The sequence below is a fragment of the Bidens hawaiensis genome, unplaced genomic scaffold (assembly GCF_021521415.1).
Source record: "Bidens hawaiensis isolate Kalapana, Puna unplaced genomic scaffold, B.hawaiensis_p1.1 tig00031165_1, whole genome shotgun sequence".
In the NCBI taxonomy this organism is placed as follows: Eukaryota; Viridiplantae; Streptophyta; class Magnoliopsida; order Asterales; family Asteraceae; genus Bidens; species Bidens hawaiensis.
The window spans coordinates 138,916-211,004 of NW_027495239.1; the positions used below are offsets into that span (position 1 = coordinate 138,916).

Consider the following 72,089-nt stretch of genomic DNA (forward strand, 5'->3'; position numbering starts at 1 on the left):
ATACATCAATATCGTTATCCAATGTCCCCGATATCAATAAGGATAGCATGATGAACTTCCTTTTCATACACAACCATGGTGGAAGGTTGTAAATGACAGCTAAAACTGGCCAGACACTGTTGTATCAATTTACTCTATTAACATCCACCCCATCAGCTGCAATGCCTAGCCGCAAACTTCTTAGATCTTGTTTAATTTGTTCATATCTGTCATCTATAGCAGCCCATGCGGGTGAATCTGTCGGGTGACGTAAAACACTGTCCTTTATTCTACTTTCCGCGTGCCATCTCAAATGTCGTGCAGTCGTCGATGACATAAAAGTCGTTTAAGCCGTGGAATTATGGGAAAGTACCATAATACTTTTGCTAGAATTTTATTGTATGTTACTTTGTTAATGTCATCCACCTTATATATTGATTTTCCACAACTGGGACATACTTCATATTTTTCGTACAGTCCCCTATAAAGAATGCAGTCGTTAATACAAGCTTGTATTTTGTTATAACCTGACCCCGTTGTTTTGAATGTTTTCTTAACCTCATATGTATTACTAGCCATTTCATTACTTTCGGGTAGCATCTTCTTAAAGTCAAGAATGAATTCTATAATGAATTTATCCAAAACTCCGTACTTGTTCTTCACGTTGAAAAGTTGTACTAGTGCAGACTCGTGAAGTCGGGATATCCTTTGTAAAGTGGCTTCTCAGCATCTTCAATTAGTTTTATGAACTTCGCATAATCACGGTCATCTGTGAAGTTTTATTCTATAGCTTCAACCATATTTACTGTTTGGGCGGCATCAGTTGGTTTCTCCGATGTAAAATTGGTTGTGTGCATTTCATAGTTGTCTTCCAAAACCAGATAACTAATTGGGGGCTCTTCTTCATGCTTAGACCATATGGTATAGTTATGATCTATGCCATGTTTGAATAAGTGATTTTTCACATCGTCCAGACTGAGTGATATGTGGTTTAAACAAGTCTGACATGGACACAATTTTTTTAATGGCTTATTGCTCGATTTCTTTAAATTGCTGACTGCATAATCTATAAAACTTATAACTCCATCCATATAAACCCTTCTGTTTCTATTCGTTGCCATCCAAGACTTGTCCATATTTGAAATCACCACTATAAACTAATTCACATAATTTATTTAGGTATGAAGTTTTGTAGTTACTTTCTTTTCAACTAATCGAACAACATAACTATTCTACTCATAATTAAACCAAACAAGTAAACTGAAGCAACAATCGACATCATAATAACGGGAATCTTCATGTGCGGGATAATCAAAAAGAAGGAAATAATACCTACCACACTTTGTATTTTTCACATAGGTTTAGATTTGGAACCTATGTGTGATGTGTTAAATTGTTAATGAGATGGGTTTTGGTATAACAAACTCCAATTGGGGATTAGGGCTGTAAACGAACCGAACGGACACGAACGAGCATTGTCCGTGTTCATTTGTTAAGGATTTAACATGTTCACGAACTGTTCACAAACGCTTACCGAACGAGATTTTTTGTTCGTGTCCGCTTGTTAAGGAAACGAACATGTTAGTGAACTGTTCGCGAACACTTACCAGACGCAAACGAACACAACAAATATTTATTCACATAAATGAGCACAAATGAACGTTCGTGAACACAAAACGTCAAACTAACACATATAATTCGTCAAAATTTCAACACAAACTGAAATTTAAATGGTCAAACGAGTGTTGGCAAGGACATATAGTCGTATTATGTAACCGAGATTTCAATTTTTTAATAACTAAAACAAATATAACAAAAACAGAGTCCAATGGTAATAACAGAGTTCAATGGTGATAACATAGTCCAATTGGACTCTATTATCCCCAATCCCCAATTGGACTTTGTTATACCCATTAGGACTTTATTATCCCCAATTGAACTTTGTTATCCCCAATTGGACCCTGTTATCCCCAATTGGACTTTTTATACCCATTAGGACTTTATTATCCCCAATTAGACTTTGTTATCCCCAATTGGACTTTGTTATCCCAAATTGGACTCTATTATCCCCAATTGGACGCTGTTATCCCCAATTGGGCTCTGTTATACCCCATTGAAATCTATTATCCCTAATTGGACTCTGTTATACTCAATTGGAATCTGTTATCCCTAATTGGACTCTTTTATCCCAATTGGACTCTATTATCCCCAATTGGACTTTGTTATCCCCAATTGGACTTTATTATCCCAAATTGGACTCTATTATCCCTAATTGGACTTTGTTATCCCTAACTGGACTTTGGTATACCCAATTTGAATCTATTATCCCCAATTGGACTATATTATACCCAATTGGACTTTGTTATACCCAATTGGACTCTATTATCCCCAATTGGACTTTGTTATACCCAATTGGACTCTATTATCCCCAATTGAACTATGTTATCCCCAATTGAACTCTTTTATACCTAATCAATGGCGGAACCATGATTTTCTTCTTCTGGGGTCCGGATATTTTTGTTTCTTAAATGTCGAGCTAAATGCCGATCAAATTCGAATATGTTAAATATCGGGTCGGGTCGGATAAGAAATGACTTATTTTTTAAACAACTGGAACTTGGATTTGGGTTAATTAAATGGTTAAAAGGCCATGTTTTTAATTAATGGATCAATTTATTTTGGAATTAGATTTGGTTAAATAGTTAAAGTTCAACTCTTAATCATAGAATTATAAGTAGTTATATTTTTGTTATATTTTTTTAAAAACTTTAAATTTTTTAAAAAATGTTAGCTAATATTCTTAAAAACTAAATGACAATAGGAATATTGGGGTCGGTAATAAAAATAGATCGGGGTCGGTAATATAAAAACATTTTGGTCGGTCGGAATTTCGATATATAAATTTACATTATATATTTATAAGAGTAACATTATGAATATGTTTATTTAGCGGCTTGAAAACAAAATATAAAAAGATAATGATAAATAATCACAGCCTGGAAACTGAAGGGTTGAAGATAATTTCAAATTTCTCAAAATCGTTCCCTCGCAGTTTTTCAAATCTAGATTAATGATGACTGTTTAATATTAATAGGATTCAAATTGGTGTCGTTAACCAATCTTAAATTGAAAATTAACTCAAATTGAAAATTTCACATTGCCGCCATGAACACATTACAATCTTATTGTTACGAAAACATGTTCATAATGATTCATTCTAAATCTGTTGGCGGTTTTTGTTCTAGAACTCGATTGACGATTTTCAAAAATACGCAGATTTTTCATCAAGAAAATCATCTTCTTCTACTAAGGTTTGTGATGATTTATATATGTTTACTGATCGGTTGTGTGTTCTTTATGAATCGATCAACAACTATCAATGCATGTGACGATTTGTATATACAATCAACTCTCATTTTCATGTTACTTTGTGTCGCAGGTCATGGAATTGGAAGGACCTTATAACAAGAATGATGAATTGGAAGACCAGCTTGATGAAAAATTCATGATGATTCGAGTGACTCTGATATGAGTCCCTCAGATGATGAGAACGAACATAAAGTCAATGATGCCAATGATAAAATAAAAGGGGATTGGCCAGACTGCCAAAGATGCAAAGTTCCTACGCATATTCTGGTGGGAAAAACAAAAAGTTAAGTTCGATGCGTTTGGCAGGTTGAGTGGAAAGTACATATCAGAATTCGTGAGTTTCTTAGGAGATCTGGTCAGGGAGAAAGTGAATGTCAGTGTTCTTACATGGAAGGAAGCATCCAAAGAATTAAGGGATAAGTTGTGGGAAGAGATTACGGTAAAATACCTGATCAATTATTTGTTTGCATACATTATATTCCATTCTAATTGTAATACTTATTTCTGCGTTATTACGAAGTAGACGAAGACAAAAGAAAAGTTGTAATGACTCGTCACAGTTTGCTCTTAAGAAGCTTTAGAAGTTGGGTGTATAAACGAGAAATACACCCCAACCTAGGTAAACCAGAGAAGTTAGCTAAAATTCCTAGACGGTTTCGGACAATAATCCTTAACCAATATCACTGGGATAGATTTTTCGCGTATACACAATCCGACAAATTCAAGGTATAGGTCGATCTTCTAATTATTATCAACATATATAATGTCATCATTTTTCATATTTTCATATTCATAAAATTTAATTAAGAATTGACATATGTGAGATTTATTTTGCATGAAGGATTCGTCGGACTTAAGGAAGGAAACTCGTGCGAAGTCGCGTTACAACCACCGGTTGGGTAAAAGGTGGATATGCTACTCTTGAAGAAAAAATGGTAAATTTTTTTTTCTTTAAAAATTACCTAATAGATGCTTAAGACTTAAAAAAATATTATGTGATTTAAACTAATGTACTTTTCTTATAAATTGTAACAAGCTTGCAAACAAAGAAGTTGAGAAAGATGTTCCTCCCTCCCGGTGTCTGATGTGGTATAAAACGCGTCAAAACAAAGACGGTGAAATAGAAGATGAGGAGGTTAAAACGCTCGCCCAGCAACTATTGAGTTCGGGAGACTGTCTTTAATTTATTCATATTGTCTTGCTAAAGTTGAATTATTTTACATATTATTTTGTGTAGCTGGAAAATGAATAAAAAAATCAATACTGGGGAGTTGAAGGTTGATCAAGGCGAGGATGCCATGAAGCTGGTCTTCGGGCACGAAAAACGTGGTTCGGTAAGAGGGGTAGGAACTGGAGTAATGTCTTCTATATATCTTCATGGTCCACGACGAGGTAGAGGATCGACGAAAGAATAACTAAAGGAGCTTCAACTTATGGTCTAGTCTGAGAGACACAAAAAGGAAAAGGAGAGACAAGAAAGACAGAATCAAGGTGAAGAACTTATGTTGATGAAAAATTCGATTGATAAACAATAAGCTAACATGAGAGCGTTACTATCCAGCCTTGCTATTCAGGGGATTCAGGTGGGGGCAAAACAGAATCAACCGCAAGTGAGAGAATCTGTCTATATAAAGATTGTAGTTTAAATGCTTTTTTGATCAGGTCAATTAGACAAATCATTCAACTGAATTCAAAACGATGAGGCTGCACCTAACAACACAGTGATCGGAAATCAGAAACAACCTTCTAACGATAGCTTAACTCCAGTAACATATTTTTTCACTCTTATAATATTTTTATAAATATAAATCAATTAATCCATTGTACTTTAAACATGCTAATCTGATCAGGACATTGGGACAACTCATGAAAAGCAGTCTCCGACTCATTCAAGTGGGTCCCAAAAGAGTCAAACTGCATATTCGGGGCGAAAGAATGACGACACCGTTACTGATCATATACTTCAATTGAAACAATCCACAAAGGTTAACAAAACTCTAGTAACTTATTATTTTAATTTAATATTATTTTGATTAATTCAATTCTATTATAACTTTGTACTTTAAATATGAGTATTTGATTAGGCCAATGAGACAGGTCCTAGAATTTAGTCTCCAAGTAAATCAGGTGGATGCCAACTGAAATAAAAAAACTACAACTTTGTCCGGTAAGAATGACCGAGCCACTGTTGCTACAGTCAAAAAGGAAACTTTGTACACATGAGAAAGTCAATCAAGTAAGTTATTCTTTGAATAATTCACTAATTTACAATCTTTATTAATTAATTGTGAGAGTTATAAAATGTTATCTAGGAATCTTCCAAAACCGTCAAAAAGAACGCGGAAAGCTCCCTTGTTCCAGCAAATACTCATTCACCAAAAGGAGAACAGGTATGTACTTTTACAAATATTTCTTTGTATTTTTTCCTTTTTTCCTTATGATATAATAACAAAAATTATTATAGATTATCAAGTGTTGACTAGCAAATGTGTCCATGAGATACATTGTCGCTTCTGGTAGGATTTACTTGTTCGAAGGTCTACAAACATGTCACAATGTTCCAGTCCAAGACGACTGCTACAAAGTGTCGCTTGACCGATCGATACAAGATGCAGTATTTTTACTCAGGAAATCCCTGATGCGCGAACAGTCGGGGATGCAGTTGGCAGTTTTGTTCCTTGGCCGAAAGATCTTTGCATTATTGATATGAGTTTATGTATTTACTCTGTATAATGGTCTGTAAACTATTAAACTGTTTCAAACAATTTACGTGCTTTTTTCCTTTTTAAATGGTGTTGACACAGGATGATCAACAAATTGAAAAATCAAAAGGTCAACGACTTTACAAATGGGACAGCTATTAAACATGTTGATGGTCAACGACAGAATAAACCGAAAGATTCAAAGGTCAAAAGAACACCTAAAACAAAAGGACTAGTAGAATATGTCCAGTTGCATAATCTTAAAGCGAAGTGCACCAAGAGTAGTACTAATGCAACAGCTAAGCCGGCTTATATAATTCAACTAGTGAGATTTAGATTAGGATGCATATTTGTAATTACTTCCGTTTAAAATTTATATATATGTAGAAGAATTTCATTTTATTTTAATAATATTTTTGTATTGTTTCATTTATATATTCTATATTATTATATTTATTTCGCAAATGTCACTAAATGTGAATTGCAATAAAATACAGTGTGACTAAAGGTTAAACAAAAGTGACAAATACAATATTCATGTGATTATAACTCATTTTTGGTCACATTTTAAATTATCATATGTCACCAAAAGGTTACATTTGGGTGATTATAAACTATATATAGTCACATTTTACTAAATAATTTGTGTCTAACATATATATATATGGTCACATTCATTAAAGATAGTGTCACTACATGTGTCACTAAAAGGTATATATTGGTAATTTTGTGTTAACAATTATGTGATAACTAACTACATATAATCACTGCCTACATAAATATTTGTGTCTAAATCCCATAAACAGTCACAGTCCTTAGAAAAGACTGTGACTATAAGTATGTTATAGGGTCACGTAACTACGTAATATATGTCATTAAAGGGAAATGCAACAACAAATATTCAAAGATAGTGTCACTGAAGGATACACAACAGTGACACTTAAAATAAGAGATGTCACTAGAATGTATGTAATAGTAACAACTTAGATTAACAATTGTGTGATAGCTAACTACATATATTCACACTATTCAAAATTATTTGTCACTATGATACATAAAAACTCACATTTATTTAATAATAGTGTGATAAAATGTGTGTTAGGGTCATGTAACTACGTTATATATGTCACTAAAGGGAAATGTAACAAGAAATTTTCAAAGTTAGTGTGACTAAAGGATACACAACAGTGATACTTAAAATAAGACAAGTTTATATTAAACGTTTTAAGTCACCTTTTCATTTGTGTTATGTCACTAGAAGGTATGTAATAATCACAACTTAGATTAACAATTGTGTGATAACTAACTACATATAGTCACACTTTTTAAATTATTTGTCACTAAAATACATAAAAACTCACATTTATTTAATAATAGTGTGACAACAAGTGTGTTAGGGTCATGTAACTACGTAATATATGTCACTAAATGGAAATATAACAAGAAATTTTCAAAGTTAGCTTGACTAAAGGATACACAACAGTGACGCTTAAAATAAGACAAGTTTATATTAAACGTTTTAGGTCACATTTTCATTTGTGTTATGTCACTAGAAGGTATGTAATAGTCACAACTTAGGTTAACAACTTGGTTTCTAATTGTGATCAAATACCAACCAATAGTCACCTCAAAAAAAGATGTGTGTCTCTAAAACCTAAACAAGAATCACACTGAACATAGTGTAATGTGACCAATTTCAAGCAAATTGTCACATTGAAAAAAAAATCATGTGACCAATTGTTGATATATTGCCACTAACCAAAACAACATGTGTCAATGAAAAGGGTTTATATTGACATTATTTAATGAAATTGGAAAAAAAAAATCACTAGTCTATAGTGACACATTTACTCTACGGTGACTGATTTTTTATGCTACAATCATGATTTTTTGTGTGTCACAAAACAACATCTACAATGGCGCAACCTTTGGTGACATATTTAGCGGAAAAAAAGTGTCACTAACTACCTACAGTGACGATTTTTGTGTGTCACCGAAGCTCGATTTTGTACTAATGCATTCGTTGTTAGATTCCGCCTAACAACGAGTTCGTGATATCACATTGAAAGATCCTCTCACAGGCCTTACAATTGGTATCAGAGACTATTGACCTATTCTAGGCTCAGGTTGTGATATCACGGATTCAAAGATTGTGTTTGGTGTTTCTTTTGGTGGCTATGTTGGTTTAGTGTCCGGTGAATTATTCACCGGAGGATATAGAAAGTTTTTTCGGATAGCGATTGAGTTTATTTAATTTAAATCCCACAAATTTTGGGATATAGTTTGTTGTCAAAACTACTTAGTCAAAGCTGGGAAAGGGGTTCTCAGTTGATTCCTTATCATTTTCGGGCATTGTTGAGAGTTTTCGGGTATCATTTGATCATTTTCGGGCTTTTTTTATTGTTCTTGGGCACATTTAAGGGTTTCGGCCAACATTCTGAGTTCTCAATGGATTTTTCGGGTTCTCGGTCATTCTATTGAGATCTCGGTTAAGCTCTCGGGTTCTCGGTCGGGTTGTTGGTTACAATCTGTGTTCTCGATCAAAGCAATTGGTTCTCAGCTGCTATTTTATCATTGGACAGTAGGTTTGGGCCTTAATGATTTGGGACCAAGTAATTTGGACTATATTTTAAAATGGACCAATTAACTAATACATCATCTAATGCTGCTCTACATTAAGTGTTGGACTCCATCATAGGAACTGCCACTCGTGTACCTCGTTTATTGTCTCATGAGGGGTTTGCCGAGTGGAAGTTCAGATTTGAGAAATATGTGAAAATGAAATATGCGAAGATTTAGAGGAGTATCTTACGGGGTCCTCAAGTTATTACTTATCAACGAGAAAATTCTTATGAGGTGGTTGTGAAGCCTGTCGAATTGTTTGTCAACGTAGATTTTGAGAAGGTTGAAGAGGATGAAAATGCTCTTGCTACCTTCACAATGACACTTTCACCTGAAATTTCTTTGTGATTTAGGGAACTACAGTTTGCCAAGGCATTATGGGAAGCCCTTATTGAAGTGTATGAGGGAAATGAGGATATGAGAAGAAGCCGACAAGATCTATTACGGCGATAAATTAACATGTTTAATCATGTTCTGGGAGAGTTTTTTGGAGACAAAGCTTTAGAGATTTATATCACTAGTCACTGAAATGTGATCCGCTAACATAAACATGTCCTCAGTTGAAACAAATAATAAGCTGGTCAACTCCCAGCCACAAAGCTGGGATATAAATGTTGCAGTGGTTAAGAAGACAAGTGATCTAGCTAGGCTAACCTTGTCAGAAGTAATGACAGTCATTAAATCATTTGATATGGATGATAAGCAGCATGCCATAAATTATGCCAATTCTTACAATGCGGCCGGCTACAATGTTGCTTCTAATAATGCTCTTATCTCACAAGCCAACTTTTCTATGTTCAAATCCTCTCAGGGTCAGTATGCTCAGCCACAACAGTTTCAAAACAATTTCTCAATGTTTAAGTCTGGGTCAATTCACTCAGTCTTCACCACAGCCTACTCTCGTTTTCTTTCAATAACCTGCTCCTACTACTAAGTCTCAGTCGACAGCTGCATCCTTCAGTCAGTCTCCCACTCAGGTTCCTACTATTTCAAAGGAGACTTAAGAAAACATTTCCTTGATGGCATGTTTCATGAATTGGTACAATGTTTTTCTTGCTGGAGATCTGGTTCAACCAGTTGTAGCTGCAGAGCTAGAGCAAATCCATCCTGATGATGGGAAATGGACATCTCTTGGAAAATAGCCATGGCAGTGTTTCGAGCGAAGAATTTGACCAAGAAAACAGGCAGAAACAACTAGAAAAATACTTGGCCGCTCCTCCAAATATAGCCGAACAAGTTGAGAGGATACAGAGAAAGATGCTGATAAGAAAGAACTCCAATCAATTTGTCGTATCTTCTGATCATCTAGAGAAATTTGTTGTTAAATTCAACAAAAGCTTTGCTGACAAATATGGTGATCGTTCGGGTTTTGTTCGTGGGGATATGATGTGGATAAATAAATGTGGTGGGTCAAGAGAAAGTCGGGTAACACCGAATGTTATAAGAAGATGAAGAGTTTTGATTCATGGACAAAGGTTGACTTAACAGATCTGATAAATGCTCCTTTCCACAACCCGAACAATGATCCAAAGGCCATCAATATTTTGAATTATTTGAGTAATCCGGTCGAACGTGGTTTCTCCAACATGACTACTGTCGAGTCATTTCTAAAGAAAGCAAAAAGAGTTCGTGATCCTCTCACTAACAATATTTTGATGAATGTGATGTGGCCTCCAACTGATAAAGAGACATCTATTCCGATCACTAAGAGATTTCCCAAGGGTACTCTTGAGGGGATGAAGTTTTGGACATACAATGGTAAAATGGCTACTGCCATTATAAGACTTTTTCAAGGACAATATCGTCTTGTTGATCCAAGGGATTTGGTAAAGTTTGTTGAAAGTGATATAAAGATCCTTAGTGGCTTTCAAATTACTACTGAACCACTATACGAGCCAACCACAAAGGAATATACTAGAATTGGGATCTATTATACGCACAGGATTATGGGCGGGGGCATACAAGGTAGCTGATGCTAACATACTTGAGCACGAGTAATGATCAAGCGGTAAACCAAGGGGGAGAATGTTGGGCAACACATAATGGTTTACGCTTAGGTTATTGGGCTTGGTTATAGATTATATATGTAAGCCGAAATCGATGATTTCGGTGGGCTTAGTGTGTTTGGGCTTAGGATTAGCATGTGTGTGTGTGTGTATATATATATCAAGGTTATAATAAGAAGTAGATTTTTCCTAAGAAGTGTAAAAAAATGTGTTTTCACCATTAAATATAATAAAACACACCACACAATAGACACACCGTAACTAAAATAAAGCACACCGCACAATAAACACATTTTCCATATCCACCATCAGATCAACATATCTAACCCACCAGATTACTTCTTACACTTCCTAAACACACTTCACTTCTTATTTTAACCCCACCCATATATATACATATACATATATATATATATATATATATATATATATATATATATATGATGAAATGGTAACTGGTTGGGGTTGGATGTGAACGAGAGAAAGAGAGACGAGAGAAGTTTAATCTTATTGTAATCATATTCAAAGGGCTTAAGAACCCGACGTTATAAATGTGTGTTTTGAAGAATTACTATTGTGTTCTTATTGTGTTTATTTGCTTTATATTAAATCCATTCGTTGTTAGATTCAGCGTAACAATGAGTTCACATGATATCACATTGAAAGATCCTCTCACTGGACTTACATCTAGCCTAACAATCTCCCCATTGGTTTATAGCGTGATCTTCATTCATGCTCCATAACTTCCGCATCAGCCTCTTTGTAAGCACCTTCCCATAAACCTGTTCGTATAATCGATCCCACCATACCAGTATACTCCTTCGCAGCTGGCTCATAAAGTGGTTCATCCATGATTTGAAGGCCGCTAAGATTCCTTTCACCAAACTTCAAAAAGATCTCGCGGATCAACAATACGGTACTGTCCCTTCTTCAGCCGTATAATAACTGTAGCCGTCTCACCATCATAAGTCCAAAACTTCATCTCATCAAGACCACCTTCAAGAAACCTCTTGGTGATCGGAATGGAGGTCACTTTAGCAGTTGGAGGCCACATAACATTCAACATCGGCTTATTCGTATAAGGATCATAAACCCCCTTAGCTTTCTTGACAAAAGATTCAGCAGTAGGCATATCGGGGAACCCTATTTCAACTTGGTTTCTCAAAAAGTTCAAGAAATTGTTGGCCTTTGGATCTTGATTTGGGTTGTGGAAAGAAGCTTGTATTAAATCAATCAAATTGACTTTCGTCCACGACTCAAAATCTTTCATCTTCTTATAGTATTCCATATTTCCAGATTTGCGCTTTACCCACCACATTTCTTTATTGATGTCGTATCCCCAAGAAACGACTCCCGAACGATCACCATACTTTTCAGAGAAACCCTTTTGGAGTTCAACCATAAATTTTTCCGGATGATTGGAAGACACGACATTTTTATTTGAGTTCTTCATGATCAATGTCTTCTTCATAATTCTTGCAGCTTGCTCAATGGTCTTAGGTGGAGCGGCTAAGTATTTATCCAGTTGCGCAGAGGTATCAATATTTGAAGCAGGACGCAAACTGGAAATGCTATTAACAGGATCACTTTGTTCACCACCAACAGTCTTGTCACCACTATCATCCGCTCTCTTAAACTCATCTCCAAACCGTTTAACGAGCTTTTGTTGGAGATCAATGTAAAAAGCGGTAAGACCACCCATGCTCGCTTGAAGCTTTTGAATTTTGGAGTCCTTATCAGTGTTGCTGATTTCATGCTCTTGAATACGTACATCTTTCACCATAGAGTCTTTTTCATGATCAAAGACCCTGTGTTGCAAAGCATGTACATCAATAGGTTCGGCTTCCAAAGCAATGCCTTTACCCTTATCTTGTAAAAATTTGTCTTGCATAGCGAGAATGTGGGCAATCTTCTCAGCTGCACTCGAGCTTTCTTGACCAGTTGGATTAGATGATCCAGAGGGTTCAATAGCTGACTGGATATGGGATTCAAAGTCAAACTCTTTCATAATATCATCAGAAACTTCTGGTTTCGGGTAAACTTATTTTTCAAGAAACATGTCTTTAATTTATCTAATATAGACATTTTTAACCATAAACTTCATTTATTTACTTTACTTGTCATATATTTTACTTTAAACCCTCTCAAGACTACCTACTAACTTAAGACCGGTTTAATCTAGGTCTTGCTCCTTAAACCAATCTCCGATTATTCATGAATCAATCTTTCAAGTTACTTAGTTAACTTGAGTACTTTTTCATCCCCCGTTTTCCATCTTACGTTTTGGCGGTGGCATTGCATACTTATTCAAACTAAAATTATATACTTGTGTCTCAAACCACAAACTCTTTAGTATATGTTACTTAAATAAATGCTCGATTTGGTGTCATATGCTTTATTTGATTACATGTTATATGTTTATTTCTTTAGGCGGGTTGGCCTTTATGAAACTATTAAGTTTGATCATACGCATCCCTAACTACTTAGCCTCGTGCTAGTAGCATAGGGCAACTATTATCCGAGTATATTTGGTTGTTAACATATAGAAGGTGTCTCAAACTATTTACTATTTGCATATCTAAATTGTTGCTATTATTTATTATTCATATACGAGTTGTGGATTTCATCTATTATATACTTATTGTTTCAAAACTATGAAAATTGTTCACCAACATTCGTGTTGACAAAGTTTGTTTTCTACAATGTTACAGGTTTATTACTTGGTTGATTTTGAGACTTGAAGAACAATTATCTTATGACCGTTTAGGTTATTAGATAGAAATGAACAATTTATTTGTTTGACTATTTATTCGGTTATTTGTATGAACAAGTTTGTGTTATTTGGATGATGTAATGAAATGAATGAGTTGTTTAAATATTGTCACTTAAATAGTGTCTTGTGTTCATGGGCAATCCGTTGCACCCCGGCATGTTCCGCCGCCTTTGGTCGGGGTGTTACATACACAATAGCAATTCCCATAATGGAATCCAACTCTTGATGAAAAGCAGCATTTGATGATGTGTTACTTAATTGGTCCGTTCTAATGTACAAATAACAGTCCAATAGTCCAATTATAAATAATAAATCCAATTAGCTAAGGCCTAAAGAAACCAGGCCCAAACTCAAACTAAAACCCGAGAACCCAAGAGCAGAGAACACAAAAGTTAGACTCGAGAACCTTGAACTGAACCAAGAACCTTGTATCTTGACTAAGAACACTTGAGCAGAATACACAGTAGCCGAGAACACACAAATAGTCCCGAGAACCCTGTATTTTAGCCGAAAACGTTCAATAATTGCCGAGAACAATGGAATATGGTCGAGAACCCTTGTTTGACACCCGAGAATGATCAAAAGATGCCTAGAACAATTAGATGTTGCCGAGATCAATTGAATATAGCTGAGAACCCATGTTTGACATCCGAGATAGATCAAAAGATGCCGAGAACAATTAAGCCTTTGACTTGGTAAACTTGGTAAACAAATCAAATCCCGAGAATTCAGGGATTTGACTTTAAACCAAAGATCAAGTCAAATTTATCACAAAAATAACTCCAAATAACCCGATGAACACGATAAACACACTGATCTTGATTTCCATAAAGCTTTCGATGAACATCAACCAAGAACACAATATTTGAATCCTTGATATCACCAACACCGAGCCTAGAATAGGTCTATAAGTTCTTATACCAACTGTAAGTCCCAAAGCAAGATCTTTCAATGTGATATCAATAAATCCATTGTTTGGCGAAACTAACAACGAATTGATTCAAGACAAAGATGAACAAAAGCAAATCAACACACAAATAACTTCAAAACACACGTTATATTAAATGTCGGGTGCTTAAGCCCTTCAACGAGGATTACAATATGAATGGAATATAATACTATGTAACCTTACTCCACACTGTTCTACTAATGCTCGACTCGCATAATAACCTAGTACAAAAACTATATATAGTACCAAACACCCTATAGCCCAAGCACATACAAACGGCCCACCGAAATCAAGTGTTGATTTCGGTGTTACATGTTAGCTAAAACCCAAGCCAACAAGATAAAGTATAAACCATTAAGTCTAGCCTAAAAATACCCCTAAACAAACAGTAAAAGCTGGATTCAAGAATTCCAGGTCAAATAGGCAAGCGCGGGGTTCCATTTAATCTCGAATTCAACTGCTCGCAGAAACTTCTAGACAATCAGATGCAAGATCTTTAATTTGTAACAAGAACAAAGATCGTATTCGGGGATAAGATAACAACAAGTGGACCCCACTGACGAAAACTCCGTCAGAAACTTTAACAATGGAAAACGTTGAGTTTAAGAAACCACAACCAATTGTGCGAAGAGCACACTTAAATTCAAACAAACAATATTTATTCCATAATAATATAGGCCATCGTACGGTGTCAGTTTGAGTAATGAAATAGAGCAAGCAATAAAATCAGGTAAGCTTGACAATTGTTGAAGAATGTTAGACAGGGGGCCCACAAGCCACCCGCACACGCAGGGCCGGCTAAATGGTAATGCCGGTTGGACCGTCGACCGGGTCACGCAATTTTTGGGGGCCCAAATTTGTTAATTATATTTTTTTATATATACATTTAAAAATATAAAATTTATAAAATATAATGTGATCTTTACCATCTTGTAATTATTGGGCCCGACACATAATTTATCAATAGTCCATTGAATCATGTCTAAATTATTGGTACCAAACTAAAACTAAAAAAAAACAAAAAAATTCAAATAAACACCAAATGCAAAATAAAAAGAAATAGTGCCCGATTGGAATTCCTGCTTGACTCTTTCCTTATTTGCGAATGCTGAAAAAACATGACCATTGACCAACCCAGCCGACCACCATTGTTGGTTTGTCGTTGACCACTAGGCTCCTTCGCGGTTGGCCAAGTTAGTCGCCAAGGATCAAGCTATGTTTTTTTTCAATATTAGGAGAGCTTAACGAATCATCAGTTAATCGTTAGTTATTACCATATTTGATTTTAGTAATATATTTTCTATGTTTATTGTTGTAACAATTAGCGTCGTTTAAAAAAAATAGCTTATATATATTTCATTATTTGTTAGGGTTATGGGCTTTTTCATTTTGGCTCGGCCGAGGTAATTAATTCCTAGAAGACGGCCCAGCGCACAGGTAAAATAATGGTCCGCCAAAAAAGCAAGTAAAGGATTTGAATGTTCACATGATCCAAGAAAGAAACTCCACAGATATAAAAGACAAGAAATTGAATGTGATGATTGAAAGAGTGAGCCGGTAGTCTTTCCAAGAGTCAAAGGTAGCTCATGCATGAAGTATCCATTGATTATCACAGCCTAGATTGGATATTATAGGTCCTAATACGTCTTCTTTGATACATGAAGTACGTCTGATATCATGTATGTGCAATGCTTTGAACAGCTTGATGAGGAAGAAAAGGCAAGCTTGAAGCCCATCCATGCGCCGGTAACAGGTTTTGGTTATGAAGTAATGCACATGCATGGTGATATTTCTTTTCCAGTTATCCTTAGTGACGGGATTCATTCACGTACAGAAGATGCGGAGTTTTTGGTACTTCCCGCGAGGTCGAAACATGACATAATTTTGGTTCGAGAAGCTATTGGTGATTTCCATGCTAACCCGTCTAGCGCACATGGTACGGTGGGAGTTCCAACATGTACGGGTATAGCAATCATACATGTTAACAAGCATTGTTTCACCACGGAAAGTTCAAAGCCAAGTAAAGTACCAAAACTGATTAAATGTACTGAGCCTGAAAAATGGGCGATGAGCCCAAAGTTTCCAGAACAAAAGGTGACAATTGGGCCCACTATTTCTGAAATAGTAAGAGCATTTTTGAAACAATTGCTCACAAAGAAAGTGGATGTTTTTGCCTGAAAACCCGCATATATGATGGGTGTTCCAAGGGAAATTGTGGAACAAAATCTGCGGGTTAATCCAACTTTCACTCCCATTGTTCAGAATAAGCGGAAGATGGGTCCAGATGAAACGAAAGCAATGAATGAACAAGTCCAAGATTTGTTAAATGCAGGGATCATCAGAGAAATCAGATATCAAACTTGGGTTGCAAATCCAGTCATAGTTCCTTAGAGAAATGAAACTTAGCGGATGTGCATTTATTTTAAAGATTTAAATAAAGTTTGCCCTAAGGATTGTTATCCCTTACCAGAAATAGACTTATGAGGTTGCACCCTTTATTTAAATGTTTTCTTGATGCATACAAAGGATATCACTAGATCCGCATGGCGGCTGGGGATGAAGACAAGACTGATTTTTGTACATATCAGGGAACATTTTGTAATAAAATGATGCCTTTTGGGTTGAAAAACGCGGGTGCAACGTATCAACGATTGATGGATGACGCATTTAAAGGTCAGTTTGGGCATAATTTAGAAGTTTATATGGACGATTTGGTTATTAAAAGTGTTGACGAAGATCAGATGTTGTGGGACATCAAAGAAATATTTCAGACTTTGAAAAGAATCAACATGAAGCTCAACCCATGCAAATGTTCCTTTGGTATGAAAGAAGGAAAGATCCTAGGTGAAATAGTTACAAGTGAGGATTTAAGGCTACCCAGGCTATTTCCCACATGCCTTCACCTTCTTCCCTCCAAGAAGTGCAAACGTTGAATGGAATATTGGTAGCGTTGAACAGTTTTTTGGATAATCATGCATCTAAGTCATTTCCATTTGTTTCAACACTCCGCAATTGTTTGAAAAAATCACATGTTAAATGGACGCGAAATCCGATCAAGAAATTTTTTAAGTGAAGAAATGTTTAATGGTGTTCCCAACACTGTCCGCACCACAAGCTGGAGAACCATTGACCTTATATTTGTCTGTATCAGATATAGCAATTGGTGCAGTGTTGCTAACGGATAGAAAAACTATTTAAACACCAATTTACTATGTTAGTTGAACATTGGCGGATGCTAAAACTCGGTACTCTATGTTAGAGAGATTGGCATTGGTTTATGTGGAAAGGCGTCTTCGCGGATATTTTCAAGGTCATCCAAATAACGTTTTGACGGGTTACAAATTGAAGAGTGTGCTGAGCAGACCTGAGTTGCCTGGAAGATTAGCAAAGTGGGCCCTTGAATTGGGTGAACATACAATTGAATATAAACCAAGACCCGCAATCAAAGGATAGATTCTGGCGGATTTCGCTACCGAAGTCCCGCAATGTAAAGAAGCCTAGTGTTGTGTTTGAATGAACAACAACCTCCGGTACCACCAGAGCAAGATCAGATTTGGTCTTTGTTCACGGATGGTGCATCTAGTGGAGAAGGATCCGGTACGGTTTTAAGGTTAATTAATCCAGAAGGACATGAGTTCACGTACGCTATAAGGTTTGATTTTAAAAGTACCAACAATGAGTCTGAATGAGGCATTATTGGCAAGATTACGGACCACTAAAAAACTTGGTGTGCGACACATTGACGCACGCGTTGACTCAATGTTGATTGCGTGGCAAATTAATGGATCATATGAAGCCGTAATGAAACTATGGCCTCTTACTTATCTTAGGCAAAAGAACTTATCCTTTAATTTGCATCGTGTAAAGTCATTCATATTAAAAGAAGTGAGAACAATCCTGCGGATGCTCTAAGTAATAAGCATCAAAAAGTTTTGATCACTTAGGCAAGGATGTGCATATCGAAGTTTTAGACAAGCCATCGGTCCCGCAACACCAAGTTATGGTTATTCAAACGAGTGTCTCGTCATGGATGACACCAATGTAGCCTACTTGTGTTCAGGAGTGCTTCCAGATGAGAAAATGGCGGCCCAAAAAATCCGTCACAAGTCTTTGAATTATCAGATTCAAGATGGTATCCTTTATCGTCGGTATTTTTTGGGGCCGCTTCTTAGATTGTAGATGCGGAAGACGCTGATTATTTAATTCGATAAGTGCACGAGGGCACATGTGGCTTACATGCAGGACCAAGGATGGTGGTTTCTAAGCTAATGAATGCAGTGTATTATTGGCCCGGAATACATGTTGATGCTGTTTGTGAAATTTGAAAATGTGATTCATGTCAACGACATACACCAAACACCTTGCGCCCTAAAAAATGAGCTAGTATCGGTGTCATCTGCATGGCCATTTCAAAAATGGGTTGTTGACATTATGGGCCCATTTCAAAAATCTTCGGGGCGTGTGAAGTTTTAATAGTCGCAATTGATTACTTCACTAAGTGGATTGAAGTCAAGCTAGTCGCATCTATCACAGCCGCAAGCATGAATAACTTCATATGGGAGTTCATAATTTGTTGTTTCAGCCTTCCGCAAACAATATTTAGTGACAATGACACTCTGTTTGCAGACGGTGGTTTACAAGAATGGTTGAAGGAACTCCTAATTAATCAAGTATTTAGGTCAGTTGCCCACCCGTAAGCTAATGGTCAGGTGGAGAGAGCCAACATGAGTATCACAGATGGGATCAAATTAAGGTTGGGAACCAAGCGTATTGGATGGGTTCATGAGTTGCCACATGTGTTATGGGAATTTAGAACTCAAAAGAAAACAAGTAACTCAGAAACACCATTCAGCCTTACGTAGGAAACTGAGGCTATGATACCCGTAGAGATTGGGATCCCATCCGCAAGAACGTTGTCCATTATTAACAATGATGCATAATTACGTCTCAACCTTAAGTTATTGGAGGAAATACGTGAGTTAGCACTCATCAGAGAAAGTAATTACAAGCGTCAACTCCAGAAATATTACGATTCCCGAGTTAAGATTTGCAATTTTCAAGAGGAAGACTTTGTGTTCCATAATAATGACGTGTCTGGTTAAGAACCCTCAGGGAAACTAGCCCTAAAGGACCTTACAAGGTAAGAGAATTTTTAAATAAAGGCTCATACAAGTTAGAAAAAAACGGATGGAACTGACGTTCCACACAATGGAAATGTGGCACAATTAAAGAAGTGTTACATGTAATGATCTGCATGTCATAAAAGGAGGCCCGCGTGCCTTATTTTGAATTTTATTTCTGGCCTGCGTGCCGTTGTTTGACAAAGGGATCCGAGTATTACCTTTTTTATTTGACAACGTAAAGAAGGCTTGCATATCATTTACCTTTATAAAAATCAGTTATCTTTTATATTGTTGGCTTGTGTGTCATAATATTTAATTGGTGTGCGTGCCGTAATGACCCACGTGTCAAATACATATTTCTTTTCTTGGGTCTGAGAACTCAATATCTATTAAGGTGATGTGTGTGCCATTTAATGGATAATCCTTTATTGGAATATATAAAAGAATCCTAAAAAACACTTATATTATTTAACACAATAACACAAAGTGTATGAAATACTTAATATATTACCAAAATAAGATTACAAAATACATCGATGATTATTACAAACTGAGATTACAAAAATCTACATTCTATTCAAGTGGAGGTTGAGATGAATCATGATCTTGAGGAGCGGGAGGAGTTTTTGGATTCCCTTCTGAAGGGCCGAAGAGGTATTCGCCGAGCAGTTGCACGCCATTTTATTTGGAAGAAATATCAGGTAATGCATCTTGAAGAGGAAAGGTCAGCTTATCAAAAGCTTGTAATTTCTCGTTGTATTCAACCTCCAGATCATGGCCATGCAAATGATGCTCTTCAAGTGGCCGCTGGTTCTTCATAAATTCAACGCCTTCCTCAAAAACAACTTTGCGTCCGGCTTGAGAAGAGGCGTTCAGAAGTAGGGCAAGACAATCTCCCAGCTCTGACCCATCTTTGATATGCTCGATAACCTAAAGATAACAAAAGAATGAGGGACCAAGAAAAAAGATAGAAAATTTTAAAAGAACGGCTAAATTACTAACCAGCGGCAAGTCCTGAATCACAAGTCATTGCTTTTCTTCCTCAGAATTCTTGGCCTTATTCTCCAGTTCATCATAGGCTTTCACAAGCTTTATATTATCTTCTTTTAGTTCCTGGACATGTTTGTCCATCTCCTCTGCTTGAATATTCCGCAGTTTGGACTCCTCCTCATAATTCTTGATCAGTTCACCTAGAACAGTGATGATGTGCGAAAACCTATATATAAATATCAATAACTAAATCTCGCAATTCAACACGAAGCCTTAAATTTATAAAACCAAACAATTCTTACTAAGCTTCATATAAACGCAAAGTGTACCGTTCATTTTTACCAGAAAATCCTAACAACGCCTAGATAGCTTTTATTTCGTGGTTGTTTATCTACGTACCCTAATGACTCGTCACTTGGTCCATGTCTAAATCACAGGTCTCACTAAGGCTCGAGCTATTACAAACCTAGGAGAAGAGGGGTAATTCAATACTAAGGATAAAATAACTCAACTTACAAACTAACCTAATCAACAGCTGGAAAACCGCACGTCGTCTTGCAATGACTAACCAAATCAACTAAACCGGCTAAATAAGCTGACACCTAAGGTCTTAGTCCAACTCAAAGGTGGTGAACTCACTAACTTGAATGACTCAGGAAACACAAATCCTAATGTTATGCCTACCACAATCAATCAACCACTTGGGGCACATGCAACCAAAGATACATCTATGGCAGCAAGTATACACTGAATAACATCACAAATTGTGAACATTACAATAGGAATTCAATCAACTACTTGTTAAGCACCCTAAACTAGTTAATTTAAACCGTTAAACATCAAACCTAGGTGATTCAAACCAATCTAGCCAATCATAATCAATGAACAGCAGATAAAATAGATATAAATGACAAACATGTTCATTAGAATCTGATTACAAAAGGTTTGAATGATTAAAAACTCAAAAACGAACTTAAAATTGTTAAAACAATCAAAACCGACTACCGAAGGATAAAAGATAGAACCGTAAGCTCCCCCTTCTTGGTTTCTCTCCTAAAACAGGTGTGGTGGCTGGAAATATGATTAAAATTCGTTCATAGGGTTTATTTTCCTTAAATATATTTCTAAACTTGCTTAATAAGTCAAACTAGGTCAAAACCCAAGCCCACAAGCCCACTAAAGGACAAAACAGTCGGGCTACTTGATTTTGGGCAGCATCTTGGACATGGGAGCTCCGCGTAGCGCTTCCTTGGACCCCCACCTTGGTCGTGTGGTGCGGCCAACGCCTTTTTCTTTATTTTCTTTGTTTTCCAGCTCGTTAAAACTCGTATAAGCGTCCGTCTTCTATACAATCTTCGTTAAGCTTCGTTTCTTCTTCTTAGTTTTAGTTATCCATGCACTTTAACCATGGTACCTACATCAATCAACAATATGTAAATTTACGCATGAAACAATGGATAATCTTTAATAGTTAAACCTAAAACAAGCGCAACAATGGGGTAAAGAGCATAAAATAGTTAAATGTTAAATGTATTTTGCATCACATAGAATATCCCCACACTTAAACTTTTTTCGTTCCTGAAAAATTAAACTGCACAGGATCATAACCGATAAATAGTAGCCAATTATTGACTTATTTTTCAAAATTCAAAAACATTATCAAAACATTAATCGCGATTGTCAGTGTGTTGGTCCACTTTAAACCCATGCCCTTTCCATACGCAATGAGACAAATTAACATGTGACGTTTTTCAAGTTTATATAAACTAGTGGAAGCCAAATTAATAATAAGATATATTTTTTTTCCTTTTCTTTTGCTTGGTTTTACCGACCCGGAACCACCCTAAGTTGACTTAAACCTCATATCTAACTGATCAAAATAGAATATAACATTTTAAACAAAAATACTACGATCAAGGATATTGTTTATCCACCTAAATTTAAGCATTAAGGTCTACTAGGCAGCCACTTAGATACTCAATTAAGTGCAATGAAGAACTAACAAGCTACTGTTCCCCACTACATGGCGTACACCCGTTATCAAGCAACACCCTAGGACCATCACCATCGGTGAGTATACACGAATTCATCTGTGGGTTTACATATGACGTGAGCCTTGTGGTCCACTTCTTAATGGTAATAGGACGCGAGCAAGGAGACCTCATATGCCTAACAACGTGGTTTGATAAAGTCAGTAATGTAATTTGTATTTTAAAGCACAAGTGATCAAGTTTTATGACTTATGATTTGGCAATAAATTGTGTATTCGCTATTTTTAGCTTATTTAAATATTCACAAATCCACTTAGGCGATGTGAATACCCAGATGATATACCGTATATCAACCCATAGTCTCTGAACCCTACAGCATCCCATCAATACAGGATATAAGATTATAAAACCATACACCTATGAAGTGTCCACCACTAAAACTAGAAGTATGTTTTTTATGTTTATATCATGGGCTAACTAGTATACCCTAACGCTAAACCTACCCAAGCATCGTATTTCAAGATTCAGATTTTTATAAAAATTTAGCAATCAAATCAAACATGAGGCTTGAGTATGGCCCAGGCTTTCATCCCAAAATTATTTTAATGCATCCCACGAAAGTTCAAGTAAATTAAGATTCAATTAAAGTCAAACAGGTACTGTCTATACCAACTAAAGAGCTGAGCCCAACAACACATCCCAAATTATATGCTCTGGTTCAAAGAAAAAAATTCATTTTTACTTTAAGAATTTAAGAGTGATAATGATCGTTAGTTAATATCATTTTCTATTTAATGCAAAAATTTGAAAACAAGGGACAAAAAATTTTAAAATCTTTTTCCGTTTTTAATATGTTTTTCTTTTAAACCTCTCTTTAGTTTTATTTTTGTTATTTATTAGTACATTTAAAACATCAATTCCCTATCCGCACACTTAAATTTCACATTATCCTCAATGTGAGACAGAAAAAAGATACAAATAACATAACAAAAACTGGAACAGACTCCCCTGGAAAATATCAGTGAACGTGTGTCATGAGTCTTGCTCCGCGCCCATCAATACGATATTTTCACGTCAAATCATGAAGCAATTGGCATCCCCGCACGTTCTTCAAACCCTAGCTCATCAACAATCCATTGAACAACCTACAAACAAGAAAAGAAGCAACTGGAGTATTGGAGAAACAAAACCAAAACTAAAACAAAATAAAATGAAACATATTACCCGGTTACCTCCCGGGAAGCGCTATGTTTATATACGACTCTTCAGCCGGACTCACTCCCTAAACCTCAATTAGGAAGCTTCTCCTTTATACACTTCCCATCAATGCTCCTTAACACTCTCCGTTTACAATTAGTGGGGAAGAAACCAACTGCAAAACTCATGTGATCCAGAAAATCTGAATTCAGCTCGAACCACCAATTCTTAAATTCCCCCGAAAATGATTTAGTACAGTGAGATGGGTAATTCAAACTCGTCATCAAACCATGATCCTTGAGCCCAGATATCCCTCTTTTAATTCTTTTAGCCAACTTTTTAAACCTCGACATCCCGAATGGAGATTGAGTACGGTTCATGTTTTGGTTTTTCACAATCAAAGTGCAATGGTGCAAAGACTGAATCACCAACCACCTCATGGCTCTCCTCACACGGATCCTTTGTGATCCCTGTACTTGGCTCGTTATACAATAGATCCTCAAGCAACTTTAAATCGCCAAGCGGGTCAAACTCTCCTTCATCTGTAACGGTAAAATCCATCAACTCTTCACCAAACTCACCCCTAAACTTGTCCTCCCATGAAGGAACATATTCTTCAATTTGAATTTCCATCCCATCAACCTCAAACTTGATAATCGACTCACTATGTTGTGACTAACTCATTAAACCAAGCCGAATTCCATCTAAAGCCTGTTGGGTCGGAAATGGGGCATTTGGATATGTATCATGGATGATACGCAACCAACCAAACATTACCTCATCCGGATCTGGTATTTGCTCAATGAATTCACCATGTGAGTTTTCATAACCCAGAAGATTCCCCCTTAAGTCAAACATCAAACGTAACCGGGGTTTCACTCGATTTTTCGCTTTGAAATCCAAAATCCTCCGTATCTCCATCTGCCAAAAGGTGTAACGTTTTTGTTCTTTGAATACAATCCCGTAAGTCTCCATTACTGCACAATTAAACAGAAATGGATCACGTGCACCAGATAGTAGTGGACAAAAGTTAATTAAAACTAAAATTAAACTAAAACTAGACAATTAATAATAATATAAAATAACTAACTATATTAATCTAGATATATGCGAAAAATACAAAAGGAAAACCCCCAAACTCGGGTCGTTCTCTAATCGCCTCAAACCGTGTCCCCAGCAACGGCGCCAAATACTTGATGTGCGAAAAGCTATATATAAATATTATGTCATACCATCAATTTCTACGTGCGGGGATTTTACCGCGAGGCACGTGACAAACCAGGATCTCAGTCATTAGTTACACCAAACAACGTCTAAATATTTTAAATAAACTTTATTGCCTCATATTTGGGGAAAAGCATTTCAGAGTTAATGTCTATTGTTTTAAAATGCGGAAACGTAACATAGCGGGAAACATAAATCCCTAAACACAGGAAAACAGCTTAAGGCGCAAAACAAGCGCATGCCATAAGATTATTAATTGAAAACTTTCAAGTTATGATGCAGTGTTTGTGAGTGACCATGAATGCATCTCCTATCCGTGCACTTGATCTTAACGACCTGAGAAAGACATGCTAAAATGGGTCAACACAACAATTGGTGAGTTCACAAGTTTGAGTTTAAAACAAGTTCGTCAAACAAACCATTAAGTAAGTAGACATTGTAAGTGATAAAGTATGTATAATGTATGCATTAGTAATACCACTAGTTAATTAGGCTAGTAATCATGTTACATTAGTGTAAGTTCCATTGTGACCGAGACTGACTTGTTAGTTTGTTTGCCACCCACAGAGTCTAATATAATACTAGTGCATATTGTGTTTCTAGTAAATGAATACACCCGGTGACTCCCTTTCCTAAGATCCCCGTGGGGGTTCGTCAAACCCAGTATTACTACCTTTCATTACCCAGCCAATGTACAATTGTTAATGGTCCAATGTGTAAGGGAGGCTTCAGTTTAAGTTCACTATGTACACATGAGGTATTAAAAAAAGTCTACAATATCCAAAAAGTTTTGTATGCATGTTTTCTCCCCCAAAAGGAGTAAGTAAAAAGAGGGGTAGTAAAACTCACCTCGAATGCGGTTCAAATGAAAGTAAACTGCTTAAGTCAAAGTTGTTCTAGTGCCTAAATCATACAAGCACTATAAGAATTTGCTAAGCGATTCCTATAATCTTTAGTATCCAAACAATCCCACTATTTATTAGAAGTTTGACCAAAGTTTGACTTTTTGTTGACTTTGACCAAAGTTTGCCTTTTGTTTGACTTTGACCAAAGTTTGACTTTTGACCAAAAGGTCCAATTTGTTGACTGTTGACTAAAAAGTCCAAGTCTCGGTGACCGAAGACTAAAGTTCGAGTTTTGTTGACCGTTGACCAAAATATTGACCTTTTGACCAAAATGTTGACCTTTGGCCCAAAATATTAACCGACGGCCCATTGGTGACTTTTAACCAATTATATAGACTTCGAATAGTTACATGATATTCCTAGTCACGACTTAACAACAAATCATATAACTTGCACTTAGCCACTTTTCATGAAATCCTATGACTAAGTCCAATATTTACCAAGTTCAATTTTTCACAAGTAAGACTAAACATGTAGTCAAATAGTTCCAGGTTGACCAATAAAGTCAAAATCCAATCTACTACAAGAATCCTAATATAAACTACAATTATTTTTACTAAACCGTATGTTGATCAATTTGAACAAGTTTTAAGTCATCAAAACTGATTTTTCCAACCAACCAAAACATGTAAATAAATCACCAAATAATTCCCACATATACTTTCAAGTATTAGGTACAACATACATTTTCCATATAATTTTTTAATACTCACAAGCATACAAAAAAATCATATTCTACAGCAACCTATTTTCAGTCTCTATATCAACATTTAATACAACTGAATACAAATATTTTCCAAAAATCCCATATATGTCCAATTGATGCAAGACCAATTGGATTAGATTCCTACTTCAATCTATGACATTCCATAAGTGGAATCACATAGGGGTGTGCAGATTTCGGGTCAGCCCGAAAATACCCGAGAACCGGACCCATTTTTTCTCAAAACCGAACCGATGTGATGCACGTAAGAAGGTCCTCGGTTCCTATTCTATGAAATTTTCGGGTTCGGGTCGGTCCTCGGGTCGAAACCAAGGAAAACCGACATTTTTTAAACTGACCCGATCACTGCATACAATATGTTATAGATTACATATAACATGTTTGATTCTAGGGAGGACGAACGAGCATGATGATGGAGAAACCATTTGTTTTGAGAGGAAGAAACCCAAGAGTTGCAGAGAGTGGTATTGTGTGTAGCAATATATGCTCCTCCAATACATTATTAATGTGAAATGACTATCACGTGCTAAAAGCTGCACACTCTAATTTAAATACTAAGATAAAGTTATATAATAAATAAATTAATACTAAAGTAAATAATGATATATTAAAATTTATAACCAACTTCCTTTTAGAAAGCTAATACAAATATTCCTTCGTGAAAAACACGTGACATGGTAGCAAATCAGAGGAGAACAGCTGGATAGCTTGTTACAACCATGCACATGGATAGCTGTCACTCCATATTAAAAGCTGCCACGTGTCCAATTAGTTAGAAAAAACATCTTCTAGAAGAAGACAGCTGCACCGATAATATTCCCTAAATCTCCGGCTATAAATACCCAACTCATCTTCATGAGGTATGGATACACTCCACATATTACATCAATCAATTAAGTATTTTCTCTCTTTAGAGTTGTACTTATTCTCACGCCGGATGGTGGTTACGGGAAGACCCCCACCCTCGTCTTTCCCGTAACGAGTTCACGGTGGTTCTGTTTTGCAGGTCATCGTCGTCGGAACTGCTAGATCCTAACTTCCCTTAACCTATTTTCTATAACCTATACCCGGTGAAATCATCGATCTAACCTATTTGGGTTTAGATATGTGCTTTTTCATAATCAAAAGCCAGAAATTAAATAACTGATCTTACATATTAGTATATTTACACTTTATCTTGTGGTCACAGGAAAAAGTAATCATACTTTTTGAATCAAGATTAAAGGAAACATATTACAAAACTAGTTAACCAAAAGATTAACCTTATTGTGTGTGTTTGCTGCAGTTTATAAGAATCACTTTCCAGCGAAAAATTAAGATGCAAATGAGACAAAATAAGTATTATAAGAAGAATTTGTGTAACACAAAAAACCCCTTTAAAATTCAAAACAAATAAAAATAAAAAATTCATAACTCAATATAAAAATAAATGACAAAAAAATTAAAAAAACTAAAATGTTTCCCCATCTTTCATGTTAAAAAACGAAAAAGACCCAATGTTGAGAAAAAAGACATAACGATGTAAATAAACAAAAACCACAATAATAAATAAAAAAGACACAATATATCCCAAAATATAACAAAATTGAGTAATATAACATAATATAAAAAAAAAGACACATCAAAGAAAAAAGATACAATCTTTGACGAAAAATAAAACAAACAATAATAAAAAGAATAATTATCCATTTTCCTCAACATTGTTTTTTGTGTTTTTTTTGGTTTTTATTATTGTTGTTTTTCTGGGAACGGGGAAGACAGAAGAAACATTCTTGTTTTTTTATTTTTTATTTATTTTTAATATTTTTTTACCAAAAATTCTTTTTATTTTTGTTCTATCTTTATAAAATAATTTAACCCTCGCTTCCTATACGTTTAAATTCAACAAACTTTTATTATTATATGCATATTCAACCGATCGGAGCCATTTATAGTGATATATAAAAGTCAATAAATTGACTTGTCAGGTATTTTAAGAGTAGTTAATTTAAGTTGAGGTAATAGGATTTCCTATGCTACACGGTAATACGGATGACAATAATCGGTTAGTATCAGTTTATATTGTTATGGTACTTGAATTCACTATAGAAACTAAAAGAGAGAACCCAAAATTAAAGTCGTGATATTCTCATGAAGATATCAACACATGTTATACGTTCATTGAAAACTATGTAATGAATATCGGTACCAATGTTGTTGAGACTGTATTGATTCGGTTCGTCATGATATCGGTACGGTACTGAACTCGCTATAGTTTATGATAAAAAAAATCGATTATGAATATAACTCCGTTTTCAACAAAGTTTAACAGAACGTCGAAAGAAAAATATTAAACATAACTACATATTTAGTTTTTTTTTCCGTTTTCTCTTTTTTTAATTAAATGAATGCAAGTTATTAGAAAACAATCAAATAGAATGAAACATATGACAAAAGCTTATATTGTTTAAACTAGCTTAGGTACCCGTGTGTTACCCGGATTGAACAATGTAAATTATATAATAATAACTCCATGAATAATCTAAATATAATTAAAATGACATGTTACATTAAATGAGAAAAGTTCAATTACATAATCATCGTATCAAAATATAAATAAAATTACTACACAACTTCCCAACTCAAGTTAGAAACATGGTTCACCGCTTTCACAGTTAGGACGCCCTTTGACGTCCAATCTCATTAGATCATTTGTAGTGGAGACGTTTCTCATCTCAAAATTCCCCCAAAACTCTATGAACACCGCCCCCTCTAAGTTATGAGATAAGTTTTGGCATGGAGAGTTATCCACAAAACGCCTCTCCTCATCTCTTCTAGCCAATCAAATTTTTTGTCCCACATTTATATCTTTTATTTATAATTTTATACTAATTAGATAATAATAAATTAGAAAAAGAATTAAAAAATAATAATTGTCTAATGATTGCGGGAAAGTTTTGAGGCTCTTTACCACTACACCATCTTTTGCAAACTCTTCATTACTGACTGTGATGACAGATGTCGAACAATGCCCATTATTTTGCAAAACTCTCCATCTTTTTTAGATTTGTAATACACGGGATGAAAAGCTAGTGTGTGTTAACCAAATCAAACATAGTTCTAATGACCCACACATCAAAACTCTTAGCCACAAATAAAGCATAAAAAACATATAAGTGCATTCCTGTAACATTTTTTGATTGAATTGGTTATTTCATATGAAATACAAATAATTTCATCAAAGCCTGCGTATACTGTATGGTGTGTTATGTGAAATGCAAACAAAAGAAAACAAAATTATCTTATGTCTTCTTGAGAAACTTCACATAGTTAATTCAAATTATAATAAGTAATCAGATTCATTTAAATTTGTATTAACTTCTGCTGTAGCCAACTCTGAAAATTGAAATGCCCATTAAACATTCATATCTGAGTTGTGAATTTCAATAAACTTTCATATGCATGTTTAAAGCTATCGTTAAGATAAAATCGAAATTGAAGAATTGTGAATGCAAATCAAATACCTTATGAAGAATAGAGATGATAGTCTGATGCTTTGAAAGAAATCGAAGAATGTAAACCCTAAATAGAAGAATGAAAAATAAACCCTGTTGGAAGCAGTGAGTTAGATAATTAGATAATTAAGGTAATAATAAATAAACCATAAAATATGTGAGGGGGAAAATAATAAATTGGGTGAATACTGAAATGACACCTAGCATATAGAAGATTCCTTTATTTTAGTAGGTAGATATAGGAGGTTATAAAAAACTAAGAAAAACATTGTAATAGTTCCACATGCACACACACACACACACACACACACATAGGGTGGTTTTAAAATAAAAAGTAAAGTGTGTCTAAAAAGTGTAAGAAGTAATCTGGTGCTTTAGATTGTTGATCTGATGGTGGATATGGAAAGTGTGTTTATTGTGCGGTGTCTTTTATTAGATATAATGGGCACACACTTTCTACATTTTTTAAGAAAAATTTACTTCTTATTATAAGAGGGGACGGGGTGGAGTGTGGTGGCATCCCGTCTAGCGTGATGGCCTCACAAACACCGCCTCCGGTGCCCCCATCTAGCGTGATGGGGGTTTTTGCGTGATGGCCATCACGCGGTGGAAACCAAGAAATGTTACCGTTGGGTGGGTTTTGACCGTTTGGGGGGGGGGATTTAAATAAAAAAAATAAACAATATAAATAAAACATAAACAACCATTTCAATCCAACTCAAAACCAAATCCAACTCAAAACACTCTCAATCTTCCACTTCGTTCAAAACAAAAAAATATGGAATTTCCGAACAACTTGGTTCCATTACACACCGATAGCTCTTCGTCTTCGAACGATAACATTCTCGAATGGTTCCCGTTGTTATATAACGAACTTGAAGGCCCGAGCCGTCCAAAGAAATAAATTGTGGATCGTGATCGTATACATGCCCACGAAGTGCTAATGAACGACTATTTTATGGAGGAGCCGAAATACAATGACGAGACGTTTAAGGAACGCTTTCATTTGCCAAAATCTTTATTTTTAAAGATTGTAGCCGACGTCGAAGCAAAAGAAGAATGGTTTCAAGAATCTTACGACGCAAGGGGCAAACGAAGTTTTACGGCGCTTCAAAAATGCACATCCGCTATTCGTCAATTAGCGACAGGTAACCCACCCAACCAATTCGATAAATACTTACAAATGTCTGAGAGAACTTCACGTGAATTTCTATAGTTCTTTTGTAACGCGAGTATTAAATTGTATGGCAAAGAGTTTCTACGAAAACCAATAAGACACGACATTACACATCTTTACGCCGCGCATGAGGCTAGATGGCATTTTCCAGGGATGCTCGGTAGCATCGATTATACACGTATCGAATGGAGGAATTGTCCACGGGAGTTTCGAGGGGCGTATGTTAGGGGTGATATCAAACGACCGACCATCTCACTTGAAGCGGTTGCGTCAAATGATTTATGGTTTTGGCATTCTTATTTTGGTGTTCCCGGCTCAAACAACGACAACACTGTTCTGTACACATCACCGTTGTTTCAGAGCGTAACAGATGGTACCGCACTTTTCTGTCCGTATATTGTCAACGTGAGATATTACTGGCGTGGCTACTATCTTGTCGATGGTATCTACCCGCAATGGTATGTTTTTGTGAAAGTCTTTTCGTTTCCTGTCGAGGAAAATGAAAAAGTGTTCAAGAAGTTGCAAGAATCGGCAAGAAAAGATGTCGAGAGAGCTTTCGGTGTTTTAAAGGGTAAATGGTGCATACTTAGTCGACCGGTTCGTGCAATGAAAAAACCCACGATCTCTAGCTACGTGTATGCATGCATCATATTACACAATATGTTAATAAAAGAAGATGGACATGCAATTTCTCCAGATTGGGTACCGGATCCTCCTACTCAAGTCCCCGTTCCCGATGATGTGCAATTAGACTTGCGGGATGACAATATTCACCATCGGTTGAGATGGGATCTAGTTGAACTTATAGGTTCTTAAGGTTTGGAATTTCCGGATTCAGACGAGAAGTAGACGTTTATTGTAACTTTTATTTTTTAGTTCTAATTTTTAAGTTGTATTATGTTCCAGTAAAATATTGTTTTTATTTAAGTTGCAAAAAAAAAACAAAACAAAACAAAAATCTTATCACACATTCACACTACACCACCACCCATACTAAATTCCATCACATGTGATGGATTTGGTTTGGATGAGGTGGCACACCACCATTGGGTGTGGTGGGTGATGAAAATGGAACCACCCCCTCTCCCCTAACCTTGCTCTCTCTCTCTCTCTCTCTTTATATATATATATATATATATATATGGATGAATTATAATAAAAAGAAATAGTTTTCTAGGAAGAGTAAGAATAAATCTAAGCTATTGGATCTATGATCTAGTGGTTGTGATTGGTAGTTTTTAAAATACCAAATAGTTTCCTAGGATCTAGGATTTAGGCTACATAGTTTCCTAACTCTAAGTTTTAAATTATTTCTACTCTTCTTACAAAACTATGTCTTTTTATTTTAACCATTTTCTATATATATATATACATATATATATATATATATATGAGTATCATTACAGAACTGTAAAATTATTTAATAACTTGAATGAGCCATTGAAAACTAATGTTTTTATAAAAAAATTTGTATATTAATGTTCTTTGAGATTAGTTTTATCTATCTATATCTACAATTACAATTCTGAAAATTAGTTTTTATACATATCTATGTTTTGTTTAACACATATGCAAATTTGTTAGTATATAAATTTTACATATATGTAAACTTGTGATTAATATATGTAATCAAAAAGTTTTATATAAAATATGATAAAACTACTTTTAAATAATGTTAATATATAAAAAAAATAAAAAATTGTTTGTTTGTTAAGGGTTTCTAAGAGTTCTTAACTTTTTTAGAGTTCTTAAATGATACCAATTATATATATATATAGTAAGAGTTTGATATAATTTACATTTTATAAATTGTACATCATGAAATACCTTGCTGATGTCTCTATATATGAGTGTTCCTTCTCATAACCCTATCTTCTTGTTTCTACTTTAGATTTATGTCACATCCCTTTTGGTAAGTGGCCAAGTTTATGTCACATCCCTATAGGTAAGCGGCCAAGCTTTTCTCATGTGTCATAACATTCACTAGGTAACAAGTATTTATGCCTTTTGTCACTCGATTTGTTCTAATATATTAATATTTTAGAAGGTTACTCCAACTTATTATGATACGTTGATATCACACACACTGACACACATGTGTGTGTGAATTAAGTCATTGTACAAAGAAGAGTTATCATACAAATTAACCAGATTACAACGCATAGCACGTGGGAGATGAACAATTTCATCTGCGACATAATTACAAATAAACTTAAATAATCTCGCAATATATATTAATAATTGTGCGACTTATACTTAAAACAAAGTCTATGACGAATGTGTCGTATTTAGATTTTATTTATGCTAATAGTTGTAGAACATGTATCAGATTTTATTTCTCAAAAACTAAAAACAGTTCACAAAACTCAAGAGCTTTTTTTTATGCACACTTTTATACTCCACACAAGTCCAGATATGCAGACATGACACATTACAAAAGCTCAAAACAACTTCCATGTGACTACTTTCCAGTTTTACCCCTCCTTTATTTACATTACACTGCATGCATTGGGGTTCTCATCACTAAACATCTGTGGGGCTTGTGATGGATACGAATGCGCAGGCTCCGCAGCGTAGCTTGAAGGGTATACTTGGTAATTCACCGGCGGATAATAATAATAATAATAATAACCATTTTTTCTCATCTCCATGACGGCTGCCGCCGTCTCCTCCTTGCCGGCCGCTTCTTGTTTCTCGGCATCCTCGCCGACGTTCTTCTCATCTTCCTTCTTATCGCCACCGTCCTTTTGGTCGGTCTTGTTTTCCTCCGTCTTGGGCTCGGGATCTTTTGCTAGAATAACGGCGGTTTTGCCAGTTGTCTTGTACATGTTCCACCAGCTCCGCCGCCGGAAAGGTGCCTTTCACCACCACTTGTGAGTTCTTTTGATCCGGGACTGCACTTTCCACCCCTACATGCCCACAGAATTACAAAATTAGAACATTATTATTATTATTATTATTATTATTATTATTATTATTATTATTATTATTATTATTTGAACGGCATTTCTTATTATTAGTTGGAAGATAAGAAAAGTAACTACACTTGATCTTGGTTGGAAGAAATAATGAAAATACCACTAAAGCACTCCTCCTTAATTGAATTAGTGTCTTACTATGTGAGAGATTCGTAATGAACCCTACGGTGTCCAAAACGGGACAAATATACATGAGATATGTTTCATAACTCATAAGTCATGACAAAATTACTAAAATGCTTTTAAACAAGGTCTTTTTTATCCTTTTTTATATATTATTTTTCTTTCCCAAAATAAAATAACTATATGTAATTAGCAAGATACATACATATATATAAATATATATACATACATATATATATATATATAAAGGATCAAATAAGAAGTTTGGTATTTCTAGAAAGGCTAAGAAGAAGGGTATTTTAGTCTACTACCTTAATATTAAAACTCACTTAATTTAATTTCAAAAATCTACTTAATTAAAACACACTTAATTAAAACCCACTTAAATTTTTACTCATCTCCTACAACTACCACAGCCCACCGCCACCACCTTGCCGGAAAAGTCTTCGGAAATTTCGCCAGAAAATAAAACACTATGAAAAACACAATGAAAAAGACACAATGTAAAAACATAATGGAAAAAACACTATGAAAATAAAAACACAATGACAAAAACACAATGAAAAAACAATTAAATAACACAATGTAAAAAACACAATGCAAAAAACACTATGAAAAAATAAAACACAATTGTATAACACAATTTTGTAAACACAATTACGATAAAACACACCTTGTAAAAACCCACGATTTTTTTTATTTTTATAAAGCAATATGGTACTCATATAAAAGATAAAAAAAAACACTCATTTTTATGGTGAAATTGTTTTGAAAAAAAAAATGTCGTATATAAAAGTTATAAGCGTTTTAAAATGATGGGGGTATTTGACATGTGTCTTGTATGTGGAGAGAGAAAGTCAACAAATGTGTTATCCCTAATATGTCATTACCCTTGTTTTATACTTGATGATCTCTTTAATCTAATATCAATCATTCAATTATCAAATGAATAGACAAGATTATTTCCTATCCTTCCTAGGAAAACTAATCTTCTTATTATAACTCAACCCTATATATATATATGGCTAGTCTGTAATAGAAATATGATTAAATACATTTTATTTTTAACATTAAAATAGTGAGAACTAATTTGCTATTATCATTAAGTTTATTTTTATAGGTGTTTGATGTTACTTTTTGTTCTTATTTGCTAATTTTCAATTATGAGACGTTATAAGTATTTGCTTATTTATATTTTGTTGTTATTATTATATTTTTTTTCCTTTTGCTGTTATAAGTATTTGTTGTTATTATTTTGTTCTTGATTTTGATTTTTTTGTTGAATTTTTAGGTTTTTTTTTTCTTTGTTATTATAAATCATTGTTTATGTAGATTGGTATTGTAGTTAGTATTGTTTTTAAGTTCCAATTTTTTTTTATAAATTAGTATTATTTCCTACGTTCTCATGTTAAGATTAAAATGTACATGAACCTTCACCGTCTGTTATATGCATACCTCGTATGAGATGCATATTCGAAATCTCATCGGCTATACATATATATCTTCACAAACTACAATTATGTTTTTGTAATTTTATTTACAACACCAACCTTATGATTAAAAGAAGTGAGACAAAAAATAGAGAAAGAAACGGGAAATTTTGGTTACTAGTTTTCATATTGATTTTTATATGGAAAAAAATTCTTAAAATAGACATATTTGACTAAGGTTTTCAAATCCGGCCAAAGACCAAAACAAATTTTCAAACTAGCTATATTCTTCAGTCGGATCCGACCAAAACACTAACTGATCTGACGGAATTTTGAACCAATCACAATTCACCATGTTGCTAGATCATCTGTCGGATCATACACTTTAACCTCCTGGCCGACTAATTAGCATGAAGAACCGTTGGAGGAAAAGACAATCGGATCAGACGGTTCAGTTCATGCTTCCGTCGGATCGGACTGTTTAATTTGACCGACGAGCCCTGGATATGTCAATTTGGGGTTTTTGATTTTGAGTTCTAAAGTGAAATTGATCACTATGGTTGTGTTCTCATCGATAAATTAAGCTATTTGCACTATTAATTTGCTTGATTTTGTGAAGAAATAAGAAAGATGGAGATGGAGATGGAGGTTGATTATAGAGGTTTAGGGTTTAAGAGGTAGAAGATGAAGAATTCAGTCGGAACCACTAAAATTCAATCGGATCCGACGGAGTTTTAAGAAATTCTGTCGAATACGTTGACACGTGGCACAATTTTAAATGTCCAAAAATTCAGTCAGATCAGAACTGGTTTTAATCGAATCCGACGAAATATTTTGACTAGTTTTGATATTTTGTTTGATCTTTAAGCTATTTGTGAAAACCATGATTAAAAATTAACTATTTTAAAGATTTTTCCTTTTCGTATTAGTGAAAAGGATATTTTTATTATTATTTTTAAGGTGTGTATTTACTCTTAAATAAATATATACGCTCTGACACGCACTAAACGTGAGAAAAGAAGATTGAAGGATGTGCAAAAGCAAAAGAAAAAAGGTTTCCTTCGGTAAATATTATGTGAAAATAAAATAGTAAATTACCCTTCATCCTCAAAATGCGTTTTCTGATCCCTTGGGCACAAGCTTCACAATGCATGTTTACCTTCAACACCACCGTTATCACCGGCGGAGGCTGCATGTCATCGGAACAAATGAAAAAGACGATATATATACATGTTAAAAATTAAAAAATTAACCTCATATTAATTCGATTGATCTAGACAACATGATAAGAACCAAATACGACGTACCAGCATGTCTTTCTTCTCTTCCTGTTTTGGTGCATCTTCTTGCTCCGGCTTCTTGGGCTCCTCTGTTGCCGGAGTTGGTACCGGCGACAAAAGCTCAACTTTCCGGTGACATTTTTTCTGAAGTCTTTCTAAAACCTTCATTGGATCTGCTTTTTCTCCCTTCACTGTGACCTTATGAGTCTTACAATCCGTAATAACATCTTCAACGCCTGTACGTTTAAGCATTAATTAAACCAAAGAAAATTTCATCAAAGCTCATAAAATTCGATCGAAATGTCATAATTTATCTATCGTCTATATCACAAATGATCGATTTATAACAGAGAGGTAGTTAATAAGACAATAAGTTGTGTCATTTTAAATGATAAAACCAATCCTACTGAAAATTCTTTGATGTCATTTTTAATGGTACATGTATGACCCTCTAAACTCTTTCCAAGAGCAGCTTTAGAAGAAATTTAAAAATAAATAATTACGAACCTTCAAGGCCTCTAAGGAATTTTCGGACTTTCCTAGCACAGCCTTCACAATGCATGAACACTCTCAAGACAACTTCTTGCGGCGGTGGTGGGTATTTGGACGACTCCCCCTTATTTTCATCTCCGATGACCGGTTTCGCCTCGTGTTCCACCTTCTTTTCCTCCTAATAACAATGATTATCGGAAAAACAAACATTAATCAACAAATTAAACCAACATTAAGAATACTCCCTTTTTTTTTTTTTTTTACTAAAAGACTCGTTAAAACCATACCCACATCAAAGAAACTCACTTTTGTTTCAATTTCCAAACCCATATAAAGACTCATTTTCACTTAAAATAATAATAATAATAATAATAATAATAATAATCATAATCATAATAATAATAATAATAATAATAATAATAATAATAGCTAGGGTTGAGAAAAGTGAAGAATAGATAGAAGAACATACCTCTCCCATTAAGAGCTGTGTACGTTTAAATGTGAAGAAGCTGATTTAGGGTTTTATAATGGGCTGACTGACTGACTGACAGGCCTGTATTAATTGAAGCACAAAAACACACAGTAACGCACAGTTGTGTGTGATTTAATCGAGGTGAAAAGGGAGTGTGTGATTGAGCTGGATATTGATATTGATAATGAGGACCATCAGGTCTAACGAGAATTGCACTCAACTCACTCATCATAATCATGACGTGGATTTTATTTATGCCACGTCAGATAAGTCTTTTCTTTTTTTGTCTACAACGTCGTATATATTTTCCACTAATCTCGTCTTCCTTGATCATAGTGTTCCAATTGTATATAATCTTTTCTAAACATAATAAATTATTAAAGTAAAATATTGGTTTTTGATGGATATATTTGGATTTCGTCATTTGCTACACACGGTGGTTTTGAGTTTAAGTTTATATAGTTTGATTTCGGTTTATAACCATAATTAAAAATCGTTACTATCGGCTTGAGTTACGACCTGGTCTAATATATGTTGTTCACCAAGGAAGCAACAAACTGTTACTACCAGCTTTAGTGGATCACCAATAACTTTTGTAAAGTCGTCTAATTAGATGAAATAAGAATAATTAATTAGATGAAATAAGAATAATAAGTATTATTTTGTAGGAGGTGTTAGCTATGCAAGGCTTATACTACTCTCCTATCAAAATGTACAACTTTAATGTATTCACATCGATGGTCTAGAACTCTAGATAGAGTTCTCAAGTATAGACAACATATAGCTAGGGATTTTCAAGGTAGTATCAAGAAATCTAGATCCTTTCTTCATGACTTCTTGATCCAATCATTCGAGATTGGTGTGGAATTTTCTACAATTAACATATTAGACATATCAGTACATTATGCTTCTTTTGGAAAAAAAAACAATTTGTTGGCGATCGGTAGGTAATGTTGGAAAATAGTGAAAAATAGTTTTCATTTACTTTAAATAAAGAATAATTATATATACATTACATGCACATATATGTGACAACTTTTCACTTAATTATGTTACATTGCGGTTTACATTTTATGCCCACGATTTTAATCACTGATATATCATTTACCTTAGTTTAAGACACGCCTTAACGTTTGCAACACTCTTATCAAGGAGAATGTAAACTTCAAAATTATAGCCAATGTCCTCATGGCTATAGTAGACTGTTGCCCTTAATGTGTGTATGAAATTTAATTTTTATTTAATATAGTTTAAACTAGGATAGTATCCATTTTACATACGAGTGAAAATTTTTTAAACGTTATATATATAGGGGAAGATTAACGTACAAATGAAATTAACGTGCTAAACGTGAGAATCAAGTAGAGTAATTATGTAATTACATCATAGCGTAATTATCTTGAAGTAATTACATAATTACTCTACTTGTATATATAATTACTCTATTTGATTCTCACGTTTAGCACGTTAATTTCATTTGTATTTGATTCAAACCATATATATATATATATAATGATTCAAATAAAAATAAGGAATTTCATATGAATTGTAAGAACCAAATTTTTTTTGACATTTGACATTGCAAGTAATGGTGAAAAAACAATTCTAGAAAACTATGTCGGTTATAATGTTGAAAGAGTAATTCTAAGAAATTATGTCGGTTATAGGTAATTTTAAATCTCAACCATTGATTAACATGATCCAATGGCTATGATTTATTCCTAGTCTTCCTACGAAACTACTCTTAGGATAACCCTCTTATATATATCTTAAATATATATAAACGAAACCTCCCTATTTTCTCTCAAGCCACCATAGTGGTTTATTTGTAAATGATGGATTCTCATGCATTTGACCTGAATTCACGTGTATGGGTCTCACCAAACCCAGAAAGCCAACATCTTATTATATTAAAATTTAATCTCACCAAATATTTGATATGAAAATCTTATAAAATAGAGATATACTAAAAATTAATATCCGATTTTTTTATAAAAAGATATTATTTATGTAACACCCCGACCGATGGCGGATTATACATCGGGGCGCCACGTATTGTTTCATTACTCGTGACACTATTTGGGTGTCAATATTTAATAAATACATTTTCATTGCGCACGCGCAGAACACAAATCGTAAAGTAACATAAATCATATCATAACTCAAAATATTCAAATATCATAATCTGTCTTGTTACATTTTAATCTAGGTCCAAAGAAAAGGAAAACATCCTACGTGTCCTTGAGATTCCCAAAAGCAGCTACAGCAAACCTGAACATGTGTTAAAATAAAACGTCAACACTTGCGTGTCGGTGAGAAATCAAGTTTAATAGATATAAATAGATCATAACAAACACTGCGCGCAACATGTGCTTAACTGGGGTTTAACATAGGGTGTAATCAGATTGTGATCAAGCCTAAATAGATCATAGCTCATAGTTCAATCCGTGCTCCCAATCGAGCACAAAAACGAATAATCATACGTGCATGTGTAAACAAAACAAGAAAACCGTAAACGATAGGTCTCCCGTGTTCATCTAATGGATCCATGAAAACTTCGGAATAGGCCGAACAAAGCGGTTAATGATTCACACATACAAATAAACAGCCAAGTAAACGTCCATAACACATGGGGTTTTGCGCATAAATTTCATAAACAAGTTTAAGACTCAAGTTGTACGAACACATGAACATCCCAAAACGTTAAAAATAAAAGGGGATTAAGTACGAGATTACTCACCTGAAAAAGGTGTGTTGAAAGATAATGCAAGAACCAACTTTTAAACAAGCACAAGTTAACCTATAAATAAGAGGTTATTGGTTGGTTTTTATGTCTTGAATATATGCAGTAAGTATCGATTTTTGTTAGATAAACAAATTAAAACAAAATATATATATTTATATTTACCGAGATTCTGGTCAGAACAGAAGAGAAGACGGAGGCAAAGAGAGGAGTGGCGATGCTGAGGAACTACGGCAGAGAGCAAAGGGAGAGAAATTTTGGGGAGTGTTTAAGTGTAGTGTGTGTAGTGTTAATAAACAAGAAATTAGCTTAATTTATAGGAAAACCCAAGGGAACACAATCCCTTGAAAGGGGGAAAAGATCTTATCAAATCAAGCAAAAGATATTAAAAGCACAAGAATCCAAAAGCAAAAGATATCAAAAGATATGCCGGCAGCCGCAGGGGATGGGGAAAAGCTGGCAGGTTACAGATCAAAGCATGGGAGGTGTCAGATAAAGCACTGTTCAAGACATACAAAAGAAGATTTCAAAAGATTATGTCAGTCACTTTTTCTGTCAACCAATAGGATTGGTGCGCATGCTGCGCCGAAAGTGGCTTTTCGGACAGATGTCGGAACTGACCTACAGTGCTCATACCAAAGATAAGATATTTCAAAAGCATACAGGCTGACCTAAACTGAAGAAAAGACTTAAGGTCTAGCGCGAGAAGACTCGAGCGCGCGCGAGGGCAAAGGCAGACAGAACAATCCTTAGCGCGTCGCGGGAAGAACTACAAATCCTTAGCGCGTCGCGGGAAGAACTACAATTCTTAGTGCGCCGCGGGAAGAACTACCATTCTTAGCGCGCCGCGGGAAGAACTACCATTCTTAGCGCGCCGCGGGAAGAACTACCATTCTTAGCGCGCTGCGGGAACAGTTCGCCTCGCGTATCGCAGGAACAGTTGGTCTTCGCGCAGGCTTCCTTGTAAGGAGTCTGGCGCGTGGAGCTGCGCAGACATCCTTAGGCGGGAAGAACCAAAGGACAAGCAAAGAGTTAAGAGAAAAAGGGGTCAAGGCGTAAGGGTTAGGCAGAGGGGCGGGACGGCGACAAGAGAGAAAAAGGGAGGCGGGACGGCGACAAGAGAGAAAAGAGGCGGGACGGCGACAAAAGAGAAAAGGAGGCGGGACGGCGGAAAGGAATTATTATTATTAGTAAGTAATATATATATATATATATATATAATTTATTTAATGTTAAATTTACAAAGATTAATAATCAAATTTTAAATCATAAAAAGAATCGGATTCGAAAACGGGTACCTGGGTCGGGTCGGATTTGGGAATATGTCACAATTTAAAATTAAGAAACGATTTTATAGTAAAAAAAATAAGCAGGTCATGAGTATCATCAAACCCAGATAGGTTTTAAACGAGTTATAACATATTATTTATTTGTGAAATTCTTTCAAAATCAAACCTTAAATATATTTTAATCTCTTTACAATAAATAAAATTAAAATACAAAAAATATATAAATATTAGATAAAATGTAAAACAAACCTCATAATCAAACCCTAATTTAATACTCGTGTAAAGTTAAAACACAAAAAGAGACAAAAATGAGAAGTGTGAGAATGATTTGTGATCAAACAAAAAACCCTTTAAAATAATATAAAAAAATCATAATTCAAAATATAAATAAAAAACGAAAAAAATTTAAAAAACTAAAATGTTTACGCCATCATTTTCGCTCAAAAATAAAAAAACTATAAAAAAATTGAAGAAAAGACAAAATTTCGAGATCAAAGACACAATGACAAAAATTAACAAAAGACCCAATTATAACTAAAAAAAGACACAACATATTGCAAAATGTAACAAAATGCCAAACAAAATATAACACAATGTTGAGAAAATATAACGCAATATAAAGAAAAAAAAAGACACAGTATCAAGGAAAAATGTAAGACCCCGTTGCCGGTGCCCTACGTTGGACGTTAGATTTACTCATAAACATAGTTATATAAATCAGAGTTAATTAAAACTTTACACGGAATATTAAACTTTCATTAAACATTCATAATATTTCATAAACTTGTCTTAATCAAACATTCTTGTCTTTCAATTTAAACATCAATTCATAAAAACAACTTGAGTCTTCAGATGACAACCTCTTATTCTTCTGCCATGTGCCCCGCTCAAGCCAACTGTTTCATTCTACTCACCTGCGTGCATACTAAAAGTCAGCTACGCTGAGTGAGTTCTAGTTAATCATACAATATACAACACATTCATAACTACATACTTTCGTACATATTTCTTACTTTCATACTTTCGTTTTTAATATACTTACTTACCTTCATACCTTCTTTCTTTCATATTCGTACCTTACGTTTTAAAGAGCATTATGCTCTATAACCTTCGCATACATATTAGGGTATGCAACCCTTTAACCTTCGCATATATTATTAGGGTATACAACCCTTTAACATTCGCATATATTATTAGGGTATGCAACCCTTTAACATTCGCATATATTATTAGGGTATGCAACTCTTTAACATTCGCATATATTATTAGGGTATGCAACCCTTTAACCTTCGCATATATTATTAGGGTATGCAACCCTTTAACCTTCGCATATATGATTAGGTTATGAAACCTTTTAACCTTTGCATCTCTTAAACCAGTCAGCTTTGGCGGGTCACAACCTTTGAAGGACTTGTAGTTAAACCCACCTCAGCCTCTCTTCCTGTCATCAACGTTCACAGAACGAACTTCACTCGAATCACCCTTCTCTCCCTCGTCATCTTTCTTACCGTTTTCACCCGACCTTTTGGCAGTTCTTGCATGACTTCCAGCAGACTTTTCAGGATTTAAGTTCTTCACAGCAGTTTCCACAGCTTAAGCAATGGCGGCTTGAACAGCAGGGCCAAGTTGATACCCTTCATTCTGGCTTGGCCCTCGCAAAGTCTCACTTGGTCCTTCAGCAGAGTTAACAACTGGTTCTACAGAAGGTTCTCTAATAATGTGTGGTCTACCACGACGTCCCGTACGTCCTCCCTTTCCAGCAACTTTCCTAGCTCCGGCCATTCGTGTTCTATAAGGAAACACAAACATTATCACTCAAGGAACTATTTAGTACAAAGATAGTAAGGCTAACAGGTAATAATAGTGGCCAGCTGTGACCAGCTGATCACGTTACTTTCCGTGTCCTATAAACTTCCCTTTATGAGTCTATTTGTGCCAAGTTCTACTTTTAAACAGTTAATCAATCAGACAATCAATTAATCCAATTCCTAACGTTCACATATCCTTTCTTTAGCAATTAAGCTAACATCAATATACATTTTTATTTAACCATACACTTTACATTTACTGAGCTTGCTTGAGTGACACATGGCTATCTTGAACTGACATCTTCTTTCTTTCTTACTTTAATCCCATTCCCTGTTCGAGTCTAAGAATGTAGCATTCTAAATTCTCTCGAACTTTGCTCGGATACCAACTTGTAAGGCCTCGTTGCCATTGCCCTACGTTGGACGTTGGATTTACTCAAAAACATAGTTCTACAAATCAGAGTTAATTAAAATTTACGCGGAATATAAAACTTTCGTTAAACATTCATAATATTTCATAAACTTGTCTTAATCAAACATTATTGTCTTTCAGTTTAAACATCAATTCATAAAAACAACTTGAGTCTTCAGATGCCAGCCTCTTATTCTTCTGTCATGTGCCCTCGCTCAAGCCAACTATTTCATTCTACTCACCTGCGTGCATACTAAAAGTCAGCTATGCTGAGTGAGTTCTAGTTAATCATACAACATACAACACATTCATAACTACATACTTTCGTACATATTTCTTACTTTCATACTTTCGTTTTTAATATACTTACTTACCTTCATACCTTCTTTCTTTTATATTCGTACCTTACGTTTTAAAGAGCATTACGATCTATAACCTTCGTATACATTATTAGGGTATGCAACCCTTTAACCTTCGCATATATTATTAGGGTATGCAACCCTTTAACATTCGCATATATTATTAGGGTATGCAACCCTTTAACCTTCGTATATATTATTAGGGTATGCAACCCTTTAACCTTCGCATATATTATTGGGGTATGCAACCCTTTAACCTGCACATATATATTTTTAGGGTATGCAACCCTTTAACCTTCGCATATATTATTAGTGTATGCAACCCTTAACCTTCGCATATATTATTAGAGTATGCAACCCTTTAACCTTCACATATATTATTAGGGTATGCAACCCTTTAACCATAAATTACTTTTCATTATCATTATCATTATCATTATCACATTCATACATACCTTTCAAAATATCATACATACCTTGTTCATACATATTTCCTCTTCACATACTCATTAGAGATGGTCAAAAAAACCGGTTGGGGAACCGGTTTGCCGGTTTAAACCGGAAACCGGTTTTTACGAAAACCGGTTTTTTAAAAACCGGTTTGACCGGTTTACAAACCGCCGGTTCGTATTTCGGTTACAAGTTTTAGATCCAAAACCGGTTAACGAACCGGTTAATGAAAAAACGGTTTTTTTTAATAACCGGTTATGGAAAAACCGGTTAACCGGTTTATAAAAAAACCGGTTTTTGACCGTTGTGGAAAAACCGGTTAACCGGTTTCTCCATAACCGGTTAACCGGTTAAAAACCGGTTTTTGAACGTTGAAAAACGGCTATATGCCCGTTTTTTTTTTTTTGACCGTTTTTTTTTTTTACCATTTTGCCCCCACATACATCTATATATAGTTTAGGTTGGGTATTGGTTAGATCACACTCGATTATACAACTCCAAACGTTCTAAACGTTTATTTCATACGCGATTATTTTGTTATCTCACGCTCAATCATACCACATTACCACTCCATACGCTCTTATTTCGTAGTCGTTTATTTCATACTCGAGTATACCACTCTTATTTCGTAGTCGATTATCATGGCCTCCCAAAGTGCTGCTTCATCCGTCAACATGGGTGCCTCGAACACCGGAGAAACGGTCGTTCGGGTCATCCCCACGAAACGAAACCATGATGTTTGGCAACATTTCGACCTATGCGAAATGTCTAACGGTAGCCAAAAAGCTCGATGCAAACATTGTTTGAAGTTTTATGGCAAAGATGCAAACTCCACTTTAAAAGCGCATGTACAAAGGCCCTTTTGCAAGGCCTTGAAGGACGAATCGGGAAGTAGTTCGCAGCCGGAGATGACGAATCAAGGAGCGGTGTTTACGTACGACCTTGAAGCGGTACGTCAAAAGTTTTCAAACTTTGTGATTCAACAAACACTTCCTTTCAACCACTTCGACAACCCTCAATTCACGGAGATGATGCAAAACTATGTTCAACCACGCTACCAACACGTAAGTCGTTCGACCCTTAGAAGAGATTGTCTTAAAGCATGGAAAAACGCTAAATCCGAACTAATTTCATACTTTTCAAACTTACAAACTGGTGTAAACTTAACAACGGATGTGTGGTCGGTACCTCATGGTTCGCCCGACTCATACATTTGTGTGACGGCTCATTGGGTTGACCCCGAGTCGTGGCAAATGATGAAACGAACCGTTGCGTTTCAATTGTTTGATTACCCGCACACGGGTAGAAATATTTTTAAAATCTTGGATAAAGTCATTCGACAATACAAGATTGAACATAAAATCTTTTCAATTTCGTTTGATAACGCGTCCAACAATACGGCCGCGGTTGGCCATTTAAAATTAAAGTATAAACCTATTTGTGATGGAACGTTTTTTCATAGCCGATGCATTGCACATATTATCAACTTGGCCGTACAAGATGGGTTAAACGTGATCGAAACGCAAATAAATAATTTTAAAAGAATGTTACGAGATGTTTTTAGCAACAATAAAACATTTTCAAGATACAAAAAATTGGGATTGTCCAACAAGATGGAACTCGACTTGTAATATGTATGAGAAAGCCATCCAACAAAAAGAATCATTAATTGCGTTTCATCAAATTTTGTCAAGTAGGGGTAAATGTGCACCGTACGATCCTAGAAACTGGTTATTGATTGAGATCGTTACGGAGGTCCTTCAAATTTTTAAATCTTGCACAACTAGTTTATCCGGGGTTTACTATCCAACAAGCCCCATTGCTTTACCAAAAATCGCTGTCATGTGCACAAAGTTGAGTGAACTTCATTGTAGGGGTGCACCTTATTTTGATATGGGTGTAAAAATGAAAGAAAAATTTAGAAAATATTTTCAAGAACTACCCGCTGTTTTGACATGTGCTGCTGCGTTAAACCCTTGCATCAATGTTGGTGGTGTTGAAGCTTTAATAGAAAAAATTTGTGATGAGCTAGAGTTAAACGACGATCAAAACCCCTATTATAGCCAAACTTTAAAGAATGCTTTCAACACCACCTTGTCAAACATGTATGATGTCTACCTTACAAAATACGGGTCGTCTTCCCAAATTCATGACTCGTTAAGAGCTGTTGCCCAATCCCAATCCCAAACCGACCTTAAAATGGGGATGTACTACATGATTTGGGAAGACGCCGGTAAACGTCAAAAGGTAAACACCCCAAGCAGTGAACTTGGAAGGTATGGTGGTACCAACTTTGTGAAACACATGACTCCGGATGAATTTAGAAGTCTTGATTTGCTGGCTTGGTGGAGAGGTAAGGAGGAAGAGTTTCCGATCCTCGCCGCCATGGCCAAAGATTTACTAACGGTCCAAGCTTCCACGGTAGCTTCGGAGTCTGCTTTTTCTGTTTCTGGCAGGGTTATATCGATTAGGAGGACTCAACTCACTCCACCAGCTATAGAGATGTCGATTTGCTACAAGAATTACTTGGACTCTTTAGATAGGGCACAACATCAACGCTCACTCGAGGGGGAAATGGAGTATGAAGCGGGCTTGTATGAAGACGAGGTCAATAAAGGACACACTCAACCAATGACCGATGAAGAAGCCGCGTACGACGATTACCTAAGAAATAGCTCGGGATCGGGTAGCGAAGAAAATTAGTTAAAGAAACAGCAAACATGGAGGCAAATAATGAGTAAGAAACAGCAAGTTGTTCATGTAATCGTGTCTAAGCATTCTTTAATGTTTGTATTTTTGAGTTACGAATATGCGATAACGATTTAATGTTTGTATTTTTAATGTAAAAACTATAAATGAAAGTTATGTGTTTTTAATCTTTGGTTTGTTTTGCCTTGTAGTTACCGGTTTGCCTTGTAGTTACCGGTTTGTTTATACTGTGAAAAAATAATGGTTATTAAAAAAAAAAAAAAAACCGGTTAACCTAAAAACCGGTTATTAAAAAAACGGTTAATAAAAAAACCGGTTTATTAACCGGTTCTAACCGGTTTCTAAACCGGTCCTAACCGGTTAGACCGGTTAGGGTTTTGACAGACAAAAACCGGTTATTAACCGGTCCGGTTATTAACCGAACCGGTTTTTTTCCGGGCAAAAAAAAACCGGTCCGGTTAATAACCGAACCTGTTTTTTTAAAAAAACCGGTTTGTGCACCTCTAATACTCATATCATACATACTACACTATACCTTCCTTAACAATACGTGCAATATCCGAAGATCGTTCACGTACTGTCAAGCATGCATTCATAATATAAACAAAACTATCACATTCATCATTAAGACATACACTTACCATTTAAGGTAAATATATTAACATTCACATTGAGTATGCACACAACCCCGAAAACATAACAAGGAAGTGGGGCTAGAAACTCACCTGGATCCTGTTACGCTCTCCGTTAATCGTTATCTCTTTCTTTAATTGAACTCGGCTGACTGTACATTAATTACATGTATCAATATATGTCCTATTCACATTATTCAAATTTCAGCTAAAATGGCAAAGTCTAGTCTATTCTAATGGTCTTGTTTTATCATACATTTTACTTAGAATATTATTTTATCCTCAAACACCCATGTATTCAAATACTTTGTATTTAATTACTTTAACATTCTTTTCTTTCTTTTCTTTGGTAATCGTAAGCAAGTTTCTGTATTTAGATTATATTTCACTTATAATCCAAGTTGTATTCAATCCATATACGCCCAACATACCCTACACTCGAATACATTGGTGTATTCGAGTGTGTATGTATGTATTCGATTCTTGTTGCATTCGAATCCATATTGAAATTAAGATACTCCTTGTATTCGAGTTCTATGATGTATGCAAATTCTCAACTTGTATTCGAGTTTAGTATTTTAATCGATTTATATGATTTGTGTTCAAGTCACATTATAGTCGATTATCTTAATGTATTCAAGATTGGTCATTGTATGCGAGTGGCTTCATGTAATAGAATAGTATGTTTGCATTCGAGTTCTTGATTGTATGCGAGTATATATTTATGTATTTGAATCCTAATATTGTATTCGATTGGTTCAATGTATTCAGATGTAACCTTGTAATCGAACTTCTCATTGTATTCGATTGAGAATGATGTATTCGAACGCGTCCATGTATGCGAGTCTAATTGTATTCGAAGGGCACTCTTGTATTCAATCATATGCAAGGTAATAAAATGGCCCATGGTAATCGAATACAAGCATGTATTCGAATGAGATCATGTAATCGAATAGCTACATTGTATTTGAATGTGGTCTTTGTAATTGAATGGTCTTCATCTATTCGATTTTCATATATGTTTTCAAATTTGCTACATGTATTCGATTTTCATAAATGTATTCGAATTTGCTACATATATTCGAGTCCCATCGTTGTATTCGAACTAGCTGACCCATTTTGGTTCTTTTATTGCTATTAATACTACGTTTCATGACCTTAACACCCTTTTATGGTTCGGTATTAACCCATAAGCGTTCCCTTTTCTATTTTCGGCCAAGGCTTGACCCGGGCAACCATAAAGCTCGAACATTTATGGTTTAAAACGTTCAAAACTAGATATATGGTTTCTTTTATGAGCCGTTTATAACCATGAGTTTGTTAAGTTCATTTTAATCATCAAGTTTGCAACTTTATGTTATATCTAGACCCGATCTACTCTAGGGTTAAGTTTCATGGTAAACCATTCATAAAAACATAACCTTTAAAAGCAAAGAACATACCTTCATGTGTTCGTTAGGTCACGGTTAGCTTGATATGCGATACTAAACTCGTATCTTATTCGTTTATCCAAGATTTATAAGAATCTAAGCTTGTTTGGCCTAAGATCTTCTTTTTCCTCTTGCGGCTGTATATGGGAGTGTATGTGTGTGTTTTGAGTGTGTAGAGATTTATGAAATATAGGAGTTGAGAGATTTAGGGTTTTAGGGAGGTTTAAGGGAGTATTTATACTCTCTTAAGCCCATGGACCTAAGGCCCATACCCATTTCTTTAATCCATCTTTCATTCTGTCACACCCCAACCTACGGCGGAAATGTCGGGGTACGAACTGATTGCTCACAGCTTTTCAAAGGTCACTATCATGCATTATTAAAATGACAATATCTATTAATTAAATTAAGTTTTCAAATAAATCAAATACAAAAAAATACACAATCCATAATCATACAACAATACAACTTATATCACAAATGATCTTCACTAATTATTTTCTAACTTAAATTCTTCACTAAGTTTTCACGAACCTGCATTAAATTACTACGATAACCTGCATATGTGTATAAAATAGAATTTTGTCAACAACACATGTTGAGTGAGCAACACACCAATTTAAATGTACATATAATATATATAAAAATAAGTAATTGCAACAAGTCATATGAGAATAACAAACTAACCAAATGAGCAAGTATAACTGAGATGTCGAGAAGCACAAAGGCTATAACGACTGGCATATGATCATACTAGACTGAGATTATGTTGGACATCTCCGAATACGGAAGAATATAAAGCAAATAAGCACATAAAAAAGTAAGGTATAAGTTGTTAACACATAAGACAATAGTTGCAGTTGTGAGTATAAGTATATATAAGTAATATAATTTATGCATATGTCCCCCAAACGTGAGAAAACGAGTAAAAAAGAGGGGAATATGGTACTCACCTGATCAGATGAACGAAATAAAAATGATGATGTGAGAATGATGAACCTTTCGGGATACACCGACAAGGATTGAATTGAATAGTGATAGTGGCAAGTGAAGCATAACGAGTAAATTTTGACGTAAAGTTTCTTGTTTGAGACGCTAAGATTTTGTTGTGATTGATTGTTAACTTGATTGACAACATATAGTTTAGGTTTTAGGCTTGCGTTTGTATTTTCGTTACAAGAATGAGTAGGGGTAAATGAATTGAATATATTAGCGAAAAAGTTAATGAACAAGGTTGAATTGATTGTATTTGTTCTTTGGAAATTGAGTTTATATTAGAGACCGCAGGAGCTATCTCCTTGACTAAACATGTGGGCATGAGGTGGTTATAGAGAATAAATAATTGATGTTGTTTGATGTTGAGAAAACATTATATGATTAATAAAGAGAAGATTGGATAATAGTGTAGATTTCATATGAGTTATTAAGAATAAGAAATGAATTTAAAATATGTTAAGCTAGTGCTCATTCAAAACTTAAGGATAAGTTAGAATCTAAATTGATAATTAATGAGTTAATTTGATGAGAGAATAAATTTCGTCAAGGTTCGATATGTTTTAACAAATTAAGATTTTAGGTTGAATACTTGAAATATTTTTAACAGTTTATATATATGATATCATGAGTATAAGAAAGCCGTTCGATTGTTAAATCGTGCAATAATAGTATTTAAATTACTTGGTATTTTGATAATATAATAACGTAATAAGATGATTAGGTGAAAACCAATTCAATAATAGAGTGTAAATTGTTTTGATTGACTCATGATAACCGAGTCTTGAGAAATGAAGAATTTTTATCCGATCAGTAGACTAAAAATGTTTTGAGTAGATGAATATATCGAATCAATAGATCTTGATTCAAAAATGATTTAGTAAGTAAGACATTGATAAATTGCATAATTGAATAATAGAATAATTGAATAATTAAATCAAGTCATAAATCAAATAAACAAACAAATAAGTAAACAACGAATGTTCTTCGACTTTTTGGGTTTCCCATGAGCTTTCCATGACATTTTGTTTCCCCAACTTATTAGCATACCAAAACCAAAACAAATGTATGAGTTGGCCTCCCATGAGCATTACATGGCAATTTGAATGGCCCAACTTAATTAACGAATTTAACGAATCAATTAAGTATGTCGGCCCATAAGCATTACATGGCGATTTAACCGACCAAACTAAGTAACGAATACATGAACTCAAGCATAAGTAGTTGAAACATCTCGTGCATCACGACGGATGATAATGTTCCAACAAAATATCGCAAATATAACAAATTGTGCATATGTACAGTTGGCGTGTCCATGGTGTCCCATGGGTTTTACACCCGACTAGACATTTAAAAAAAATAATAAAACAAAATACAGGGTGTAACCATTTAGCCGGTTACGTTAAACGCTTAAAGTGTCGGTCGCATGACAATTCCCACAATCGCTGGAAAAACTTGTCACACTCCCTAGTTTTAAGTGAAAAAGAGCAAAAACAAAGATAGGAAATTCTCAAGGAAATTTCCGACAATAAAAAGTAATCTAATAAAAAAATATTTTGAGGTTTAGGCATAGCCTCAGAGTTATATAAAATATTTTGAGAATGAGACATAGTCATGCATAGCTTCGGAGTTGTGTGTGCATAACAATAAAATAAACAATTAACTAATCAGTTAAATAAGTACTTAATCTTGCACGACAATTACGGCTGTAAACAATCAAATAGAACACATCAGGTAAACAAATAAGCACGTATGGGGCTCCTAAGCATGTTACTAAAGCACCACTAACGGCCTATCTTAAATCTTCGGCTCTGATACCAATCTGTCACACCCCAACCTACGGCGGAAATGTTGGGGTGCGAATTGATTGCTCACAGCTTTTCAAAGGTTACTATCATGCATTATTAAAATGACAATATCTATTAATTAAATTAAGTATTCAAATAAATCAAATACAAACAAATACATAATCCATAATCATACAACAATACAACTTATGTCATAAATGATCTTGACTAATTATTTTCTAACTTAAATTCTTTCCTAAGTCTTCACCAACCTGCATTAAATTTCTACGATAACCCGCATATGCTTATAAAATAGAATTTTGTCAACAACACATGTTGAGTGAATAACACACCAGTTTAAATGTACATATAGTATATATAAAAATAAGTAATTGCAACAAGTCATATGAAAATAACAAATTAACCAAATGAGCAAGTATAACTGAGATGTCGAGAAGCACAAAGGCTATAACGACTAGCGTATGATCATACTAGACTGAGATTATGTTGGACTTCTCCGAATGCGGAAGCATATAAAACAAATAAGCACATAAACAAGTAAGGTATAAGTTGTTAACACATAAGACAATAGTTACAGTTTTCAGTATAATTATATATAAGAAATATAATTTACGCATATATCCCCAAAATGTGAGAAAACGCGTAAAAAGAGGGGAATGTGGTACTCACCTGATCAGATGAACGAAATAAAAATGATGATGTGAGAATGATGAACCCTTAGGGATACACCGACAAGGATTCCTTAATCGATGACGAACTGTAGGCAAATGACGAGACAAGGCTGACGGAAAGGACAACGATAAACGGGGTATTGGCAGCGTGTTATAACCCAATTAGACTTAGGGGTTGGATCTCGAGGAGTCGAATAAGGTGCAGCCGAGAGGAATTAGATTATTATGATCTCTAGGTATGAAAACCAATTTTCTTAAAAACGATTTTACCAAGTTGCTAATTCAAATCAATTAGATGTTATTTTCCCTAATAACAGTGTCGGTGTATGTCATACATGGAATGTATAATGTGAATATTGATCTAATTTCTATATTGATTGCTAGAATTAAGGTCCAAGCATGTTAAACGGGTATACGGTATGCAAAAAGGGTCACGGTTTTTGGTCATTGGATCCTGGATACGGGTCAGACCTGATATTAATAATAATATTTGCACTTTGGTCCTTAAGGATTAGGAATGGAAGCCAAAGAGGGTTATCGTTTAGTTTTGGGATAGAATTGCCACAAATCGGAAGATATAGATATATATTATATAAATAATTAAGAAATATTATGATAATAATTAAATTCACTTGATAGAAGCGATCTCTTAATTGAAATTTTTCAGAACATAAAACGAGTCGGGTTACGGATATAAATTATAAGTTTGAAATCCCGAGTTGTTACACATTCCAAGTCCATACTCCTTATTATAGTTAAATCTTAATTAAATACGAACACACGTTTAACAAACATAAATTTACTTTATTTAATATTATAAAATTTAGGATGTTACAAAAAAAGACACAATTAATGACGAAAATAAACACAAAACACAATGATAAACAAAAAAACACAATGGTGTTTTACACTCACCATTTTTTTAGAACAAAAAAGACAGTGGAAACATTTTGTGTTTTTAATTATTTTTTAATTATTAAATTTTGAGTTTTGATTTTTTAATAATTTTTAATAGGTTTTTTTGTGTGATTACAAATCTTTTTCACTCTTTTCATTTTTGTTCCCTTTATAGAATAACTTGACCCTTAATACTCTCCATAATTTTAAACCTATTTCAAAATCTTTTCATATTTTTTTGAAGTTTTCAAATTAACTAATTTGATTTTAAATTTTGTAGTAAGCCAATTTTATTTTAACTTTTGTAATTTTCTATATATTATTTATTAAAAATAATAGAACACAAATTTATTGTTTTGATATTTTTTTATTATTCATATAATTGAATCCTAATATTTGATTTAATATATTTAACTAAAAAGTTTAATTATTTAATAAGAAAATGCATATTTATATGTTTTGGTTTATATAATTCCCTTAATTTATGTTTATTATGTATAACATATTTTAATTCATTTCAATTTTGGAATTTAACCAATTTTTCAACAAACTTTTAAAGGTACTCTCCATAATTTCAAACTTTTTTCAAAATCTTTCTATAATTTTTTGAGGTTTTCAAATTAACATATTTGATTTTAAATTTTGTAATTAAACTATTTAATTTAAACTTTTGTTATTATCTCTATATTATTTATTAAAAATAGTTTAACATAAGTTTATTATTTTGATTTTTTATATTATTTATAAAACTGAATCCTAACCTTTGATTTAATATATCTAACTAAAAAGTTTAATTAAAAAAATTTTAATAAGAAAATGTACATTTATATATCTCGGTTTTATATAATTCCCTTAATTTATGCTTAATATGTATAACATATTTACACTAATTTCAAATTCGGAATTTGACCAACTTTTCAACAAACTTTTAAAGGTTTTAATACTCTATACATTTAAACTCATTTCAAAATCTTTCCATAATTTTTTGATTTTTTCAAATTAACCGATTTGATTTAAATTTTGTAATCAACCAATTTAGTTTTTACTTTTGTAATTATATATATTATTTATTAAATATATTAGAACACAAGCTTATTGTTTTGATATTTTTTTATTATTCATAAAATTGAACCCAATCTTTGATTTAATATATCTAATTAAAAAGTTTAACTAAAATTTTTTTAATAAGAAAATGTATATTTATATATAATTTTTATATAATTCCCTTAGTTTACGCTTAGTATTTATAACATATTTAAACACATTTCAAATTCGAATTTGACCAATAATGAAAATCATGAAAATATATTAAATCGAATTTGACCAAAAATCAAAATCATGGAAATATATTAAAGTGAATTTGACGAACAACAATGGAAGATTGATTATATAAAAATCAGTTAAATTACATGAATTGCATATTGTGTAAAATACAAGAATAATCGTAAATTAACATCCATTCTTGTACAAAAACAAAGCCATTTTTGCAACAAATACTCCATCTATGACATTAGATATTCTACCAAGTTGGGTGTCATAAGCTGAAATGATTAAAATTAAATTAATGTTAATTAATATATATTATTTGGGCAAAAATAATATGTCAGAAATTATATTTTGGTTTAGTAACCGGAACAATTCGTAATAGATCCGATAACAATTGATATCACATAATAATTGAATTACCAATTATGGTATATTTGAATCATGTGAACAAATCTACCATTGTCATAGTGTATAACCGGAAAAATTGAATTACCAATGGATGTAACCGAATAATTAACAATAACTGGAATAATTGAATTACCAATGGATATAACCGGAAAAATTAATATAATAAATCCGATAACAATTGAAATCACAAGCTAAATTAACCACTCACTGTATGGAAGATAGATTAAGTAGAGAAAGTTCAATGTTTCCATCGAATCTTGGACTTTGATGTAAAACCTAATGAGATTATATGAAAATCATATAATAATTAAAATCAATGCAAACAAAAAATGGCAAAGAAAATGAATTTACAATGACGAATAATATATGAGAATCGGCCGTTAAAGTATAAAAAAATAACTTACATGAATAACGTAATAGGCGATTAGTAGAGGTGGTAATCCGCAAAAAAAGAGAGAGAAAATTAAAATGGTTATTAGGGTTTGCAATGTGAAGGTTTATATAATGGGAAAGAGATGATTTGACATTAATAAGAAAAGAAACATGTGACATGACAATGACTTGAAATTTAGCTGGACACCCTAGAATGATGTCAAGTGAAAATTCATGCAAGCTTTTATAGTATATTAAGATGAGTTGTTTGTTTTTTTTTTCAATTGCTATTACTATAAAATCGAGTTGCCTATTTTGGTTCAAAACTGTAAGGCCCGGTCCCGGTGCCCTACGTTAGCGTTGGATTTACTCATAAACACAGTTCTAAATATCCAAGTGAACTAAAACTTTCGCGGAATAATATAAAAAGTCAACCATTCATTACAAACATCCATACTTGTCTTTTAAAAACATAACATAAAACATAGCATTTAAAACAGCATGACAAATCTTTAGATGTCAGCGTCTTCAATCTTTCCATGTGTCCCACTCAAACCAGTTGTCTCGGTCTGTTAACCTGCATGCATACTAAAAGTCAGCTACGCTGAGTAAGTTCTAGTTAATCAGACAACATACATTACATTCACATACTTACGTAAATACGTATCCGAAGATATGTACTTTCATCTTTCATTACATACCTACATACATACGTACATACTTTCATTCTTTCTTTCATACTTACATACATACTTTCATTCATACATATACATTTTAAAGAGCATTCCGTCATATAATCTTCACATATATTATTAGGCTTTGTTCCCTACATTCGCAGATATTATTAGGGTCAATTCCCTACATTCACGGATATTATTAGGGTACGTCCCCTGTATTCGCAAATTTTAGTAGGGTTTGTTCCCTACATCACAAATATTATTAGGGCCTGTTCCCTACATCTGCAGATATTATTAGGGTCTGTTCCCTACCTAAACCATACCTTTCATCCATGCTATAAACATACATATATTTCTTTACAAATTCACACCTTCGTACATATTCATTTCATTACGCACTTTCATACATACATATTCCATACAAGACATACTAAATATTACTTTCCCCATCGCTACGTACAATATCCGAAGATCGTTCACGCACCGACGAGCTTTCATTCATTCATACATTCATACATACTATCACATAGATCATAATAACATACACTTACCATTTAAGCAAGTGTATTAACATTCACATTGAGTATGCACACAGCCCCGAAAACATAACAAGGAAGTCGGGCTAGAAACTCACCTGAGTCATGTTATGTTCACCGTTAATGGTTATTCCCTTCTTTAGCTGTGCGCGACTAACTGTATAACAATTACACATATCAATTGACTATCACTACCCATATCAAGTTTCTAGTTTAATTATAACCCTCAACGAACGGGGGTCCGGGGGCAACGCCCCTGGCAGCGGGGTTCTATGGGCAGCAGCCCCTAGCAGGGTCAAAGGGGCAGAGCCCCTAGCTGGGGTCGAGCTTCCAGGTCAGCTTGGAAAAATTTTATTTCCATTTACTGTCTTAACACATTTTTCATTAGAATTCTTAATTATTATTTTATTTGCTACCTCGTAAAGTTCGAGGGCTTCTTTGTAATTAATCCATTATTTTCTAAGTCTAGGGACCTTTCTATCATTCTTTCAAAGTTTAATTCATTATTATACTCTTTAACGAATGGGGCTTATAACGAATGGACTGATTCGTTATCTCTTAACGAATGGACCTTTATAACGAATGAACCATTATAACGAATGAACCCTCATAGCGAATGGAGTCTCATAACGAATTGGTCTTTATAACGAACTGGCCTTTATAATGAACTGGCCTTAACGAACGATCATAATGAACTGCTGCTAATTCGTTATTCTTCCTTAACGAATGGGCATAACGAATTACTGTTAATTCGTTACTTCTCCTTAAAGAATGGGCGTAACGAATTACTGTTAATTCGTTATTCCTTCATTAACGAATTAGGGGTTAGGTCAGAGAATGTCAGAAACATTCTCTGACATCCTTAACCTCGTACGCCGTTTTCCAACGCCGTCTTTCCGGTGGCGTTATCGCCGGAAAACTGGGATCTCGGCGGAAAAGCGTTATCTCCGTCGTTTTCCACCTTTTTTCGTTCCGTTCGATCTAGATCTGAGCTAGGGTGACCCCTAAGCTCATCTTTTGATCGGTTTATACCCGATTCTATCCGGATCTCGTGACTTTAATGGTTTAGGGTGTCGGCTCGTCGTTTCGCGACTAGATCTAGCGGGTTTGGACCCATACAATATCATACTATCATTACCTTGGGTCGGGAATCGATTCTTCTTCTTGGTTTCGGTTAGAAAAAGAGATATATGAGAGAGAGCTTAACTGTGTGTTTTTGATGGTGTATGGAATGAGTGGAATGAATAGATTATGGGTTAATTAAGGTTTATATGTCATGGGTTATGGGCTTAACCCCATGGTCTTTTCTTCCTTCATTTTTAATCCAAGTCCATAACCCATATCTATTTAACCCAACACTAGCCCGGCTCATAATAATTCATATTTTATTTTATTAACCGAAACGAGAAAACGGGATGTTACAAAAACTTGGTAGAGACCATGAAACTTCATTTCCAATTAATATTAAAACATTACTGGGTGTCGTTTCAAGCAAAAATGGTCTTCTCACATATAGGGCTGACATATCGTATATACCCGTTCACGATAACACAAGAACACATAATGTGCATACCTACCTGTACCGGACACAAGACTTATCGTGTACATGTATCCCAAACACTAACACGAACCAGTTACTACCTGGTAAACATGATAATACATGATAAGAGCTGGATAGAAACACATTTTGACAACCTGTTTATTGAAATAAAAGTCGAAGAGGAAATATACGTGAGTGGTGAGTGGCGGCGGCTGAGAAACAGAGAGTGAGAATGTTTTAGAAATTTAGGGTTTAGGATAACTTATATATACATATACATATATATATACATATATACATATATACATATACACACACACACATATATATAATTATAAAAATCTAATTAGGTACTTAACTGGTAAACATGTATTTTACCTATTTAGACACGAAAATTAACATGTAAGTTCGTGTCTACCTGTTTAGTACACGAAACCTGTTAAGGCCTTACATGTTACCTGTTAAAGTCGTGTAGGTACTTGATGTGTATTCGTGTCTCGTGTATAAACTGTCAGCCATACTCCTCTAGTAAACTTGTTGCTTGTTGGAGAATTTCCGAATCTCGGGCGGGTTAGGCCCGACTGAGTTCGATATTTTGGAGGTTGAAGTCAATTGCAACTCAGTTTAATAGTAATATAAATTGAAACGAGTTTGGTTAATCTATCATGGACGTTAGATAAAAAATAGTTTGAATTCGAGTAAAACTAGAGCTATCTAGTTATTTTATATACTAGTTTATGTAATCATTTTTTGGAGTAAGATTTGCTGATTAAATATAAAGTTTGCAAGTTGGCGTATGCACGTGTTCTTGTGATGCCCTGATATATCGTTTACCAATTATGTTCTTGACTGCTCCGAGTGCTAAACCCTCACACACTGTATGTAAACACGAGACATGTTTAAAAATTGGAAAATTCTAAAAATGTCTCATTAGTGGAGAGAGATTCCATTTTTGTTCATATAAATAAAAGTTTTTATAAATGCCCCCTACAAACTCGTCTTTGACAATGTGTTAGGCCTCAATACGTCTTTCACGACCTGTTTGGCTACCAAGCGTGTCTTTCACGACCTGTTAGTCTCCAACGCGCGTTTTTCACGACCTGTTAGCCTCTAACCTGTCTTTCACGATCTTTTAGCCTCTAACGCGTCTTTCACTACATGTTTAGCCTACTAATGGTTTTCTTTTTAATATTACATTATTATAATTTATTTTATCCATATTAGTTTTCTTTTATAACTTGTAATATATAAATTTATATATAATTTCGAATATGTCATTGACACGTGTTTATTTTTTCTACATGTTGTCATAAATTTTATTCAAAACCTAGTGTCATATTGATATTGAAATATTCAATTTTAATAAAACTTGACCCTCGTTTTAAGCAAAGTTTATGTCAACACGTAGGTAAAAATAAGCATGTCTCGAAAATATATTTGGAACTTTATAGAACTTTATGTATTACAAATTATTAAAAAACCAAATATGGGTAAAATTAATTATAATAATGTACTGTTAAAAAAACAATTAATAGGCCATGAAATACGCGTTAGAAGCTAGCATGTTGTGAAAGACGTGTTATAGGCTAGTATGTCGTGAAAGACGCGCGTTGGAGGCTAACTGGTTGCGAATGGCGCTCGTTGTATCCTAATAGGTCATAAAAGGCGCACATTGTGCGCTAACACGTCGTCAAAGACGTGTCTATAGGGAACGTTTTTAAAAACTTTCATTTATTAAGACAAAAATAAAATCTCTACCCGTTAATAGAACATTTTGGAATTTTCCCTTAAAAGTTTGTCATACACTTGATGATGTTAACCATTCTTCTCCTTTTTAATAAAGTGTGCGTTTTCTTTATCTCTTCTTTTTTCAACAGCATAGTGTGCGTTTTCATCTTCTGTAATATTTTCAATTCTCTTTATTTCCATATAAAAATAATATTTATCAAATTATGAAATGTAACACATTCAATAGTTAATACGTATGAATGACATCTTATTCATTCTAATTTGGGGCTCATATTTTGGCCCAACATGTCTTAAACGTTTCTAAGCCACAAAAAGAATATATGGAAAATAATTGCTTTAATGCATGCAATCCACCATAGTCCAAACCATAAAGTTGTATGCTTTTCTCCTTTTGATGGATGAATTGACAAATGAATACCTCAAAATCGACCCACTCATATACAACTGTTAAACCGCTTAAACGCAACTACACATTATACTAAAAATTAGAGAAAATTGCTAAAATCGTCTACGAGATTTAATCACTTTGTCATTTTTATCTAAAACATTTTTCTTTTCACAATTGATCCCGTCGGTTTCACGTGTCATACTAATTTCATTCAAGCTAATAACTTTGTCCATTATCACGTTAACATAGGGGCAATTTGTTGTTTTAATTTACTTTTATTTTAATATCTTTTTAACCCCCATTTTTACCCAACCCAACCCTACTTTACTTCTCTCTTTATACTTCGTCCATTATCATTCGCCCAAAATCATGTTGACTTAGGCTATGCGTAGTGGAGGGGCTACAAATAAGGGCGAATTGCGACACGTGACGTCCAGTCAACAAGTGGTGGAAATTTGTTTTTGCAGTGTAATGGTGTAGGGCTACAAATAGTAATATATATATATATATAACACATATTAATTAAATAATAATATTATTTTCCTTCTTCCGTCGACAAAAAACCTCCCGCCCCCGCCCATTTTTGCCCCAAAATCGCCCGGGGAGGGCCCCTCCAAATTCGCCCACTACGTTTGGCCTTAGGGACAAACCTATGTACTAATAAAACGCATTCATTTAAATCTACTATTATAATAAACAAAAATCCATTTGTGCCACTTGGCACCTAATTCACTGTATTTATGCCACTTGGCAAGTTTTTGTTCAGTTATTAAATAAAGGATAATCAAAATTGATAAATAGATTTGTAACTGACTCTTTCTTTAAATATGTCTTTTATATTATGAATTAATTATTTATTAATAACTAATAATAATTGTGTAACATTGTAAGGTAATATTATTGTAATTTTTGAGATTCCAAGAATGAAAGTATCTTCACCGGGCATGACTCACATGAGTGCATATAATTCTTCCATGAATCATCATCATCATCATCATTATTTAAAAAAAACAAGATTAAAGGACTTAACTTAAACAATCAGTGCTAAGTTTTTATTAATTCAATATGATAGTAATCTTTATAATTTATCATATTATATATACAAGTATCCAGTTCAAAACTAATTTGAAGTAGAAAATTGTGAGAATCACATAAACAATTATACATCATGCATTAAAAATATAATCAAATGTAGTGAAAGAGAGTATATATGTATACATTTGTGTCATTTTGCAAGTTTTTATTTCCAATCATTAAAACTCTTTTTCTTAAAAAAATAATCAAAATTGATAAATGGGTATCCCGTAACTAACCCTTTGTTATAAAAAAATTATATTAATTTCCATATAATTTATCACACATGCTAACTTTTCGTGCCTCCCTAAATCATATGTGGCGTAATTGACTTTCTCCCTAAATGAAATCAGACACAAAAAATTACAGTTTGAAATCGTATATGGAGAATCAGAAATCAATCGCATAATCTCATGCTATTCCATATCAAATCTCAGTTACGTCAATTTATTGGTAAATATTTCATGATTTCTCCAAAACTTGATAATAAGCCTCTAAGGTTTACGATTTGTTTACTTTTTTTTATTTTGGTTGAATATATGATAATCTAGGTTAGCGTCTTAAATTTTTTACAATACTATTAAATTTGTTAAACAATATTTTCTAATTTCTATCACCATATACGTGTTTTTATTGATGATTATGTTAAATTTGAACCCATAGGGTTCCCATGTAATTTTCAAATCGGGGAAAAAGTTGATGAGACTTCCAAACTTAATAAATTCGATGTAAATGTTATGTTTATGACTAATTTTGAAAACCGGTAATGATGCATTTGTAGAACATGTCTACTTTGTTGATATAATTGATGAAATGTGTAATAATTTGTCCTTTTTATATCATAAACGAAACGGTGTTACTTCTTATTTGTGTAACTAACTTATCCGCAAAGTTAACGTACATTATTTATTGTAAAGAGTATATAAGTAAAATAAATAGATGCATCCATTTTTGGATAATCATATGTATTTCATCGTCTAGCATGAGTAACTTTTTTGGTTAAGATTATATTGAGTTGTCCATTTATTATAATTATCTCATCATATTTTTGATAGTTTCTCATATTTTGTTTGTAAATCAAACATGTATAATTTAATGTTACTAGCATAAGCAGACACACCACTACAAACTTTTTCAATAGGACCAAGTTTCTTTTGGGTAGTGATGTATCCCGAAAGACTTTATATGAAAAACATGTTAATACATTTGCTTTTTATACTATTTATGAATCAAATATTTGATTAATGGTATTATTTTCTTATATAATCTTATATAATTCAGATGTTACCAGCTATGCATGCACATTATATCTAAACAATTTTTTTTAGATTTTTGATAACTTTATCATGATTTTCTTTCTTTTGTAATTTATTCGTCTATATAAATCTTGATATTCATTTATTAATATCAAAATATAATTTATTCAACCCGTGTATCACACGGGATACTAACCTAGTATATTTATAAATAAATTACTAATTGAACTAATAAAACATATTTATTTTTAAATTATCACTTATTTTATAAAACTTTAAAATCTAATAATGTAACTTTTGTTTACAATTAAATAGTAACAAGTTGTTATACCAGCGCGTTGCACGCGGGTGTTTATGTCTATAGTTAATGCTCAGATCTCTGATGCAGTTGAAACATACGTTGCAATTTCAAATAACGGTTTGTGATCATAGGTAAAGACGCCAAACGATGAAAATATACAGATCTTTGCGTAAAGAAACAGCAGGAAAAGGCGGCCCGCATACATTAAAAAACACAATAAAAATTATATAGCCAAATTTTGATAGAAAGATCTAGAAAGCAAATGGTCTTAAAAAAGGAAATGGTCTAAAAAGATTATCACGGTTGCTCACTTTTATCTGTCTGAAAAATAATAATCCATGAAAAAGTTGTTGAGATTTCCTTTTTAATAATTTTAAGAGGAGTAAATATCAATTTCAGTGGACACCATAAACAAAAAGATAAGGAAAAATTAACAGACCACATATACTTGCTTAAAGCAGCATAAGAAAAATAAATTACAAAAAGAATATGGACTTTAAAATTCAAACTCAGCAATGGACAAACGAAATTCCAAAACAAAAACACAAGTTGATGCAATCGGATGAGCGTGTAGTCATCGTCATCGAACCAACAACAGTAAACCTAAAGAAAATATAACAAAAAAAGAGGTTCAGACAATAAATTTTTTTCCTAACAGAAACCGGACCACCACCACCACCAACACAACGCCACCGCCTACGGTTTCCTAAAAGAAACAGGCAACAGCAGTTCAAGCATCTACCCCCACCCATGGATAAACGGCCGACAACACAGTAAGATGTAGCAGGACCATCTATGATTTCGAAACAGAAATCAACAGGCCACCGGAGCATCAGCTGATGTCGATGATAGTGGGAGACAACGGGTAGTGCTGATTGAAAATAACCAGTGATGAGACGGTCGATACGGTAAGGAAGACAAATCCGCTACCGTAGGCGTCCTCGAACGACTGCCGGCAACGGAATAACCCCCGCTACCACACGCGTCGTCCAACGACAGCCGCCAACGGAAAGCATGGAAAGTTGTCGCCACCTTGACGCCGATGAACGGTCGTCGGCAACGTCAATCATCGCCTCTCTGTTTGTGATCGCCGGAGTCATGACGGAAGATGATAACACTGGATAAAAATTATCAGTGGAATAAAGCAAGTGGTGGAAGTAAGATGTGAGATATTGATGAGAAAGTAAGACCAGTCACATATTTGTGATGACTAATGCATTAAACATAGAAGAGCCATCTACTAACTACACGTGTGTGGCTGAGACATGCTTATTTCATGAATAGTGGAAATTGTGTGTATGACAAAAGATGGTTTTTGATATTTATATAATGTAAATCAGTTACATTAAATAGTAACTAACTAATGTATTTTTGAAACTTCCTTATATACACACATGTTTATTTTTTTATATCTTTTATTTTTTTAAGTGTTACTATATGTAATACATGTTTCCACCTATAATGTGTTAAAGATTGAAGAACTTAATGTTATATTTTTCACTTTGTGTAGTAAACAGCTTGTAAGCTAATCTTTATATATATTTATACTAAATAATAAAAAAATTTGTGGGGGGTGAGTGGGTGGGTGGGTTGGTTGGGGGATGGGGAGGGGGGGGTTGACACGAATCATTTTTCTAGCATCCGAAAAAATGTGTTTTTCTGTATCTCTTATTAAATACTAACTTTTCTATAAAAACAAACAACATTACTTTTTGGCCCTTGGGTATGTATACAAATTAACTCTCGGGACGTTAAAGTTGATATAGTAAAGGTTAACGAGTGAGATACAACTCCCTTCATGGCTTAGACGATGTTAAATGTAAACTGGGTTACAATTTTAACGAGCTTTAAAATTCTCTACACACACATTAATTTAAAAAATTAAATTGAAGGAGGTTAAGACATGATAAATTATTCCTTTATATGAGATGATGTAAAAAGTTATAAAGTAGGTAATGTGTTACCAACATAGAATTAAATAACATAAATGTGTACCCATGGCCTTATTTTCCACTAAAATGGTCATGACTTAATAACATAAATTCATTCTTTCGTTTTTAATAAGATTTATTAATTTTATGTTTATATGTTTTAAAATGTTTTTAAAAATTATTAAGTGTTTAAATATAACTAAGGTAAAGTTAAAATACAAAAGAAGACAAAAATGAGAAATGTGTAACCACACAAAAAACTCCTTAAAAATAAATTCAAAAAAATAATAAAAAAATTATAACTCAAAATATAAATAAAAAACAAAAAATTTTAAAAAACTAAAATGTTTCCGAAATCATTCTCGTTCAAAAAAAATTAAAAAACAAAAATACAAAAAAAAATTGACGAAAAGACACAATACCGAGATCAAAGACACAATGGCGAAAATGAACAAAAGACACAGTTATAACAAAAAAAGACAAAATAGATCGCAAAATATAACACAATATAAACAAAAAAAAGACACAATGTCAAGGAAAAAAGATACAATTAATGACGAAAATAAACACAAAACACAATGATAAACAATAAGACACGACTTTTTTCACTTACCATTGTTTTTATTTTTTTAGAAAGAGAAAGACGGTGGAAACATTTTTGTGTTTCTACTTTTTTCGTTTTTTTATTAAATTTTAAATTATGATTTTTTATTATTTTTTTAAATTTTTTTGAGGGTTTTTTTATGTGGCTACAAATCCTTCTAATTTTTGTATCCCCTTATAGAATAACTTGACCCATATAACTTAAAGCGTATATTTAGCGAAAAACAAAAACTTACTTTTGTATGTTAACACTTAATTACTAAATGCTCTCGTGCGTTGCAACGGGAATGTTGATACGCGTTAGTTCACGTGTTGCAATGAGAACGTTGATAAAACACAAAGTTAATAAAGTTTGTCCGCACGTTACAGTGACTTGATTTTAATTAATTTATATCGAAACATATGTAAAAATAAGGTTGTCTTTGTAATACTAAGGTGTCATGGAGAAAACAAAAATATATTATATCTGGCATACGTGTTTTGGTCTTGTAATGACTGAGCTCGGTATTGAATCAAATTTATATGGAAGCGTACATAGAAACATTGTCGTTTATATTCAAATTTAGAGTAATATTAAGTTCGAACAAAAAGTTAAAAGTGTGTAATATTTGATCTAGATTGGTTTTAAACGGAACTTATGTGAAAACGTAAATAAAAATAAGTATTCACAGTGTTTCGATGTTTAAGAAAAGAAAGTATAAACAAATTGTTAGAAAATTAAAATATATCAACATAAAAAGTTAGTTAAAAGTGACAACTTTTTTGCACACATGGTTAAAAGTAATTGGTTATCCTTATGAATAGTAAATGTTTATGAGTAAACTAACACTTGAGAATTAATATAGGAGAGGGTTATCTTAAAAATAAGTAGTTTTCTAAGAAGACTAGGAATAAGTCATAGCCATTAGATCATGTTAATCAATGGTTGAGATTTAAAATTATCAATACCCGATATATTTTCCTAGAATTACTCTTTCATCATTATAACCGACATAGTTTCATAGAATTGTTCTTTCACCATAGGTTTTAATGCCAAATGTCAAAATCTTATTGGTTCTTACCATTCCTAAGAAACTCCTTATTCTTATTTAAACTCTTTTCTTAATATATATATATATATATATAATTTATTTGTGTATTAATTAAAGCTTAATAGGTTGGGCTGACCCATACATACCCTTACTTAGACCATGCGTATTCATAACTAGACACACCCGGGTAGTTTACGTCATGTGGCGCATAGTCAGCTTTTAAGCAATTTGCAAAAAGCGAGTGTAGTGGGAAAAGCCCCCAAAACGTCTCTCTCTCCTCCCCCTCTCTCTACCTCTCGCTCACAAAACCCTCAAAATTTGTGCCATATACGCATTGTGTAGGAAACGCTTGTTCTAAAAGGCCTAGCCATAACGCCGGAGGGGGGGGGGGGGTTGCCCCTGGTGTTTTCGTCCATAAGGCCACCATACCGCCACCACTATATTAGAGATATGAAATAGAAGCAACCGAATGAATATAATTTCATGTGTGTAAAAAAATTGCTAGAACATGCATAAAACTATCTCATGACTATTATGTTATCAATATTTAGTTTCAGCAGGTCATATTATTCTGTTTTATTTGTTTTAATGTTTTATTTTATATTTCTTTTATTGAATCATAGCTTATCTTAAAAGTCGTTTTACTATTCCTAAATCTTAATAACTAACTATTTGATTAAGTTTTTTAATTATCTCATATAATACATGGGACTAACCTATTAATGAATATATAATACTTCACCACTATTTATTTATTTTTTGGTTTTTAATGAGTACTCAGAAATAAATGACACGTTAATTGGGGAAAAAGACAATGACTTGAAACATAAAAGGTTCGTCAATGGGAAAAATCATCAAAGACTTACAAAAAAGGATGAATTATTGGAAGAATCAAATCAAAACATCATAAGTTGTTCAACTTGTCACAAAATGTTGAAAAAAAGCACAACTTTTATCTTGATAAAAAAAACTAGATTGGGACGTAAAACGAAATGGGTGGATCGAATGGAATTTAAAAAGAATGAAACGCTTACGATTTATAGGGTATGAATCGGGTTATTGTTTTGTAGTTGTGTATCATCATGTATGATTAAATGTCACGTCAACGACGACGTCAATTATTGTTTTTTGTGAAGTACTTTAAACGATGATATCTTATTAGTTTTGTATAAGCGTATAACAAAACATATAAGTTGTAATCACCTGATCAAATTACGTTACGTCTGGACCTATGATGTTATTTAGATGTTATGTGTTAATAGATTATTACGATTTGAGTTTATGACACGTATTTTTCAGTTTTGGTTAATTATGGTTCGTCTGGTGTAACCACACCCTTTTTTTCTCATCTCTCCCTTATTAAATATACATAATATTTTAATTAGTTTTAATTTTTTTTTCTCGTCTATTTCTCCTATTACATAACAATAGTTTCTATATATCTTTCATATAAAACGTTTTTTCTTATTTTTTTTAAATTCGAGTTCGTTCATAAAGCATTTTATAAACCGAATATTTCTTCCATTATTTACACCATTCTAAGTTAAGAAAAGATTTGCAGGTTTATTAATCATGTCGTTTTATTTATAATAAATAATTTATAATGAAATATCATATGTTTTTTATCGTCATTTCCTTGCTCGGTTTTTGTTTGCAGGTATATCCTTCTCTTTCATTATTTTAACCGGTTTAATTGAATAATTCTTTAATTATTTAGAAAATTCTTTCATTATTTAGAAGGTAGGATGTAAGTAAACTGCTTCATGAACCCTCTTCATTAGAGGTGCATAAAAAAACTGGACCCAGAACCGGACCTGAAAAAAAAACCTGCAATCGGTTTTTTTTATACCCGAACCTGTATATAACCCTACCCGTAGGGTACGGATAAGGTATGCATTTTAGTACCAAAACCCGTACCCGAACCAGACCCGATTTGTACCTGGTAATACCTGAAAACCCGAACCGGTTCCATGCCCGAATCCGGGTTTTTCAAATACCCGAATTCGGATTTTTAAAATACTCGATCTATACCCAAAATTACTCGAAAAATAACTGGAAAATACCTGAAAATTACCCCTAAAAAATCCAATCTATACCCAAAAAATGCCCGAAAAAAAACCCGAATATATGGTTTTTTCAATACTCGGAAATAGAGTATTTAAATACCCGGTTTTATAATACGCGGTTCTATACCGACCGAACCCGACACATAGGGTATGGTTTTAGAGGCAATACCCGGACCCGAACCTGACCCGGGTATTGCTAATATCCGATTTTCCAATGCCCAATCATACCAAAACCCGATTCCATACCCAAACCCGAGTTTTTCTAATACCCAATTTGTGCACCATACTCTCCATTGTAAAGTTATTATAGATTTTTGGGCTACAACTTAACTTTGAACCATGAAAAAAGGCATCAAAGCCCAAACTCACTAGACCGTCTCACTTGTCATCTATACGTGTTTGTAAGTTTTTATGATTATTATTATATTTACGTAACTAGTTATTATACGTTTGATGTCGTTTATAATGAATGAAATAGTGTTACAACAAGCCTATCTTCATATAATTTTCTTAAAAATATATAGAATGCATATTTGTGTAATAAACTTTATAAATAAAAATTTGATAAAAATAACCAGATACTACATATTATGTTATATATAAAAATTATAACTCAAATATTAAGAATGTATACGAATTACTTAAAAAAAATAAAACGAGACAAGCTTGAATTTGAAAAACTACTCATGAATCGAGCTCAAACATTAGTGATACAACTTGAATTAAACCGAGCTTGAACCTATTCAAGCAAGGCTCGTCTATACCTCAATTTTGTAGAAGGATTTAAAAACTTGCTAGATCTTAATTCATATGAATAATGTTCCTATTTTACATGGGCTTGTTAGTCATATCTAAAACACGTGATAGTAGCTTTGAAAACTTAGGATAGTGTTTGAATCATTTCCTATTTTTTAGGGGCTAACTATTGTCTAACTTAAAGAGAGTATGTTAACATTCATTTAACGGTCAATTTGTGGATTTTTTTTTTTGAATGTTAAAGCTTTTTCCTCCTACTATTTACATTAAATCGCCATTGCCAGGGATCGAACCCTGGACCTCTCACCAAAAGGCCAAAGCCTTTACCATCCCACCAAAGTGGAGATGGCAAAAATTTGGACCATTTCTCGATTTGTGCGTGTCATCCTTGCGTAGGGGCCATGCTAATCTTCTCTGTATCGTTCCAATTTTATCGGATGTCCCCGAAGGGATAGTTAATCATTTCTAATTTTGTTTTGTAATCTCTTTCGTTTTCTAATCGTCTTTAATAATAATCATTTAATTCGTTCATGCATCCCGAATTTCTATGAATAATATTTCAATATTATTTATGTTGGAAGAATTAATTTAAGTTATTAGAAAAATAATAATAATATAGTAGTAATGATAAAAGGATGATGGGTTAAAATAGGTAGAATTAAAACATGGACTTAAGATGAAGATGTGCTTAAGGTAAATGAGCTTAGGGAATATAAATCCCCGTTAAACCCTAAGGGGGTGTTTGGTATAGAGAATGGAATTGTAGAGAAATTGAATAGAGAAATAGAATTGCAGAGAAAGGGAATTGGTCTGGAGAATGAGAATTGACTGTTCTGTTTGGTAGTACAGAGATTTCAGTAGAGAAATATAGCTGAGAATCATTTATCTTGTTTGGTACATAGGAAATAAACAGAGAATTATATCAACTTTATCATTAGCACAAGTATTTTTTTCATAACAAATATTTATTAAAAAATAAAAAACATATTAAAAGATGCATAAATTCCAACCAAAATATGCATTGATCAAACCAATTCACATACAAAACATAGTTTTTAAGCAAAAAACATCAACCATAGTTAAAACCAATTCACATACAAAACTATTCTTTAGTCCCCCTCTAGTTTCTAGTATATCACAAAGTGTTATAAATGCATGTGTATTCATTCTTATGTTAACAACACTCGTAACATCACTTTCATAAACCATCCTCACCATGTTTTCACGCCTATTATGGTAACTCATTAAATATTTTGTACGTAAAGTCATTGACTCAATCGACCGACGCAAATGATAAGTACACAACATTCACCAACGAATCGTAACATAAATGACATAAAATGCACCTATGGCAACTATTCTTTGTCTGGAAGGTGATCTTGCCATCTACACATAAAAATATAAGAAAATTCAAGAAAAGCAAATAACTCCAAAATATAATCCAAATATTAGCAACAAAGTGATCATGAAAGCAAGAAAAATGATTACAGGCTACTTTATTCACTGACTTGCTGAATGTTGTTTAATTGCCAATGTTTACATCAATATATATGTTATTTTGGATGAAATTGAACATCCAAGTTTCCATGTGAGTTACAAGTCAATGTTATACAAGATCCCTAAGGTTTCCATGTGAGTTACAAGTCAATTTCTAGATAAAAATGGTGTAAAAAGTGATGATTTGTTGATATGTAGAAATCTGAGTTTTTTGGTCAGATTTGAGTTTGTAAATATAGATTTATTTATCAACAAAACAATTGAAATAAATTATGAAAATATTTTCACAGAAACTTCAACATCTCTAGGTGTTTATATATTTTTCTCAAATTTTTAAAGTATGCATAAGGTTTTCAACTAAAATGCTAATTATCAAAGGTATCTAAAACTTACTGTTCAGAGTTTGTAAATGTCAAAATTTCTCAAAAATTGACTAC

At 33.8% G+C, this 72,089-nt stretch overlaps 1 non-coding gene and 1 pseudogene across 2 annotated transcripts; both read right to left on the minus strand.

Annotated features, from left to right (window-relative positions):
• Positions 1-33,660: 33,660 nt before the first annotated feature.
• On the minus strand, positions 33,661-37,870 carry LOC143581750 (heavy metal-associated isoprenylated plant protein 7-like; annotated as a pseudogene). Its single transcript, XR_013143879.1, has 5 exons — positions 37,811-37,870; positions 37,544-37,706; positions 37,064-37,272; positions 36,855-36,945; positions 33,661-34,134 (listed from the first exon to the last, which is right to left on the minus strand). The product of XR_013143879.1 is annotated as a heavy metal-associated isoprenylated plant protein 7-like (transcript).
• A 32,635-nt stretch (positions 37,871-70,505) lies between these two features.
• Positions 70,506-70,608, minus strand: LOC143581754 (U6 spliceosomal RNA). Its single transcript, XR_013143881.1, has one exon. It is a non-coding gene; the product is annotated as a U6 spliceosomal RNA (small nuclear RNA).
• Between the last annotated feature and the right edge of the window lie 1,481 nt (positions 70,609-72,089).